The sequence below is a fragment of the Somniosus microcephalus genome, chromosome 27 (assembly GCF_052327205.1).
Source record: "Somniosus microcephalus isolate GS21.2 chromosome 27, FLI_Smic_1.0, whole genome shotgun sequence".
Taxonomy (NCBI): domain Eukaryota; kingdom Metazoa; phylum Chordata; class Chondrichthyes; order Squaliformes; family Somniosidae; genus Somniosus; species Somniosus microcephalus.
This window is the reverse complement of record NC_141013.1, coordinates 20,259,728-20,331,816: the sequence shown is the minus strand read 5'-3', so window position 1 is coordinate 20,331,816 and position 72,089 is coordinate 20,259,728. Positions and strand designations below refer to the sequence as shown.

Sequence of the window (72,089 nt, the reverse complement as noted above, 5' to 3'; positions counted from 1 at the left end):
CCAAGTATATCCTTCCTTAAATATGGAGACCAAAACTGTACGCAGTACTCCAGGTGCGGTCTCACCAGCGGAAAAGATCACAGATACCCCAGCATAAAGTGGTTATGGGCAGAACTCACTTACGCTTAAAATTCAGTGATATTTAGCGCTATTTTAGCCAGATTAAGCTGCTATCTGGGCGGAAATCATATGGAAACTCCAGGCCATCTTGATTCTCAGAACTGTCTGTGCTGCTACAAACCTAGAAATACCTGGTGGCCATTTTTTCCTAAATGCATCAAATCACATTTTATGTTTAATCACAACTTGCATTAAACCGGCATTTAAAATAAGAACCAAACAGAATTGTTGGTCGACTTTTTGGTGGATTCCATGGCAATTCTTCAAGTGAGATCTGGATACTAAAAGTCAAATTTTTCCAACTTTCTTCTGTGCCTTATGATGTGGAAGCGTTAGCTATTGAGCTGTTAAAGAATTCTCATCTGTAGTGAAGCAAACACTGGAACTCAAGCCATGGTTCCAGGCCCTGCTTTGGCCTGATCCTGCCCCATGTCTGGTTTTTACACTTATCAGAAAGTGGGAATCCTAATTGGCAGGTATTTGAGCAGAATCTACAATTCAAATAACATTGCAGGAATTGACGTCGACATGGAACAGATGATTATCTGAGTACCCGGTGTGGCTCAGGAGCCTTGCCTGCCAGCCGCATGTTTTGGAAGATTGTGGGCTCCCTGCTGGCTGCGTGTACTTGGAAAATCAGCTCTCCCAGTGGATCCCCTGTGGTTTTTACCCACAGCAAGTCAGGACTAAGTGAATTTCCCTCATAGAGTACTTGTGGTACTGGAAGAGAAGAATACAGCTTATGGAGACCCATCTAGTGGTAGAAGTGTGTGGCTGAAGATGTGACTGTGTGTCACAGAACAATGATGTCCAAATCAGGAATGCACAACATACATTGACCAGTTGAATGTGTAGCTGTTGTTCTTATGAAGACGTTGACTCTTAGAACTGTTGTGTTTGACAGTAAGAAAGAAGACTTGCATTTATGTAATGCCTTATGACTTCTCAGAAACGTCCCCAAGCACTTCACAAACACCTTGAATTACTTTGAAGTACAATGAATGCGGCAGCCATTTTACACACAGCGAGTTGCCACAGACAGCAATGAGATGAGTAAGATCTAAACTCTCTCCTGCTCACGAGGCCCAAATGTTATCTACCCACTGTAAAAGCAAAACTGAGGTTACTCCAGTTCAGGATTCCATTTCATCCCCAATAACGTACATTCTATTTGTAAGCACTTGTTCCTAGGGGCTGATTAAAATCCTGCCAGCTGGTCATATTTTCTATCCTCAGGCTGCACTATCTTCCTCTGTGGTGGACACTAGATACTTCCCGGCTTCATGTGGAGAATGTGGTGTATGTGCCTTTAAGGGCCCCCTGGGTAATGGCCACTTGGGCTATATAAGCCTGTATATTGTCTTGTATCTGTTAGTTCACCTCCAGACTTTATTCAGTAAACACCTGTGAAACCTACTCCTGCCTTCCGTGTCTCTATTAACACACGGATACAACAGTGGCGACGAATTGGAAACGGGCTTACCTGCAATTCGGCAGCACCTCAAGGACATCGATTCCTCAGACGTCCAAAGTCGAAGAAAAGCAAGAAAAAAAAAAAAAATGCTGTGGTTTCACCAGCTAGCCGAGCTGGTGGCAGGTACTGCAATAATCTTTCCTGGGCGGCGGGCTGGGGCTCCATCGGCTGGCTCTGCAGCGAGGCCAAGCAGCAAAGGTGGAGGCAAGCAGAAACAGACAGGGGGGAGCACTCGGGAGACGGCCGGCGCTGCAAAGCAGGTCGGCGTTCGGACCTAGCAGGGGGGGGGAAAGTCCCAGAGAGTCCGGCGGGAACGAGTCTCCACCTGTAAATAATTTTTTTTTTTTTTTAAACCGCGGGAAACAGCGTTGTCAGCAGCAGCAGCGGCGGGAAAGCGCGGGAACGGCCATATCTTTTCTGCAGGAAAGAAAGAAAAGCGCGGGAAGCGCCATTTTTTTCCAGGATGCCTGAGGCTGGCAATATTGATGCTTTTGATAACGATATAAAGGATTGGACCACATATGTGGAAAGAGTGGAAAAATATTGCACAGCGAATGAAATAAAAGATGATAAAAAGGCATCGGTACTTCTAAATCTAATGGGCGCAAGGACATACGGGCTGTTACGAAACTTAATCACTCCAGCCAAACCGATGGACAAGAATTTTAAGGAGATTGTTGATACCCTACACTGCCAATTCGGGACAGGACTGGCAGATTCTCTACGAGACAAATTCGTCTGCGGTCTCCTAAGTGAAGGAACACAAAAAAAGCTACTTTCTGAGAAAGATTTGACACTGGACAAGGCTTTCAGTGTGTGTATCATACGAAGCAGCAGCAAGAGGAGCTGCAAAGATACAGCAAAAGCCACAGGACTTCGGCACCCATGAAATGACACGGGGTTTCGAGAGATGTTATCGCTGCGGCAGATCCACCCATGACCAGAGGGACTGCTGGTTCAAGGACAAAGCATGCAGGCAATGCGGAAAGATGGGACACATTACACGTGTATGCCGATCTGGAAACAAAAAATCCACTGACAGAAAAAAAATCAATAAGGAAAAGTACAGAAAGGTACAAATGATGACGGACAGTAGCTCCGAAGACCAGAAGAGCGATAGCGACTCCGGAAACAAGAGACTAAGCTCTCTCAAATTACATAAGGGGCCAGAAATTCCAGGCCAGAAGCGTGAGTACGGTCGGGTTACTCACGCATCTGGCCGTTGGAAATGCCGGCGTTCAGCAGGAACAGTGCATGCGGGGAACGCCGGCATTTCCAGACCCGAGGTCTATTCACAGCGCGTGCGACTGCACAGGCAGCGCTTGCGCAGTGAACTTTGTAGATTTCACTGATGGATTCAGTGAGGGTAAGTCCCTAGAACTTGCACTTAAAAAAAGCAAGTGTAAAGTTGTTCATTGGCTGGGGAAGGAGATATATTTTATGGAGGAGCTTATGAAATGCAATATTTAGGTTTGGGAAAGGGAGGGAAGTTATTTTAAGAAATTTTAACTAAGTTTTAAACTTTAATTTTTTTTTAAACGGGTTTTCAGAACGGTACGTAGAAGGAGCAATTGTGGCTGTGTGAATGGAATGTGAGAATGAGTTATGTATGTATGTCCACATATATTCCTTTACGTATATGTATGTATGTTTTATATTCCTTTACTAATGTGTATGAATGTATATTTTTAATTATGATTTTCCAATAAGTTACTTTCTCTGAAAGTCATAATTAAATAATACATTCATACACATAAGTAAAGGAATATATACATAACACGCAAAGGAATATATACAGACATACATACTTTCAGAAGCTCCACGATAAGAAATATCTTCCTCCGCAGCCTCTGGAGCAACTGTACCCATGCTTTTTTCATGTGTAAGTTGTAATGACTGGACCTCACTGAAAGCATTAATGAAAGCGGCGAATTATACTGCGCACGCGCTGCCTGTGCAGTCGCACGCGTTCTGCCTCTGAACCCCTTCGTTCAGAGGACAGGAAATGCCGGTTTTCCCCACATGCACTGTGCATGCTGAAAACCGGCATTTCATCCGGCCAGATGCGTAAGTACCCCGACTGTACTAGCGCATTTGGAAGGGAATTACTGGGCCAACATTTTACATGTCAATAAAATAAAAAATTTAACAATTGCACAACTTGCCCCCTCGCATCTGCGACTGAGGGTCCAAGGAGGTGCATTGCGCAAGAGGTCATCATCGTACGTATCCTCACACTGTTCCCTTTGGGGAACTGTATGAAGTGGTGGAAGGATTTATGGCCGTGATTAACGCTCATTCCATGACCGTAACCATCTTTGAACCAGCCATTAGGGTGGTTAGTCCTATGGCGGGCGGGTTTTACAGGCTCCCACAACCCATCTGAGGGGGGGGGGGCCACCAACACCCACGGACGCAAGCATACCGCTGGATGTCCACCCAGAATTTAAAGTTGGAGCTCCGACTCCACTTGCCGGGACTGTCTGGAGTGGGGTTCAAAACCCTACTCCTTCTGGCCCAGCGGCGGGGATGCTTACTGCTACGCAAAAGGCCCACTCCGCACAAAAGGTGACACCCATACGTTTCCTGCGCCTTTTCCCTCCCCGTGACTGGAGCCCTATGCTGCCATTTCACGTTGCTAATTGGATTGGGCCTTTGTCATAGCGGTAGGATCCCCGCCGCTGGGCCAGATCAGGGTAGGGTTTCGAACCCCGCTCCAGACAGTCCCGGCAAGTGGAGTCGGAGCTCCGGCTCTAAATTCTGGGTTGACATCCAGTGGGATATTTGCGTCCGTGGGTGTGGGTGGCCCCCCCTCCTTGTATAGCTTGTGGGAGCCCGTAAAACCCTCCCGCCATAGGACTAACCGCCCTAATGGCTGGTTCAAAGATGGTTACGGTCACGGAATGAGCGTTAATCATGGCCATAAATCCTTCCACCACTTCATACAGTTCCCCAAAGGGAACAGTGTGAAGACACGTATGATGACGACATTGCTAAAGAAATAAATGGATTAAAAAAAATTCTTTTAGGGCTTTTAAAAGTCTTTAAATTGCTTTCATTCTGTTTAAAACTACTTCAGATTACTCAAAATAATGTAAACATTTTAAAAAGTTTATAAAAGTTACCAAAATCTTCAAAAAACTTCCAAAAACCTATTTAAACTGCTGCTTTGCATGTAAAAATGCTTAGCAGCTTGACAGAAACATTGGGGGCGTGTCCAGTGAAACAGAGACCTCAAGGGGCGTGTCTCACTTGCACTGCACGCTCCTTGCTTCGCGCTGGCTGCACTCCTGGGCGGCGTGACGTCATACGCTGCCCGGGATTCTTCTTTCTGTTTCACCAAGTGCAGGCGTCCCTGGAGCTGATCGGCAGTAGCGCGGGATAAGTGCAAAAACGGGGCTGCAAGCCCCGTTCAGCAATTTCTGGCCCAATGTAATTGCCAAAGAAGATTACCAGACCATTTGGGTTACCCTCACGATAGTGGGGTCCCCAGTTAAAATGGAGCTAGATACAGGATCAGCTCTGACCGTCATAAGTAGACAGGATTACGAGTGGCTATTTCCGCATATACCTTTGAAAGACACATCCATTATCTTGAAAACATATACGGGGCAGAAAGTATACCCCAAAGAGAAAATAAAGGTGCCTGTTGTATACAACGGCAAGGAAATACAGAAGTTGTATTTATACGTTCTGCAAGATGGTGGTCCACCGCTGTTGGGACGTGAATGGATCAGGAAGATACGTTTGGACTGGCACTCCATTCAGGCACTGACGGTGACCAGTAAGAAAAAAAATGATGATGACATCATACCTGAACGATTAAAAGACATCTTGGCCAACGCCAAAGAAATGTTCCAACAGGAACTAGGAACCTTGAAAGGCGTCACCGCCTCAATAAAGGTGGAAGATGCGGCAATTCCCAAGTTTTTTTAAGGCAAGGCCGGTGCCATACGCAATTCGTCCAGCAGTCGAGGCAGAGCTGGAGAATTTGGAAAAGACAGGCGTGTTATCCAAGATAGATTGGAGCGAGTGGGCAACACCCATCGTCCCGGTCATGAAGAAAACGTTAAATAATGATAAATCTGAAGAACAGAGAAAAATTCGCATCTGTGGGAACTTCAAGGTGACTGTAAACCCAGTCCTTCACACGGTACAGTATCCTCTTCCGAGGATAGAAGATATTTTCGCCTCACTATCCGGAGGGAAACTGTGGTGTATGTAACCTGTTCCACCTTAAGAGAACTACCTTAAGAGATGTACTACTTTCTCTTGGCTGCTGTATACTGTAATACCGGTGGCGACCACACCGGTATATAAACGTTGTGTAGGGATTTGCTGGGCAGTTCAGCCCTGACCTCCGAATAGTAAAGACCTGTTAAAAGTTATTCTTGTGGTCTGTGTCCAGTGATTTATAATAAGCATAACTGGGACACACAGACTTAACAGTGGCGACGAGTCCGATCTTACCCTGCGGCAGTTTTACAGCCAAGGCAGCTTCGTCCTCAGAACGGGCGTCGAGAAGAGGCATCCGCCCTCATCATCCTGCTGAGCACCATCGCACGGGAGGCATCGAGAACCCGGGTTAAAAAGAAAAATTCTGACCACGAAGCCCTCCATCAGCGACAGGCAGTGATCATCCCTTCTACCACGGTGGTGGGTAAGCCGATCAGTGACACGAGCAGAAAGTCGGCCGCGTTGACTGTGGAGTAGGGGAGGGAAAACGGAGGAAAAAGGGCGGAGAACTCGACCACGGCCGGTGAAAAGGGCCGGGCTGCAATCGAGGCCGAGAGGCGCAGCGACTGGGGCAGCTTAAGGCACGAGAGCCGCGGAGAACTCAAACGCAGCCGGTGTAAAGGACCGGGCTGCATGCGGGGCTGAGAGGCGCAACAGCAGGGGAAGCGTGAATGCCCACAGGAACCGCGGGGGAGTAAAAGCAGCGTCGGGGAATTGAGAACCGCTGGGGAGGCGAGAACGGCAGCAGCACGGCAATCGCCATTGCAGCCAACGGGGGAAGAAGGCAAACGCGGGAATCCGCCATTGTAGTCGGCGGGGGAAGAAGACGAGCGCGGGAAAGACTGCCAAGCGCGGGAAGCCGCCATTTTAGTAGGCGGGGGAAGAAGACAAGCACGGGAAGCCGCCATTTTGAGAAAAAGAAAAATTTAAAAACTTGCAAGGATGCCTAAACATGGGAACATTAATACCTTTGATAGCGATATTGAAGATTGGACCACGTATGTAGAACGCATGGAAGTTTATTGTAAAGCAAATAAGGTACCAGATGATGAGAAAGCACTAACCTTATTAAGCTCAATGGGTGCGAAGACATACGGGCTATTGAAGCACCTTCTATCACCAGATAAACCGGCGGATCAGACTTTCACGAATATTGTTACTGTCCTGAAAAATCATTTAAACCCCATGCCGCTGATGATAGCGGAACGATTTAAATTTTACAGAAGAACGCAGCTGAAAGACGAAAGCAACGCTGAATTTTTAATTGAACTGCGTAAGCTATCAAAGTACTGTCAGTTTGGAACAGGACTAGCAGATGCGCTGAGAGATAAATTTGTGTGTGGATTGTTACAAGAAGGAACACAAAAGCGACTGCTTGAGGAGAATGATCTTACGCTTGATAAAGCTGTCACTATTGCAGCATCGCACAAAGCCGCAGCGAGAGGCACTGCGGAAATGCAGCTACGGTCACCGGAACTCAGCACCAATCAAATGGTCTTGGGTACAGTAAAATGTTATCGTTGTGGAAAGACAACGCACGATCAGAACCAGTGCTGGTTCAAAAATCAGGAATGCAGAAAATGTGGCAAGCTTGGTCACATAGCTAAAGTATGCCGGTCAGGAAAGAAGACCAGCAACAAAAAGTCACCGCAGGAAAAGTACAGAAAGGTACACAAGGTGACAGAGAACAGTTCGAACGAACAGAAGTCAAATTCAGACTCCAGCAGTAATGAACTGGGTAGTCTAAGAGTACACAATGTTGGTAATGAAGCAGACCTCCAAACAGTCTGGGTCACACTTCAGATAGCAGGAGTCCAAGTGAAGATGGAATTGGACACTGGGTCGGCATTGACGGTCATGAAAGCAAGATTACAAAAGGTTATTCCCACATATTCCCCTACGGGATACGGAGATTGTATTGAAAACATACACAGGGCAAAGAGTATACCCCATCGGGAAGATAGAGGTAAAGGTGGTCCACAAGGGCAAAGAAAGCCGAGGAATGGACTTATATGTGCTACCTGAGGGAGGTCCACCACTACTGGGACGGGAGTGGATTAGGAAAATAAATATGGACTGGCATTCCTTAAAAGCACTAACGGTAGATACTGGTGAAAATGTAATACGGCGTCATGCTGACCAACTGGTAGAATTGAGAACAAGGGTCGAACCTAGGGTTACGGCAGAGACAACCGTGGAAGAAGTTAGTGAACCTGAAGCATCTACCTCAGAAGTGAATGTACCTGAGGATGATGTCCAATCCATAAGAGATCAACTAGATGAGTCACCCCAGCAACGAGAATCAGAGACCCCTGAAAGGCGTTATCCAACTCGAATCAGGAGACCTCCTCAGAGACTGAATCTTTGAACTGTTTTGCATGAAGTTGTATATATATATATCTATATATGTTATTATGTTATGTTAAATGGGGATATAACTGTTAAGCTAAAAAGGGAGGATTGTGGTGTATGTAACCTGTTCCACCTTAAGAGAACTACCTTAAGAGATGTACTACTTTCTCTTGGCTGCTGTATACTGTAATACCGGTGGTGACCACACCGGTATATAAACGTTGTGTAGGGATTTGCTGGGCAGTTCAGCCCTGACCTCCGAATAGTAAAGACCTGTTAAAAGTTATTCTTGTGGTCTGTGTCCAGTGATTTATAATAAGCATAACTGGGACACACAGACTTAACAGAAACGTTTCACAAAAATTGACTTGGCACAGGCATACCTACAGATGGAGGTTGAGGAGGCCTCTAAAAAGTATCTCACAATAAACACACACAAAGGCCTGTACCAGTACAATCGACTGGTTTTCGGAATAGCATCAGCTCCAGCTATCTGGCAAAGAGCTATGGAACAAGTCCTGCAAGGGATTCCTGGGACTCAATGCTACCTAGACGACATCCTTGTAACAGGAGAAAACGACAACGAACACCTTGCCAATTTGGAGAAGGTACTCACTAGGCTGAGAGAACGGGGCCTACAAGCAAACCGCCCCAAGTGCGAATTTTTCCAGAAACAAATATCATATTGTGGCCACATAATTAATGAAGACGGGTTGCATAAGTCCCCTGAGAAAATTGAAGCGGTCATAAAAGCACCAGCACCTGAAAATGTCTCACAATTAAGGTCGTTCCTGGGATTAATAAATTACTACCATAAATTTTTACCGAACTTGTCAACTGTTCTGCACCCTCTTCACGAACTGCTACAAACGGGAGTAATTTGGGAATGGAGCGATGACTGTAAACGTGCCTTCCATAAATGTAAAGGCTTGATCACGTCCAAGGAAGTATTGGCTCATTACAACCCATCACTGCCAATCAGACTGGCGTGCGATGCATCCCCTTACGGCGTAGGAGCGGTATTATCACATAGATTTCCTGATGGCTCAGAACGGCCGATAGCTTTTGCGTCACGCTCATTGAACTCAGCTGAACGTAACTATGCCCAGATCGACAGGGAAGCACTCAGCCTGGTATGGGGAGTGAAGAAATTCAACCATTACCTACACGGACAAAAATTTACCTTGTTGACTGACCATCAACCCCTCGTCTCCATATTCAACCCTAAAAAGGGTGTTCCCATTATGACAGCGCAAAGGCTACAGAGGTGGTCCCTTTTCCTAGGGGCACACCAATATGGCATAGAATACAAAGGATCAAAACAGCATGGGAATGCTGACGGTTTATCGTGCCTACCGTTGCCAACGGTAGAAGAGGCACCTACAGTAGACCCAGTGGAGATGTTCCACTCAACCATAGTAGAATGTCTACCAGTAACAAATTCTGCCATTGAAAAAGAAACGAGAAATGACCCGACTCTCTCACGAGTCTACGATTTAACGGTGAAGGGATGGCCAGCACATGGCGAACCACTGTTGCCAGCATTCTCGCAAAGAAGAGAACAGCTGTCAGTGTGCCAAGGAACCTGGATGTGTGGATCCAGAGTGGTGATTCCACCCAAACTCCAGGATAAAGTGCTAAAGGAGCTTCACGAGAGGCATCTGGGTGGAGTGAAAATGAAGAACCTAGCCAGAGCGTTTGTGTGGTGGCCAGGTATCGATGGAGACATCGAAGAAATGACCAAGAGCTGCCTAGGATGCCAGAAGGTCCAAAACGCCCCACCACAAGCCCCTCTACATCCATGGGAGTGGCCCTCATCTCCATGGCAAAGGGTACACATCGACTTTGCTGATCCATTTATGGACTCAATGTTCTTAATCGCAGTTGATGCACACTCCAAGTGGCCGGAGGTAATAAAGATGTCCTCCACCACCACGGAAAAAACCATCACAGTATTAAGGACCATATTTGCCAGGAATGGGCTGCCTGAACAGATCTGTTCTGATAATGGACCGCAATTTGTGTCCGAAGAATTCAGGAAGTTCTTAAAAAACAATGGGGTTAAGCACTACACGTCCGTCCCATACCATCCCGCCACCAATGGATTGGCTGAAAGGTTTGTCCAGACCTTCAAGAAGGCCATAAAGGCCATGGGTAATGAAGACATAAAACTTCAGCATAAGGTAGATAACTTCTTGTTTGCATACAGGAATGCAACACATGTAGTTACAAACCAAACTCCCGCCATGATGTTCTTCAATAGAAACCTAAGATGCCGGCTGGATTTGATCAAGCCAAACATCAGAAGGGACGTGGAGAACCGGCAATTTCAAGGCATGAATGAAAGGCCAACTAGAACCTTCCAGATAGGTCAACAAGTTTTGGCCCGGGACTACCGTACCGAGAAATGGCAGCCTAGAACTATTTGCACACGACTAGGACTGCTGATGTATACCGTGGACATTGGAGAAAGCATAATAAGGCGCCATGCTGACCAGATCATAGAGTCATCCGAAAAGGGACAACCTACACCACAACTCTATACGCCTAATGATGAAGTAGAGATACCCATAGTATCTACCTCCGATCCGGTGATACTGGAACCAGATGAACCCGACACTGGCATTCAAGCCGAATCAGCCTTGCTAAAAGAACCTACTACACCACCAGAAACTACTACACCACCGAGGCATTATCCGGACCGAGTCAGGAAGCCTCCAGAAAGACTGACTTATAATTGATTAACTGCAGCAATGTGTAGATTATTGTTCTTGTAACATGTTAATTAATGATTACTTAAAATATTATGTACTGGTTGTCTAAAAGGGGAGGAATTGTGGTGTATGTGCTTTTAAGAGCCCCCTGTGTACTGTAATACCGGTAATGGCCACTCGGGCTATATAAGCCTGTATATTGTCTTGTATCTGTTAGTTCACCTCCAGACTTTGTTCAGTAAACACCTGTGAAACCAACTCCTGCCTTCCGTGTCTCTATTAACACACAGATACAACAGAGAACAGCTCTCCTGAAGTACGTCTTGTCTGGATATTGTGTGTTTGAAAAAAAAACCCAAGCTGTAATAAAGGAGACTCCTTGTTTTCTTCCATATCCTTGTTCTGTCCCCATCCTTGTCTATTTTCTCTTTCCCATGGCACAGGAGCTCAGTAAGTAGAAGTTGCCCAGATACAACTTTTCTCAAAAAGGTGAGAAACTGGAGCCAATATCGATTGTGTCTGGTTTTACTGTGTACTGATTTCACTCATGCGCTTTCTCCATATATATTTTTTCTCACCCTGTGGCTGATGGAGAAGCGAGACAATGGGCCAGTAATTCCGGTCCCAACGCGTGAGTACGGACGGGGTACTCATGCGTGGGCCTGTTGGAAGTGCCAGATTTCAGCATGCACAGCGCATGCGCGGGAAACTAGCATTTCCTGTCCTCTGAACCAAGGGGTTCAGAGGATGAATGCGTGCGCGTAGGAGTCTGCGCATGCGCGCTGAAATTCCTTTTTTTCCACAGGTTTGCGCATGTGTAAGGGCCTAAAAAGGAGACGTAAAGACTTCATTCTTTAAGGTAAGTGGTCTATTACTTAAAATTATAACATTTTTTCCACAGCTTTATTGTTTTTAAGGACTTTACAGTAAGGTGAGTGTAGCTTTAGAACCGATTTTTTAAAAAATTATTTTTTTCAAAAATTTGATTAATTGTTTAAAATAGTTTTTAAAAGTTATTTATAGTTTATTTAATTATTGGGATTTTTTTTAATTTTATTTAAAGTTAAACTAGTCTTTTGTGCGCCCGTACTTTTCATGAGTTTGACAGTTCTTACTATCAAACTCATGAATGAAGTTTCCCCTCCCCCGATTGGCTGCACAGTGCTCACCTGATCCCAGCCGGCATATCGCCCTAACTACGCCGCTGGATCAGGTAAGCACATCGCGCCGACATCTGAACCGGGCCAGTGACAGGAATTCCAAGCAGGCCCAGGCTTCAGATGTCGGCGCGCCGGGTGAGTGCACATCGGGGGCTTGCACGCACGGCAAGCCCCCGAACCTAATTTCTGGGCCAGTATTTCTTTTTGCACTTGGATGCAAGTTTGCAGCTGATTTTGCACCGACAGTTACCAGTAATTCAAAGTGTGTGAAGTGCCTTGGGGCATTCGAATGTGATCAGCAAGTCTTTCTTTTATTCTGATAGCAAAATCTTTCTTTTATTCTCTCTGTTTGCACTTGTGCATATGACAGCGAGGAATTGATCTACTTCAGGAATCACCATCAACAACCAAGCTTCCTTACTTTCTTCTGCATCCTGCTACATCCCTGCTGATATTTATGTACTTGTTTTTCACTCTCCTTTTCCTGTGATTCATACTTTGTCAGGGAGTAAATGAGCTTCTCTATTTAAATGTTACATTGTTCCAGGTGGTGAGTCATCATCCTTTGGTCTCGCCTCGGGCTTGAGTCCCATGTCTAGATTAACAGAACTGTAGGCGATATTTTGCAGTTCAACAAATCCTTGCTGCCCACACTACCCTCAGTGTCGGTGCTGCATCGAAATTGGATCCAGCTCTTCCCATTGCTGTTCCTGTAGTGAAGTCGTCGTTCCTGCTCCTGCCACTGAACGTTGGCTCAGAGATTTTCTATCCACAATTGACATTTTGTACTTTACATACTGAGCTGCATTTTGCCATCTAGTGGCAGAGACCTGTAAAGGTTCCTCTGAAAGTCTGTTTTGAAGCTTGTTGAATTTATTCATTTCCCCCCCACCCCCCCACAATTTACTCCTCTCCCATAGGTGCTGACTCTCGTTGAGGTCCAGCTTCATTGTTGTTTGCCTCCCATTCGTAAATACCTCACTCCAGTGGTCATTCTTCTTGGGTGAGCCCAGAGAGAGTGCAGTTAGGTGTCAGCGGTGGCGCAGTGGGTCGCACCCTTGCTCTCTGAGTCAGAAGGTTGTAGGGTTCAGAGACTTGGAGCATAAAAATCTAGGCTGACATTCCAGTGCCATACTGAGGGAGTGCTGCACTGTCAGAGGTGCTGTCTTTTGAATAAGATGTTAAATCGAGGCCCTGTCTGCCCTCTCAAGTGGATGGCACTATTTCGAAGAAGAGCAGGGGAGTTATCTCCGGTGTCCTGGCCAATAGTTATCCCTCAAGAAACATCACTAAAACAGATTACATGATCATTATCACACTGCTGTTTGTGGGAGCTTGCTGTGCGCAAATTAGCTGCCATGTTTCCTACATTACAACAGTGACTCCACTTCAAAAGTCCTTCAATGGCTGTAAAGTGCTTTGGGACAGCCTGAGGCTGTGAAAGGTGCTGTAGTCTTCCTTCCAGTTAATTTGACTGAGGGCACTGCAGACGAACCTGTGCCAGTCCACCTAATGTGCACAAATGTGCAGTTACTGGATAGCAACCTATTGAGTCAGCCATGATGATTCCCCTCCCCCCCTTCCCTAGCCCATGGGTGCTGAGGCCAATTGTAGCACACCTACTGCCGATGTGGCTCAGATCAGCCAACTCAGGACAGATCAGGGACTGAACCTGTTCCATACAGGACAGTGCATTTACCAACTGAGCCATCGAGGGAGACATGCTGATTGGCCTTTTAGAACTTGTAGGTGTTAACATGTGGCTCCATATCTCCCAAGAGCCAGGGGGCTAACTGCAGCTGCAATCCACCCAAGATATTTTGTGGAACTGCTTCACCTATTCCTAATCTACCTGCCAAGATGTGTCATGGTTGGGCAGGAAGCCTCCTGATCAACGGATAGGCATAAATAAAATGCAACATTTTCACTAGACCTGAAAAGGCTCGACGAAGGTCAGAGCCACCTCAACAGAAATGTGGTTCACTGGACAGAGAAAAGGGTTTGGTCAGTCGCGCAAGTGACCTACACACCAATGGGTGCCAGTGAGAGTGGTGGTCACACACACACGCACTTCGGGCTGGATTTTATCAATGGAGGCGTGTAGGAGGTGGGACTCCCACTTTTGGGGTTGTAGTCCCGCCTCCATCGAGTTGTGGCCAACCCACTCGATTTTCCCCTGATTGACCTTGTTGAGCCCGCCCAGCGGGCTCAGCAGTCCAATTAAGGGCCACCCGGCAACAGGTGATGTCACAGATTGACATTTCATCTGTCAAGAGCTTTTGACAGATGAAATATCAGCGTTTGACAGCTCTTTGAAGCTGTCAAACACTGACAATCTGTACTCTAAGTTAATTCCTTCCTCTCAGGCTGATTTAGGGATCTCTCCAGAACAGAAAGCTGAATGCTGCAGATTTTGACAGCTCCCGGCCATTCTGCTTTCTGTGCCGGTGAGATGAGGGACTCCCGAGACCTGAAGGAAGGAAGGCTGCATTATTAAGTAAAGGTAAGTAAAACTTATTTAAACACTTTACACACACCAAACACACTTACCTCTACACTCATGCATCCATCACTCACCTGAACACCGGACATCTCGAACCCGCCAAGCCCTTCAGCCTGACGGTCCGCCTCACTAACTTGGCGTGGTTTGGAGCCGTCGGGAAGACCACACTTCAGGGATAAAAATAGGGATTAGGCTAAAAACTGCCTGTTAACTACCTGTTAACAGGCAGTTAATTGGCACTAAGCCCCTTCCCGCCTCGGCTCCCAGTACAGGTCGGGTACCCGCCTCCTGTGAAACGGGCATGGAGGCGGTTTGGGGGCGGGATGGGTTCGTGCCCCCCGATTTCACGTTTTTAACCCCCCACACGCCTCCAATCCCGCCTCAGCGGCCCGATGAAATTCGAGCCCATCATATCTATCCATCTTGAAATAAGTCATAGCCTTTGTAAGTTGATTGCCAGCATTTGGCAGAGGTGGTCAGTCACCACGGCTACAGTGGATGTACCACTGTTTCTTATTATCTTGGTAAAACCCCTATGACATGTGTGAGTGTGCAACAGAAGTCTTCAATATGGGCTGGGACACTTGTGCTCCAAAGGTTTCCTCAGGTATGCTCGCTTTTTAAAAAATATGCAACATCATATTTGATAACCTTAAGTGCCAAAAGTTGTGTAAGTATTAGAAAAATGGCAGATGGCATTCGGAACACAAAGGGTTAACCCACTGATAGTGCCTTGCTGAGGCTTGGGGTTAAGTGGAAATATTGAAGTGGGCCATTAGTAATGTGATCACTGCGCATCCTTGTCTTTATTTATGTGAAGCTATAGTTAAATGTAGATGCAGGACATTAACAGCCTTGTGAACGGAGGCATGCTCAGTGACTCACTGCTGTCATAGTGCGCATATGGTTCAGCCAATTCTTTAACCTTTAAACCAGACCAGATTAAGAAAGATCTCGCATTTCAAGAGCACCTTTCATGTCCTCAGGATGTCCCAAAGCACTAGACAAAAGATGAATTACTTTTGAGATGCAGCCAATGTTATTTTTGTTGGCAAACACAACAGCTAATTTCTGCACAATAAGGTCCCACAGACAGCAATAAGATAAATCATAGTTAATCTGTTGTTGGCTGTGTTGGTTGAGGGTTGAGGCTGATGGCCAGGACACCATGAGAACGCCCCCCGCTCTTCTTCGACTAGTGCCATGAGATCATCCACCAGAGTTGTTAGAAAAGGTCTCAGTTTAATGTCCCATCCAAAAGGCGGCACCTTCGACAAGGCAGCACACAGAAATCACACAGAAACCCCACAGTGCAGATAGAGGCCATTTCGGCCCATCGAGCCTGCACCGACACATATCCCACCTGATCCCCATAACCCCTACACCAACACATATCCCACCCTATCCCTGTAACCCCACATAGTTAATCCCCCTAACACTAAGGGTCAATTTATCATAGCCAATCAACCTAACCCGCACATCTTTGGACTGTGGGAGGAAACCGGAGCACCCGGAGAAAACCCACGCAAACACGGGGAGAATGTGCAAACTCCACACAGACAGTCGCCCGAGGTCGGATTCGAACCCGGGTCTCTGGCGCTGTGAGGCAACAGTGCTAACCACTATGCCACCGTGCTGCCTCAGTATTGCACTGAAGTCTCAGCCAAGGTTAAGGGCTGAAATTCTGGAGTGGGGCTTGAACCCGTTACATTCTGACTCTGCTACCATTGAGTCAGGCAAATCAAAGGAATAAAATCCATGGCAACGCCTTGTGGTACTGCAAATACAGAGTAATTATTAATCTGCACCAGTGTTATCATTGATGCTCAGCACCGTCCAGAGTGTAATGCTAGTAAAAAAAAATCTGTGTTGATTTGACAGCATGGCAGGGAGGGTTAGTATTGCTAAGTTAATATTTCTATCCTAACTAAAATACATTTCTAAGTCCCATTTTGGACTGCTCTTGCTAAATTATGCCTGAAGAGGTAGCGAGGAATAGCCACAAAAGAATTTCCAATCTAAGATAACAAAATTACTCATAAATTCCCCCAAGTCTGGAATGTGAAGTCACAGGGTTTGTGAAATGGCTCGTGAGCCTATGAAGGTCCCGGAGTTACTGACCATTTAAGCTGAGGGTCGTTGTTGTCCACTCATCCCCTGGGAGGTTGTGTGGGCTTGATTCAAAGACTTTTATTCAGATGCTACAGATCCTGTTACCTCAGCCGGCAATGTGACATCAATTAAAATTATTTTGAGAGCAGTCTATTCCTGACTGTTCCAGGAACCCAGCCTGCCTGCTAACCTCAGATAACGGTGAAATCACTTTATATAAAGGTAGCGGTTCCATTGTTGTATCTGTACTGAATGTTGTTCAAATATCCTTTGCAATGAGACAGAGCAGGTCTTTAATACAGTCCTGCTGTCTGGGTGAGATTAAAAGGCAGCACTCAGTCATGACTCTCACATTTCTAGCAGAGCAATTGCAGAGGTCTTCAAGATTATGAAGGGTTATGATCGGGTAAGTATTGGTAGATTGTTTCTACTGATCTGTGATTTATCGCGAAGGCACAAATTTAAAGATAATCGCAAAAGGAGTAATTTCAGCCACAACACTCCAGCATGAATTCTGGATTGCACAAGGAGAAATATAATGATCAGTGTTGAATATTTTTGACACCTGTGTTGTATTCCCAGAAGCCGATGGATTTGCTAGGCATTCATTGGTTACTGAGTAAGCGCCCGCCCCACGTTGGCCTCTGTGACTGACCAGGCATTTGGTCTGTACATGGTACGCAGATGATAAGGAACAGTAAAATACCTACTTTAATCTACGAGGAAAAGAGATGAAAATTCCCAAATTGTTTGAGTTATGAAGATCTTCTCCATGAACGGAATAGCATTGGTGTTGCCCTGTTCTCCTCAGTGTGTGTTCTATTTGTACAAAGTGTGTTAGATAAATATAGCGGCCCTGAAATTCTGCAGGGGTTCTACCGGCCTCCCACTTTAAACCATTTCCCTGAGGGTTCCGCTGGTGTTATGAGAGACCAATGGAACCCCAGTGGAATTTTAGGGCCAGTAAGTGTTTGAATGGGGCTTATTACAAGTGTGCAGGATGCGAACACCATTTTAGGAGTACCATTACCACAATGACTGCAGCGCTTCAAGAAGAAGGCCTCTCACCACTTTCTCAGGGCAACTGGGGATAGGCAATAAGTGCTGCCCTGTCAGAATTGCCCAAGTCCCAAGAACAAATTTTTTAAAAATCCCCAGGGTACATCTTAGCCGACAGTGAAAAAATTAGTATAAACATTCATCTCTTTGGCATAAACCATTTCTCAAACAAATGTCGTTGTTTTATTGAAAGAAAGGCTATTTGATTTTTTACAACATATTTGGAACATGTTGAAACTCTTTGGAGATGATGCTTTTCTTCTCTCCTTTTTCTGCAGTTTTCTTCCCTGGCACTTGTTCTTTTAAAGGTGTTGACTCCTTGCTGGGCTACAGTTCCTCAGATCTTGTACACCCTCCAGTACCTTACCCTTGTATGAGACTGGACGATGGGTGTTGGTAGGCTATTTGAGTTCAGCCCCTTACAAGTCAACACAGAAACTGCTAGAGATGGTGGACATCCAACTTAGGGGGTGGGGTGTGGAACAGAATTCAGTGTCTGTGAAAATATCTAGCAGCAGTGGCTCAGAGACTTGACCACCTAATCTACTGGGGGAGTGCTGCACTGTCGGAGGTGCCGTCTTTTGGCTGAGACGTTAAACTGAGGCCCCGTCTGCCCTTTCAGGGGGACGTAAAGGGGGGAAAATTTGGGTATCGCCCCATTTGGGGCGCTGTTATCGGCCGTGCGCAAAGTTTAGCGCCTGGCGCTAATTATCGTCTCTGACAGCAAACTTGGCTTTTATTGCCCCTGGAGGTGATTGGAGCGCTAAATCAGGCGCTTCACACCTGTCTTAAGGCGCAAACACCGAGGAGTGAGTCACTACCTCAGAGTGCTGGCGAAGCAAGGAAGGGCAAATCAAAATAAACCTGCAAAGTGCTGCTCAGTACTCAAAACTCCTTCACACAGCGTTGAATCTCTCCAGAAGTCTCTCTCTCTCTCTCTCTCTCAAGACTGCGTGGTGCAAAAATGTCACCGACAAAAAAAGGCAGGAAGCAGTCGCCTTTAAATAGCGCTCTCCTAGTCCCTTTCTGACAGCATAATGCTCCCCTCAACCTGTCGTTGCTAGCGGCAGGCGGTAAGGCAGGGGGCGCTACTCAATATCCAGTCTGGGGCGCGCTAACGGGGCGTTGCGCACTCGAATGACATCACAATCTGCCGGCGCAGGAGATCGTGGCAGAAGTGTTTAGTGCCACCGCAAAATGTCTAGTTAATTTCGCGAGCACCACAAACATCGCCGCGCCCGGGCGCTAGTTGCTTTGCGCCCCAATTGGCGCCCTCTTAAGGCACTAACGGGAGGCGCAAACAACTGAATTTTTCCCCCAATAGATCCCATAACATTATTCGAAGCAGAGCAGGGGATTTCTTCCCCATTTCCTGGCCTATATTTATCCCTCAACCAACATCACTAAAACAGATTATCTGGTCATTATCTCATTGCTGTTTGGTTGGGAGCTTGCTGTGCTCAAATTAGCTGCAGCGTTTCCTACATTACAACAGTGACTCCACTTCAAAACGTACTTCATTGGCTGCAAAGTGCTTTGGGACATCCTGAGGTCGTGAAAGGCGCTATATAAATGCAAGCCTTTCTTCTATAATATTATAACACTTTCATTATTTTCCTTACTGGATGCATTTTCAGTCTTGTAGGTACATGGGGAAAATACAAAAGTCACAGAGTTAAAAACTGTGGTCTACAGAAAAAGTGATGACCATTGCTTGAGGCTGACACGGACGTTCTTATGGAACTTCCTAGGGATACCATGTATGGACATTTTGTGCAGCCCATAAATATTTGTCCGCAACCAGCATACACATGGGAATTCAAGCCAGGTCCCTGAACCCTAGGACACTTTTAGTAAGCAGCAAAGGACCTTTCCATTTACAGAGATACGGAAAATGGAATCTGTGTGCCAGGCAGTCATATCAAATTCATGTCTTCATGTCTAATTTAAAGGGGCACTGTCTTCCTGAAAATGTACCTGACAAAACCTTTTATCTAGAGTTAGAACTCCTCTGGAGTCCATTATTTTACGTTTAAAATTTAAACAGATTTAAGGTGATTGGTAAAAGAACCAGAGATGACACAAGGAAAAACTTTTTTAACGCAACGAGTGGTTAGGATTTGGAATGCGCTGCCTGATAGGGCGGTGGGTACAGATTCAATAGTAGCTTTCAAAAGGGAATTGGATAAATACTTGAAGGAGAAAAAATTGCAGGGCTATGGGGAGAGAGCGGGGGGTGGGGGTGGGACTAACTGGATTGATCTTCGAAAGGGCCGGCGCAGACTCGATGGGCCGAATGACCTCCTTCTGTGCTGGACTATTCTATAATTCTATGTGTTCAAGAAGATTTCTAAAAGAATGATTTCAGTAGAAGGCATTTATATAGCGCCTTTAAAGTAGAAAAACATTCCGTGGTGTAAGGAAAATAGACACCAAACCAAAAGAGAGATTTGGATGGGTGACCAAAAGCTTGGTTAAAGAGATGTGTTTTAAGGAGGGAGAGGGAGGTGGAGAGGAGAATGAGTTTAGGGAAAGAATTTCAGTGAGTGGTACCTAGATGGCTGAAGGCATGGCTCCCACTGGTAGGGCAAAAGGAGGAGGACATTCGAAGAGGCCAGAATCAGAGGAACAGAGAGTCTGGTAGGACTTGGTGCAGGATAGGATGCTGGCAGCAGAGGTTTGGATGAGCTGGAGTTTATAGCGAGTGAAGGGACAGCCAGGAGAGTATTGGAATAGTCAAGTTTGGAAGTGGCAAAAGTGGGATTCAGTGGCAGTGGGCGAAAAGGATGGAGAGGGGCGAAGTTACGGAGGTGGAAGTCTTTGTGATGATAATATGTCAAGTTGAAAGCTCAGCTCAGGAATCCAAGGATGCAAACAGGCTGGTTCAGCCTGAGACAGTGGCTAGGGTGGGGGGATGGAATTGATGGCTAAGGTACGGAGTTTGTGGCGGGGGCTAAAGGCAATGGCTTCAATCTTTCCACTGTTTAGCTGTAGGAAATTACAGCTCATGCAAGATTGAATGTTGGACAATCTGTCTGACAGCACAGAGGCAGTGGAGAGGTATTGGGTGTCATTGTCATATGCGTGGAAGCTGACCCTATGGCTGTGGATGATGTTGCCAAGGAGCAGCGTGTGGACGAGGAAGTGGAGGGGACGAAGGATGGATCCTTGGGGGTCTCCGAAAGTGAAGGTGTGGAGTTTGGAAGAGAAGCCAATGCTAGAGCTGCTCTGGCTATGATTGGATAGGTAAGATTGGAACTAACATGTGCAGTCCCATGGAGCTGGATAACAGAGGAAAGACTTTGGAGGACAATTGTGTAATTGTGTCTAATACTGCAGAAGGAGGACAAGGAGGAATAATGCACCATTGTCACATTTGCAAAGAAAATTATCCGTGACTTTGGTTATGGTCATTTTGGTGCTGTGGAAGGAGCAGAATTCTGATTGGAGGGATTCAGACAAGGAGTTGCGGGAGAGGTGGGCACTGATCTGGAAGGCAACAACATGTTCAAGGACCTTGGAGAGGAAAAGTGGGGGGATTGGAGATGGAGTAGTAGATAGCAAGGACAGAGAGGTCAAGGTGTTTTTATTTTGAGAAGGGGTTGCTGATGGCAGTTTTGAAAGGCAGTGCCTAAGGAGAGGAAGTTATTTACAATATCAGGTAGCATGGAGGCCAGGAAGGGAAGTTGGTTCATCGGGATTTTTGTGAGATGGGGTCGAAGGAGCAGGTGGTCGGTCTCATGGAAGAGTTGAGATTGGAGAGGGAAGGGGTAGATGGGGGAGAAGCTAGAGAGATAGAGACAAGGGTTCAGGGCTAAGGTGGGGATGTGGACTGTGGGGAGCTTGGTTTAGTGGGGAAGGGGATGGAGAGAGGCAGCAAGGCAGCTGAATGGATGATCTCTCTCAAAAATCCATAAGCTCCTCGCACTTGTTGTTAGAGGTGGGGGTGGAGTGGGCATGGAAGAGCTGTTTAAGAATCAGGTTAGTGGTAGGGAAATGGAGCCTGGGGTTACCTTTGCTTTCCAGGATGATCCTAGAGTACTGGTAGGCAGTTCTGGCAGAGGCGAGTGAGGCCTGGTAGGGCTTGAGGTGGTCAAGCCAGATCTGGTGAGGCGTATGAGGGGGAACTTTCCCTGAATTGCTTGGGCGCAGCGAAAATCAGACGGGTTCCTTTACAGATGTGCACTCCGACCCCGCCTGATTTTCCGATATGCACCGTGCCCAGGCGATCCAGTGACCCCGGCCACAGACCCAGGAAAATCTCCCCTATGGTGTCCCTACCATTAGAGACCAGTGGAATTCTTCCCCTCCTCAATGTTTATAGAAACACATGAGACTAAGACATGAATTGCATCACATTATTATACCATTTCTCCTTATTTCCATCTCCCTTTACTTCCTCTTCTGAACTGCTGACTCCTATTGTGGCTCATCTCCATGGGTATCAGCAGCTTTCTGGTACCTCGTCCAAGTTCATGACTAACTCTGGACACTGAGGGAGACAATTTTAACTCCACCCAGCAGAGACCAGGCTGGGGGGCAATTAAAATGGAGCGGGAGACTTTGCTGCTGGCCACCACCGCCGCCCCCCCCCCCCCCCACCCCCCAACCTGATCCCACCAATTGCAATTTAAAATTGCAGGCTCCAAGGTCACCCCAAGCTAGCGGGGTCTTTCTTTAAATATGCAGATCGGGTAGGACCTAGATTCCTGCCAGGCCAAAGACTGATCACTGGGAGAAGAGAGCCCTTGTGGTAAGTGTATTTCTTTTCTTTGTAGGGCCTGGAGGGGCAGGAATGCTCCTCGGGGTTCCAAGGATAGTGTAGGCTTCCTTTTCCCTGGACTCCCCCCCCCCCCACCCCCTTCTCAAACCACTGACCGTCCTGGAACCCCCACCTCCCGCCCCCATCCCCGCACTGCCCTTGGGCCTGGCCGGCTGCTTCCGAGCCGCCCGGTTTTGACAACTGGGCAGCTGTTTCCTGACGACGCCCCTGTCCTTGGTCAGGAAGTCAGCCAGCGACCTGTTAATGAGGCCTCGACGTTAACATAGGCGGGTCATCCCACTGCCTCTCCCAGACGGGCCAGCCGCGCGCTAGGCTGCTTTCCCACCCACGTGAAAATCCCACCCCACGTCTCAGCAGGCTATTCAACCACGCAGAACCTCACAATCACATCATTGCCCAGAAGAAACAAAATTTGATTCACCGAATACTTCTTTCATGGCGACAGTTCCACTTTAAAAATAAATCTGGCAGTCAGCGGGATTTTGTTCCAAGAACTGTTTCCCTATTCTGTTTCTCTGCACTTATTTCAAAATTAGCCAGACACACAAGTCTGACTAGACATCTTGCTCAGATAGTGTTGGGCCTTTGACTGATTTGATGTGTTTTTCATCTGGCTTCATAAGGGTCAAGGAAATAGGACACATCAGTCAATTCTTTATTTCTATTGTGCATATTTTTCCTCTGAATTATGATTAAAAACAGCTATTGCATTCCCTCTTGTGTCAGCCGTGGCTCAGCAATGTTCCCCCTAATTTGTTTTGGGTGCGCGGCCCATTCTCCGTTTCGCGCATGTGCGAAACTTAACATTGATAAAGCCGGTCCCAGGCTACACGACTGTGGAGCTTATAGGGAATGTTGTGGCTCAGTGGGCAGCACTCTCGCCTCGTGAGTCAGAAGGTTGTGGGTTCAAAGTCCCACTCCAGAGACTTGAGCACAAAAATCTAGGCTGACACTCCCAGTGCAGTGCTGAGGGAGCGCTGCACTGTCGGAGGAGCCGTCTTTTGGATGAGACGTTAAACCGAGGCCCCGTCTGCTCTCTCAGGTGGACGTAAAAGGTCCCATGGCACTATTTCGAAGGAGAGCAGGGGAGTTATCCCCAGTGTCCTGGGCCACTAAAAAACAGATTATTTGATCGTTATCACATTGCTGTTTGTGGGAGCTTGCTGTGTGCAAATTGGCTGCTGCGTTTCCTACATTACAACAGTGACTACACTTCAAAAGTACTTCATTGGCTGTTAAGTGCTTTGGGATGTCCTGTGGTCATGAAAGGCGCTATAGAAATGCAAGTCTTTCTCTTTCAAATTCCCTCTCTTTGTTGCTAGGACTGAATAATTTACTATCTACACCCCTCTTGCTTTCAGGATGAATGTTTTCCTTCAGTTACTTTATGGTCTTGATCGTCCATGAGTACATCGCTCTTTCATTATGAAACATTAAATGTATAAGCATTTGCTGACACCTGTCCTCTTTCTTTCAAATAGGATTTAAAATTAGCATGCCCTCTTTTAACTTAATCACATAAATTGATAAACACATAATTATTATCCAAATACTTTACTAGTTTTACTATGAACCTTTTGAGGATCTAATGGCAGGTTGAGTCCTCAGACATTTTAATTGTTTAGCTTTGCCGAGGCACTGGTTCTCAATACAGGTAGACTATCCTTTATCCGAAAACCTCGGGACCAGCCGTGTTTCGGTTTTAGGAAAATTTCGGATTTCGGAAGGTGCGCGAAAACACTTCGGTTTTCAGAGTAATTCGGTTTGCGGGAGTGCGGATAAAGGATGCACTATCCCTTATCCGAAAGGGTGGGGGTCGGCGGGGGGTCGGGGTCGGCGGGGGGGTCGGGGGTGGGGGTCGGCGGGGGGTCGTGGTCGGGGGGGGTCGGGGGTGGGGGTCGGCAAGGGTGGGGGTCGGCGGTGGGTCGTGGTCGTGCGCACGACTTACGCTGAGCAAAAACACTTCGGTTTTCAGATTAATTCGGTTTTCGGGAGTGCGGATAAAGGATACATTATCCCTTATCCGAAAGGGTGGGGGGTCGGCGGACCTTATGAATACCTGAGTGGGATAAATAACGACTATAAATACTGTAGTTACAGGGATAAATACTGTAGTACAGTTTATTTGTAAGGAAAACATTCAGTAAAACTTCAAACATGTACAGGTACAAACTAAGCTAAATACCTGTACATAAACATGCAATAAAGGTACATTACATCTGGCTTGAGGATCTTGGAGAAGAGGGTACATCAGTGTTGTCATCATTGTCATCAGGTTGGAGTTGGACATCTGAAGATGGGCCAGGAACAGGATTCTCAAGTGATGAAGCATGACTACGACAGACGGCCTTTTTAAAGACTTCTTCCAGTGTCATCTGTCTCATTAACATTGGTTTCTGTCTAAGCAGTCTCTCTTTAATTGAGTAAACTTGTAAATATGTAAGAGAGCAGCAAATATCACACAGAGCAGCATAACACCTGCGTGGGTCAAGCATCGGCAGCGTCGGGTCATGCTTTGCGCCACTTTCGGCTTTCAGAGGTTTTCTGGTTTTGGATGTGCGGATAAAGGCTGGTACACTATCTCTTATCGGTCAGTGGGGGTCGGGGGTCGGTGGGGGTCGGGGTCGGCGGGGGTCGGGTTCGGCCGGGGGGTCGGGGGTGGGGGTCGGCGGGGGTCGGGGTCGTGCGCACGACTTACGCTGAGCGATTTCAGTTTTCAGAAGTCATGCTTTGCGCCACTTTCGGCTTTCAGAGGTTTTCTGGTTTCGGATGTGCGGATAAAGGCTGGTACACTTACGCTGAGCGATTTCGGTTTTCAGAAGTGCGGAAAAATGCTACACTATCCCTTATCCGGCTAGGCCAGTAAGTCGTGCGCCACTCTGGTCATGTCGTGCGCACGACTTACGCTGACCAAAAAAACAGTCGGTTTTTAGAGGGTTTCGGTTTTCGGAAGTCCGGATAAAGGGTAGTCTACCTGTACTTCCATTTGAACTCTAATTCATAAAACTATAAATCTCCTCGATGTGTTGCTTAGACAGACTGGAGCCTTATCAGCAGATTTGAAAATTGTCTACACCCCACAAGACTTTGATACAATTGGCGCCGACTTTAACCCTCCCCCAACTCTCCCCCCCCCCAACCCCCTCGACCTAGCAGAAACCGGGTTGGGGGGGTGGGACAGTTAAAATAAGAGCAGTGGCTTACCTCCTCTGATCCCACTGCCTTCCCGCTGTGTCCCGATGTTAATCTGCTCTTTTGAGCAGGCGAGCAGGGCACCTGCAGGAAGACAGTGGGGACCTGCTTTAACAGTGCAGCTCGGGGCCCGATGACGTCAATTGCAATTTTAGTCCGAGGCGTTAGCGGGAGAGCAGTGGCGGTTTCCCCGTCAGGCCAGACCTGCTGGGACTACATAGGATATACGGCATAGAAACAGGCCATTCAGCCCATCCAGCCCATGTTCCACACGAGCCTCCTCCCGTCTTTCCTCATCTAACTCTATCAGCATAACCCTCTGTTCCCTTCTCCCTCATATGCTTGTCCAGCCTCCCCTTAAATGCATCTATACTATTCACTTCAACCACTCCCTGTGGTAGCGAGTTCCACATTCTCACCACTCTTTGGGTAAAGAAGTTTCTGCTGAATTCCCTATTGGATTTCTTGGTGACTATCTTATATTGATGGCCTCTAGTTATGCTCTTCCCCACAAGTGGAAACACTCTCTCTGTATCCACTCTATCAAAATTTTTCATAATTTTAAAGACCTCTATTAGGTCACCCCTCAGCCTTGTTTTTTCAAGAGAAAAGAGACCCAGCCTGTTCATCCTTTCCTGATATGTATACCCTCGCATTTCTGGATTGTGGGCCGGAAGAGGCCCAGGCAGGTAAGTGCGACATTTTCTTTAAGTTTCGCTGTGGGCCAGGAGGAGAAGGAGTGCTCCTCTGGGCCCCACAAGGAAACCTTGGGCCTCCCTTGCCCCGAGCTTCATCCACCCATTCCCCGAGCGCAATCGACCCCCGCCCACTTCTGGGCCCGCGTGCATCGCTCCTGCCCTCCTCCTGTTAAATTTGGGGCCATAGAAGACTACAGAGCAGGTGACACCCGCCAGCTTACATTTTAGAAACATAGAAGATAGGAGCAGGAGTAGGCCATTCGGCCCCTCGAGCCTGCTCCGCCATTCAATGCGATCATGGCTGATCATCCAAATTCAGTACCCTGTCCCTGCTTTCTCCCCATATCCCTTGATCCCGTTAGCCTTAAGAAATATATCTAACTCCTTTTTGAATATATTTAATGAATTGGCCTCAACTGTCTTCTGTGGTAGAGAATTCCACAGGTTCACCACTCTCTGGGTGAAGAAATTCCTCCTCATCTCAGTCCTAAATGGCTTACCCCTTATCTTTAGACTGTGACCCCTGGTTCTGGATTCCCCGACCATCGGGAACATCCTTCCTGCATCTAGTCTGTCTAGTCCTGTTAGAATTTTATAAGTTTCAATGAGATCCCCTCTCATTCTTCTAAACTCTAGCGAACATAAGCCTAATCGACCCAATCACTCTTCATACGTCATTCCTGCCATCCCAGGTATCAGTCTGGTGAATCTTCGCTGCACTCCCCCCATGGCAAGAACATCCTTCCTCAGATAAGGCGACCAAAACTGCACACAATACTCAAGGTGTGGTCTCACCAAGGCCCTGTACAACTGCAGCATTTTGATAATTACCAGTATTAATACTGTTTCTTTCCGGAATTGCAAGATTAATAACATTTTGGAGCTATTGTAACTGCCTGTCTGAAGGATTTGACAGAAATTAGTGCCTTCTGACAAGTAGAAGTAAGAAGTATTTGGGCCTCATTCCCTCCCACTGGCAGCTGCAAGTCACTCTGCTGTGTATACCTCCTTTTATACTTTGAAATTCAGATCATTAAATTACAGAAGCAAAATACTGTGAATGCTGAAAATCTGAAGGCAGCATCTGTGGAGAGAGAGAAACAGAGTTAACGGTTCAGGTCAATGACCCTTCGTCAGAACTGTTAAATTTTCAAATGTTAATCACTCTTAAAGGGAAGAATAACGTCCCATTAGTCCTAAATTTGCCTTTTGTTGGTTTGAACCTGTGCTCCTTTGTCCATTGTCCCTCTGAATTCTGCTGCTGTCAGAGCCTCAAAAATCTATTGGCGTGAATTATAATTCTCAGTGAAATGTTTAGTTGTGAACTGTCACTGGTATCCATCAGGAGGCTACTTGCCTCACAGGTACTTCATATTTTTAAATAAGTAAGGAGGCTAATAATGGTGAAGCAATGAATTGAAATCCCAGTGCGGTGTGCCACGGTGGTAAGACATGGATTGGCTCCTACATTTCCACACACAGAGTTTCCTACATGCCACTGTGGGTAGGTGTCGAGCGGATTCCAGATACTTCCTCCCTGGGGAAGTAATTGGAGGAATGGTCACACTTTGCTATAGTGAGGCCTTAGCAGAGGCCTAACAACAGGTCTTCAGCTGGTCATCTCTGCCAGGAATGCTGTATGGCTGAGAACATTTTAGCTTCCATGTGGACTGGAATGGCTAGTTTATTTTTATGTTGCCTCTGCTGTGGAATGTTTATTTACCACTATGAACAACTGCCACTTTATTGCTGATTCCACTCGGAAGAACTATCTCCTGCCCCCTCTAAACATCTCACTGTTACCACTCTCATCTTCTGCACTCCCACCTGGTCTAGCCCTCTCGTTATTGCTAGGCTGCCTCCCCAATACTCCAGCAATATCGCCTCATTTAAGTAGTCTCACGGTCAACACTAAATGGTATGGGGGCAAAGGTCAATTCAGGTGTGGTGCAACCAATCCAGCAAAGTTCAAATAGGGCTGGCTTTTAAGCTCAGGTTTACATGCTTACGTGGTTTTCCCAGCAAAAGTATTTCATCTTAATAGTCAGTACTGTAATACGAAAACACATGTAGCACATCTGTAAGATTGCAGGCACCAGGGAAACAATCAGTCAGCATGTCTGTAACGAAAAATTCATTATCTGAAAATGACATAATGTCTGGGGCCAGACTATGTTTAACTCAGCTCTGTGAATTCCTCTGTTTATGTTAAGCTGGGGGAGGAGCGCATACAGTGGCCACATGTACATACTTAAGCACAGTGAATCACCCTTACAAGATGATTCAGATACAGGAAAACTTCAATTCTAGCCCAACATATAATCGAATGGGTTAAACTTCTGCTAGAATTTGCTTACTATTTTACATGTAGGAAAATCAGAATGCTAATCATGCATCCTTTAGGCCATAAAGGGCAAATCGACATCACAGATCTTGGCGATCTGGTACCAGAATTATATCGAGGAAAAAATGGTTCAGTTATGAGGACAAGTTGCGTAGGCTTGTATTTCCTTGTGTATAGAAGATTAAGGGGTGATTTAATTGAGGTGTTTAAGATGATTTAAGGATTTGATAGCAGCAACTCGCCAAGGCTTCTTCGGCAGCACCTCCCATACCCGCGACCTCTACCACCTAGAAGGACAAGGGCAGTGGGCGCATGGGAACACCATCACCTGCAAGTTCCCCTCCAAGTCACACACCATCCTGACTTGGAAATATATCGCTGTTCCTTCATCGTCGCTGGGTCAAAATCCTGGAACTCCCTCCCTAACAGCACTGTGGGAGTACCTTCACCACACGGACTGCAGCGGTTCAAGAAGGCGGCTCACCACCACTTTCTCAAGGGCAATTAGGGATGGGCAATAAATGCTGGTCTTGCCAGCGACGCCCACATTCCATGAATGAATTTAAAAAAAGATAGAGAGAAACTATTTCCTCTGGTGGGTGAGTCCAGAACAAGGGACTTAAAATTGGAGCTAGGCAGTTCAGGGGTAATGTCAGGAAGCAAAGAGTAGTAGAAATCTGGAATTATCTCTCCCAAAAAAGCTGTTGAGGTTAGGTCAATTGAAAATTTCAAAACTGAGTTAGTTAGATTTTTGTTAGGCAGGGGTATTAAGGGTTACGGAACCAAGGCGGGTAGATGGAGTTAAGATACAGATCAGCCATGATCTAAATGAATGGTGGAATAGGCTCGAGGGGCTGGATAGACTACTCCTGTTCCTACCTTCCTAGATAATGCTTAAAGAGCAACACTGCAAAAGACAGAGCTGGAGTAATGGGATCAAAGAGCACTCATCACCACCCACACCATCTGTACTCAGGGCAATGTGTACAAGGCAAGAAGCAGCTCCCTGTCTTTAAAGGAGCAGCAATGCGGGCTAAAGCTGAGGCTGCCACAGGAGTGGGTAACCCACCCATGCCACTTCCTGCAAAGGACATTCTTCAACTAGCACTGCCCTTCCTGTGAGAGTCAGGGTAGCAACAGCTCTCGATTAGAAATTGACAGCTGACTGATTCACTTTTGGTCATGCCCGTCACACATCGCCAGATAGCATGTAGCAGCAATCCTAAAAGCAGTAGGGCTTCGCTCATCTTGCAAGGTTTCCCAGTTAGGATTGTGGAGTATCAGGGAGTTGTGGACATAATATTCATCCTGTCAGCAATCTTCTACCAGACACACTGACACCAGTGGCATCGATGCCAGCTAAGCAAAATGCCATCTACAAGTTTGGACAGGTACCTATCCATCAAGCAAACCTTTCGTCGTTCATGGTCGAGACACAGTAATTCATATAAGTACATAGAAGTAGTTGCTAATCCACTTCTGAAGTATGAAACCAACATTATCAGAGGCAAGTCAGGATTAGCCACATTTGTGTATTAGTATTAATGCCAAAGTGGTGAAAGATTGATCGCAGTAAAACACAGGGGATTTCAAATGGAAGAACGTTAGTGTTAACAAACTGGAAAAATAGGAATATTAACGCTCTGAGAATTAACTGCAGAGTCCATATCAGTAATCAGTCTGCATTTAGAACCTAAAGCAGCACAAAATGCCCGCTTTCTTTGGGTTGCCATCAGTGACAATGAATCTTCTGGTATGTAAGAAGCATAGTAGTTCATAGTTCTTGACTATATGCATATATTGAGATAAGGGCATCTTACATTAATCGTAAAGCAATACAGGTGTAGATTTTATGAATTAGCGCATTTGGTGCAGAGATTTGTATGCTGGCAGCACCCTGACCAATTCCATTAAAATGAATGCTGAAGTTGTAACAGAGCCACTGTGCCATTTGAACTGTGGGTGATTAATGTGCTCCACGCCATCCTCCTCCAATGCCTCTTCTCTGTCGTCTAGCTCCATGGGATTGCCCTTTGCATAGTTCCACTCCTACAAATCTTCTGCAATGGCTTCTCTTCCCTCTCATGCACCTTCACTCCCTGGATTCCCCAACGATCTATCCTTGGCCACTTCCTCTCCTGATGCCCCTCAGTGACATCATCCACATGTTAGCTTCCATGTGTATACTGATGATGCCCACCTCTACCTCTCCATCACAGAATCACAGAAACCCTACAGTGCAGATAGAGGCCATTTCGGCCCATCGAGCCTGCACCGACACATATCCCACCCGATCCCTGTAACCCCTACACCAACACATATCCCACCCGATCCCCGTAACCCCATGTATTTAATCCCCCCAACACTAAGGGTCAATTTATCATAGCCAATCAACCTAACCTGCACATCTTTGGACTGTGGGAGGAAACCAGAGCACCCGGAGGAAGCCCACGCAAACACAGGGAGAATGTGCAAACTCCACACAGACAGTCACCCGATGCCGGATTCGAACCCGGGTCCCTGGTGCTGTGAGGCAACAGTGCTAACCACTATGCCACCTCTGACATCAGATCTTGGATGAGTCGCAACTTCCTCCAGCTCATCATCAGGAAGACCAAAGACATTGGGGGGGAAAATTCGGTAGATTAGCACCTCTCGTTAGTGCCCTAAGAGGGTGCTAACGGGGCGCAAAGCAACTAGTGCCCGGGCACGGCGATGTTTGCGCTGTTCACAAAATTGACCAGACATTTCGTAGCGGCACTAAACACTACCGCCACAATCTCCTGCGCCCGCAGATCGTGACGTCAGTTGAGCGTGCAACGCCCTGGTACCACCCCGGACCGGATATTGAGTGGCGCCCCCTGCCTTTCCACCTGCCACTAGCAATGACAGGTAGAGGGGAACGTTTTGCAGTTGGGAAGGGACTGGGGGAGCGCTGTTTAAAGGCGACCGCTTCCTGCCTTTTTTTGTCGGTGACATTTTTGCGCCACGCATTCTGAGAGAGAGAGAGAGAGAGCCTTCTGGAGAGATTCAACGCTGTGTGAAAGAGCAGCACTTTGCAGGTTCATTTTGATTTGACCTTCCTTGCATCGATTTAGAAGAGACTGTGGGGGGCTGCACTCTGAGTTCTTTCCCTGGGCCTCTCCATTCTTCTTTCCAGCAGAATTGATGTACAGGTCTCTCCAGGCCGAGATTCAAGGCTGCAATGAGCAGGGTGTGGCTGGAGAGCAAGATCAACCCTCCCCTTTAAGAACTGGCCGGCACCAGTGTGTCTGTGTCCCATTGCTAACTGACATCACATGAGCTTCACCAGCGCTCTGAGGTAGCGCCTCGCTCCTCGGCATTAGTGCCTTAAGAGAGGTGTGTAGCACCTGATTTAGCGCTCAAATCACCTCCAGGGGCAATAGAAGCCAAGTTTGCAGTTGGAGGTGATAATTAGCGCCAGCTGCTAAACTTTGCGCCCGGCCAATAATTGCACCTCAAACGGGGCGATACCGAATTTCTCCCCCATTGTCTTTGAACATCACCATCAACTCTACACCTTTGACGTTGGTTCCATTCCATACCATACCCAGCCACTCTCTTAGGCTGAACGTGACCATTCAGAATCTTGATGTTCTGTTTGATCCTGAGCACAGCTTTAGCTCCTGTCCATCACTGAGAACACTTACTTCCATCTCTGCAATACTGCCTTTTTCTTCCCTTGCCTTTGTCCCACCACCACTGAAACCCTTTGTCACCTTAAACCCAACTATTCTAGCGTTCCCCTTGCTGGCCTCCCATCCTTCACCCTCTATAAACTCCAATTTATCCCAAAATTTAAAATCCTTGTCCTCATCTACAAATCCCTCCATAACCTTACCCCACCTATCTTGGTAATCTTTTCCAGTCTTATACCCCCTCTTGAATGCTCCATTTCTCAGACTCTGGACTTCTCTGCATCCCCCTTCCCGTCACCCCACACTGCCTCAGCTCTATTCTTTGGAATTCCCTCCCTCTCCCTCTCCACCTTTCCACCTCCCTGTTTATAAACCTCCTCAAGACCCATTTCTTTGCCCAAGCTTTCAGTCGCCTGTCCTAATCTCTCCCTTCCTGGTTTTCTTATGTCTATTTCTGTGGCACCTTGGTGCATTGCTTAACATTAAAGGCGCTTTATAAATGCAGGTTATTATTGTTATTGTAAATCCTGCTTGACTAATCTATTGGAATTTTTTGAGGATGTAACTAGTAAAATAGATAAGGGAGAACCAGTGGATGTGCTGTATTTGGACTTTCAGAAGGCTTTCGATAAGGTCCCACATAAGAGATTAGCGTGTAAAGTTAAGGCACGTGGGATTTGGGGCAAGGTATTGACTTGGATAGAGAACTGGCTGGCAGATAGAAAGCAAAGAGTTGGAATAAACGACTCTTTTTCCGAGGGGCAGGCAGTGACTAGTGGGGTACCGCAGGGATCGGTCCTTGGACCCCAGCTATTCACAATATATATTAATGATCTAGACAAGGGAACTAGATGTAATATCTCCAAATTTGCAGACGACACAAAGCTGGGTGGGCGTGTGTGCTGTGAGGAGGATGCCGAGAAACTACAGGATGATTTGGACAGGTTGGGTGATTGGGCAGAAGCATGGCAGATGCAATATCACGTGGATAAATGTGAGGTTATCCACTTTGGTGGCAAAAACAGGAAGGCAGATTATTATCTGAATGGCAATAGATTGGGAGAAGGGGAAGTGCAACGAGACCTGGGTGTCCTTGTGCACCAGTCGCTGAAGGTAAGCATGCAGGTGCAGCAGGCGGTTAAGAAGGCAAATGGTATGTTGGCCTTCGTAGCGAGAGGGTTTGAGTATAGGAACAAGGATGTCTTGCTGCAGTTGTACAGGGCCTTGGTGAGACCACATCTTGAGTATTGTGTGCAGTTTTGGTCACCTTATCTGAGGAAGGATATTCTTGCCATGGAAGGAGTTCAGCGAAGATTCACCAGGCTGATACCTGGGATGGCAGGAATGACATATGAGGAGAGATTGGGTCGATTGGGCTTGTACTCGCTGGAGTTTAGAAGAATGAGAGGGGATCTCATTGAAACTTATAAAATTCTAACAGGATTGGACAGACTAGATGCAGGGAGGATGTTCCCGATGGTCGGGGAATCCAGAACCAGGGGTCACAGTCTAAGGATAAGGGGTAGGCCTTTTAGGACAGAAATGAGGAGGAATTTCTTCGCCCAGAGAGTGCTGAACCTGTGGAATTCTCTAACACAGAAGGCAGTAGAGGCCAATTCATTAAACATATTCAAGAAGGAGTTGGATATATTTCTTAAGGCTAAAGGGGTCAAGGGGTATGGGGAGAAAGCAGGGTACTGAACTTGGATGATCAGCCATGATCGCATTGAATGGCGGAGCAGGCTCGAGGGGCCGAATGGCCTACTCCTGCTCCTATCTTCTATGTTTCTATGTTTTGCTGTAGGTGTCAGGTGACATCTGACTGGTGGCTGTACCAGAAGAGACAGGCGTATCTATGGAGAAGAGATAGTATTGAAATTAAGGGAGTATGCTTCGATATTCAGAATTTTCACATCCTCACAGGTAATCATAACTTGCTGGTACATGTCATAGAATCATAGAATGATACAGCACAGAAGGAGGCCATTTGGCCCATCATGCCTGTTCCGGCTATTCGAAAGAGCTATCCAATTAGTTCCATTCCCCTGCCCTTTCCCCATAGCCCTGCAATTTTTTCTCCTTTAAATATTTGTCCAATAACCTTTAGGAAGTTATTATTGAATCTGCTTCCACCACCTTGCCAAGCAGTGCATTCCAGATCATAACAACTTGCTGCGTAAAAAAATGTCTCTTCCTCTTGCTTCTGGTTCTTTTGCCAATTACCTTAAATCTGTATCCTCTGGTTACCAATCCTTCTGCCAGTGGAAACAATTTCTCCTTATTTACTCTATCAAAACCCTTCATGATTTTGAACACTATTAAATCTCCCCTTAACCTTCTCAGCTCTGAGGAGAACAAGCTGGGAGTATGACCCTTACTAAGTGATACTTGGTGAGACCGCACCTTGAGTATTGTGTGCAGTTTTGGTCGCCTTACCTGAGGAAGGACGTTCTTGCCATGGAAGGAGTGCAGCGAAGATTCACCAGGCTGATACCTGGGATGGCAGGAATGACGTATGAGGAGAGATTGTGTCGATTGGGCTTATAGTCACTGGAGTTTAGAAGATTGAGAGGGGATCTCATCGAAACCTATAAAATTCTGTCAGGCCTGGACAAACTAGATGCAGGAAGGATGTTTATGATGGCCGGGGAGTCCAGAACCAGGGGTCATAGTCTAAGGATAAGGGGTAAGCCATTTAGGACTGAAATGAGGAGGAATTTCTTCACCCAGAGAGTGGTGAACCTGTGGAATTCTCTGCCACAGAGGGCGGTGGAGGCCAGTTCATTAAATATATTCAAAAAAGAGTTGGATATATTTCTTAAGGCTAAAGGGATCAAGGGATATGGGGAGAAGGCAGGGACAGGGTACTGAATTTGGATGATCAGCCATGATCTCATTGAATGGCGGAGCAGGCTCGAAGGGCCGAATGGCCTACTCCTGCTCCTATCTTCTATGTTTCTATTATGTTTATATTTCATTCACTGCAATGTTGTTGGTCAAATATCAAGGTAAATCCATCGCCACAGTTTTCCCAACCAACATTCTGCAGTTTAATAGCAGCAAAGACTCATGGGACTTCCTCCTCTGCCACTATCCGTCCTTTCTGGATCTGAGGTTCCTCACCAGTTTATTTCAGATTTGTTTGTTAAAGGCATTTTTATTCTTGGTTACCAATTTAATATCATCCAACCATTTCAGATCCTACTATGTCCGTTTTGTGGTAGAGATATCATTTAATTACCAGGTAATGGTTTTCCATGTCTCCCTTAGGATCAAGTGATTCCTTGTGGGCAAACCATATCTGCACGTGTCTTTAGAGGGATCAGGGGTTTAATTCCTGGTTTGTAGTGCAAGCTGACTCTGATTATTGTGCTATTATATGAGTGGATGTCTTTATTCTCCACATGTGGAAGATGATGGGGTAAAAATTGGGTAGTGCCCCCTTTGGGGCGCTACCTTCACTGGGGCACTCATTTTAGTGCCCCGAAAAAGTTAGCGCCCCCACGGCCGATTTTCCCAGGTAGCGCCCCGAGAGGGAGGAGGGGGTGCTACTGGAAGCGCCCTGCGTCCCGCTTGGGGCGCTGCGAGCCAATACCGTGGCACATCGCGCGCGGTACTGCAGCCTTCCTCCTTATTAAAGGGGAAGGGCCTGGCGCAGCGTGTCCCGGCAACCAGCTGGGCCACCAGGGATCGGGAATGCCGGCAAACGAGCCCAGCACTCAAGAGGAGTGCTGGGCTCACGGAGAGCAGCCGGCACCCCGCGGGGGGGCTTCACGGGGGCCGGAGACAGCAACGGGGGCTGGTGCTGGCAGGCGGCCAGCAACATAAATGGCCGCCACCCACCTCCCCTTTAACTAGCGCCGCCCCGGCTGCAGGTAGGCCCCCCCTGACCCCGGCGGACATAGTGTCCGGCGCTAAGTCGGGGGGTGCCACCCAATATTACAACCGGGGCGCTGCGCACGGCAATGACATCATCGTCGGTGGTGCAAACAGCGCCGCCGCTAACCTCCCGCTGAATTTCGTGGGAGGCCTTAGCGGCGCCGCACCCAGGCCTCTTAGGGCGCTAACAGGAGGCACAAATCAACCGAATTTAGCCCCCGTTGTGTCCTGGTCTCTGCAGATAATATTGGGTTTGCCCCTCAAACCAGATCAAAATTCCCCATAAAAGGGCCCTTCACCTCACAAATTACCCCTGTGTCTTCTACAACATAAACCCTCTGGCAGGGCATTCTCTTTCCTTTTTTTGCTTTCCTTTTCAAATACTGGAACTATCCCATAACTCCGTCATCATTTCATTTTTATCTCAGGATTGCTGGAGAGTCAGGCTGTGCTGTCCTCAGTCACGGGCAAAACTGAGGCCTTTATAAATTTGAAAATACAGGTATTTCAGTGTGGTGAATGTGGCTGTGTGTATGCTGGGGGTAGGAGTGAGGGGACAAATCCAATCCATTGAGTGAGTTGCTCCATGTACAGGAAACTCTTTTTTATCCGGCACCGACGGGACCGGCGTGGTGCCGGTTGATCAAAAGTCCGGATTACAGAGAGGTATACTTACCAAGGTGTGAGAGCCCCGTACACGGCCACAGGTACAGGAGCCCCGGTTACACGGCACTTGTGCAGGAGTCCCGGTTACACGGCCACAGATCCAGGAACCCCGGTTACACGGCCACTAATATATAGTAAAACTTACCTGAACCTATTCCTGAATTTTGCCGGTTAAGTGAGATTTTCCTGTCTCTCAGGCAGCCACCCGATGCTTACATCCCTGCTGTGATCTGCCTGCTCTTATGCTACGGCTGAGATAAATGCAGCTCATAATCACAGTGTGTGTGTGTGTGTCAGGGGAAAAGTCTATAACATCATTAAATCTGTACACCATCCAAAAAAACAAACTATGAAGAAACAAGTGACCGAGTATGTAAGCGTATCTGAGTGAATGATCTGACGCTATTAATAAAGCCCTGCTCAGCGAGGTCATTTCTTTTGACCATTTTGGTATTACGTTTATTTTTAGCAGCTAAAGCCTGCAGCCTTGCATCATGGGTTTCGGTGGATTGAATCCATTGACCCAATTCCAGTGAAGCCACAAGAGTCAGCTTAACTCTGTCTATTACGTAGTCCAAATACGACTGTCTCAATCAGCTGGGTTTTATTGTTTTTAGATAAAGTTTTCTCCCCTCCTCTCCTGAAGGTGGTGGCTTAGACTGAGGTATAATTCCGCGGGCAGTAGCAGCCCTCCGGTACCTCTCCCAGGTGCCCATTCTTGCACGGGCCCCGGGCAGTGAGCATCGGCAGCAGAGCCGAGCCCAGTCCTTTCCTCACCAGCTTTCCAGGCCTCCATGTTCCAGCCGGGTTCGCTGGACAGCAGTCAGGACCAGGAAGCCTGGCAGAGTTTGGTTTTTTTTCACCCCGCCGCCAAAAACTAGCTCAGGGGTCAACTGCCATCCCTGCTCAGATCAGTTAACGTTTCACAGTTCAGGAATCGAGCCTGGGATCCTTCTGGGCCTCTTTCCAGCCTAGAAATTGCCGCTTGTGTGCGATCAACTGTGGGTTACTAAAAGTTTTCCTGAGAATTAAAGCCTGCTCATTAACCCTGAAAATGCTGGATTTTGTAACAGGAGTAAATTGTGTGCTATAACTCTCTTCTTCTTAGGCAGTCCCTCGGAACAGAGGATGACTTGCTTCCACACTAAAGATGAGTTCTCAGGTGACTGATGAGTCCAATGCGGGATCTACAGTCTCTGTCACAGGTGGGGCAGACGGTGGTTGAAGGGGCGGGTGGGTGGGGTGCTTGGGTTGACGTGCGCTCCTTCCGCTGTTTGCGCTTGGCTTCCGCTTGCTCTCGGCGAAGAGACTCAAGGTGTTCGGCGCCTTCCCGGCTGCTTCTCCTCCACTCTGAGCTTTAATACCACACAATAGATGGCAGGAATGACGTATGAAGAGAGATTGGGTCGATTAGGCTTATATTCGCTAGAGTTTAGAAGAATGAGAGGGGATCTCATTGAAACTTATAAAATTCTAACAGGACTAGACAGACTAGATGCAGGAAGGATGTTCCCGATGGCGGGGGAGTCCAGAACCAGGGGTCACAGTCTAAGGATAAAGGGTAAGCCATTTAGGACTGAGATGAGGAGGAATTTCTTCACCCAGAGAGTGGTGAACCTGTGGAATTCTCTACCACAGAAGGCAGTTGAGGCCAACTTATTAAATATATTCAAGAAGGAGTTAGATATATTTCTTAAGGCTAAAGGGATATGGGGAGAAGGCAGGGACAGGGTACTGAGTTTGGATGATCAGCCATGATCTCATTAAATGGCGGAACAGGCTCGAGGGGCCGAATGGCCTCCTCCTGCTCCTATCTTCTGTGTTTCTATGTTTCTATGTTGCACAGCAGCACCAGTAATGTTGAGGGACAAGAGGTGTTAAGAGAGGGGACAGGGGAGCAGTGCAGCTATTAACGCACTGCAATTACCACAGAACGCCGGCACCCAAACCTCGCCAGAAGCGATCTGATGACCAGGCGCTGGAAGCACTTCAGGAATTCAGGGGGAAGAGGGAGATACTGTATGGAACTGCTGAGCATGGCCTGCAGACGTACCTGGTGCAACCAGCATTGGAACCAACAGACGGAGTGAACGAAGTCTGGAGAACCTAGCAGAGACCTGGAGGGATGCGAGAAAGAAGATGGCTGATCTTAATAAATCAGCGAAGGTAAGCCTCAAGTGCAGTTTGGAATGTGGCGTGTCACATAATGTACCCTCATAACCTGTAAATCATTTTATGCTGACCATTAATAGAAGGTTAATCTGTGCAACAATGTCACAGGAGAAACAAGCCACTGAATGCTTACCATGCATGGCCGTGGGAGGAGTACAATGAGCTACTGTATAGTTCAAAGTGCAGGCACCAAAATGTATTAAAGGAAGTTAGTGTCCATGTAAGGCAGCCTAGTTGCACGATGCGTGTTCTTTTAGCATCATACTGGATGACCTGAGGGCAGGTATGATACTGTCTGTGGTGCCGAAACTTTGATTCCTTTTGAGCAGGTCACCCTTGACATTATACTGTGCTAGAGCATCAAGTGAGTAGGGGATAGTGAAGTAGAAGGACTCCCGCACACCATGATGCTTTTGTTATCTCCTGCCCCATCTCCACTCAGTCACTGACACACAGGCGCATAAGCAACTTCTACAACATCACACACACTATATTGATTTTAAAGGACCGCTAAAGGTTTTTATTTGACTCCATATTTTGATATAAGACTCCTTCTGTTTTTGTGGGCCTGGAGTGACGCCACAGAAAGTGTCCCCAAGCGAGCCTTGTGTCACTCTCACTGACTTTGCAAATCACCAGTACAGTCAGGGTTCACAGGCCTTATTACCACTCAGAGTGCAGATCAGTGGACACGTAGAGGGAATGCCCAGCAGTAGAGGTTAGCCTGGATAAGACACGGATGAAGTTTGTCTCTCAAGATGACGCCACATCTGGTCCATCCATTATCCCTGCTCAGGTGACAGTACATGGGCCAGAAAGTGAGCAGGATCAATCAGCCACAGCAGCAGCGGATGAGGCCAACAGTGCAGAACCAACCAGGAGTGAGCACAAGGAGGTACAAAGCCACCAGAATCCCAACCAGTTGTCATTGAAACTCTGCAGCCAACCAGCATGCTTACTCTTTCCACAGGGCAATCACTTAGAAGAAGTAAGAGGTTAGGGGCTAGCTGCTTTGCACAATCCATCACCCTTAAGGAGAAGCGCTGTGGTAAAATCACTCGCATATGACACAGAGTAGGAAATGAACTGGATGCACTTGATTTGCATTTTGTGAAGCTACTATACAGAGCTAGCTGCATGCTAAACATCAAAAGCAGAAGTCTATAGACAGAGTTAAACGGACCCACAACCAAAACTCTACATCCAGTCACTAATGGTGGTGGAAAACCAGACATCTAATGGGAAGAGGAGGTTCCATGAACATCATCATCCTCAACCATGATGGAGCCCAGCATGTGAGTGCAAGCAACAAGGCTGCTGCGTTTACAAGCCTTCAGCCAAAAGTACTGATGTAAGAAGACTACTAGGCACTTGGTCTAAGTGTTAAGCAAAGCTTTAATCAACTGTTTTACAACATGGAGGTCTAGTTGTGTCCTTCACTAGTTCCTGTTAAGAATGTCCTGCGAAAGCTGGGCCCGTGCCCGAGTATTTATACTCTCCCTGGACAGCGCCACCCGCAGGCCGCTCAGTATTATTTCATAAGTCTTTCTTTCATGAATGACTGATTCATGTCAAGTACCATGCGGTCTCCTCCCAAGGTTCCCACCATCATGCACACCAGTGTCCAGCCAAATTGGCTCACTGCATGTGACACTAAGAAATGACTAAGTACATTTGCGGCAGCACAGGCTACGGGCTCTGACAACATCCTGAGTGTAGTGCTAAACTGCGCGGCAAAAATAGCTGTTCAGCTAGCAAAATTGTTCCAGTACAGCTATTACACTGGCATCTACTAGACAATGTAGAAGACTACTTAGGTATGTCTTATTCACAAATAACAAGATAAATCTAAGTCAGCCAATTACTACCCTATCAGCCACCCCCCTATCATCAGTAAAGTGATGGAAGGAGTCATCAATAGTGCCATCAAGCACCGCCTACTCACCAATAACCTGCTTACTGACATGTCACTTACTTTGGGTTCCATCAGAACCACTTGATTTCATATCCCATCACAGCCTTGATCCTGGCATGGGCAAAGAGCTGAATGGCAGAGGAAAGGGGTGAGTAGCTGCCTTTGATATCAAGGCAGGATTCAACTGAGTATGGCACCAAGGGGCCCTAGCAAAAGTCAATGGGACTGAGAGGGAAAACCCTCCAGTGGCTGGAGTCATACCTGACACAAAGGAAGATGGTTGAGGCTGTCAGAGGCCCATCAACGCAGCTCCAGAACTTTGCTGCAGGAGATCCTCAGAAAAGTGGCCTTGACCCAGCCATCTTCAGCTGCTTCCTCAATGACTTTCCCTCCATCATAAGGTCAGGAATGGGGCTGTTCACTAATGATCCCACAGTGTTCAGCTCTATTCATAACTCCTCCGACAACAAAGCAGTCCATACCAGCCTAGAGCAGGACCTGGATAACACCCAGGCTTGGGCTGACAAGTGGCAGGTAACATTTATGCCACATGATCGCCAGATAATGACCACCTCAAACAAGAGAAAATTCAATCATCGGTCCTTGATCTTCAACAGCACCATCATCACTGATCACATGTTAAGCATACTAACGTATGACAGCCTCAGCAGTTCTACAACAGGCAGAGATTGGATGGGAAACATTTACAAATGTTCATTCTCAACATTATTAATAATGTTCTCAACAATATGAAAATTTGTAAATGTTTGCAACATTTGCCGCCATCATCACAGATAACAATTTCGAAGCTGAGGTAATAAGCTTTTAACCACTAAGCAATCAGAGAGTTCTAGGTGTATTTTAGATCATTCACAATGCTCTCAGACCAAAGTACATCTCCTGACCAGGCCCAGTGGAATCCGCATGGTTATTGATGCTGTGATGTACTTTTTTTTAAAAATTGGACAGTGCTACTGATTTTTATTAAAAAATAATCCATCAAAAAAAATGCATTGTCATAATTCTGCTCCACAAATATCACTGCCCACATAGAACGATTAGAAAGATACTCAGGTGGAATACTTCCTGGATCCCAGTGAAATGTGTCTCGGGCATCACCTGTATAGAAAGATCCCACCAGTCTACAGTTCTAACAATGAATGAATGAACTGGACCCGAACATGTACAAAGAGACCACTTGTCTATCAATCCCAAAGGTATAAATGTGCCCAAATCACACAGAATTGTGGTGAGTCTCGTTGTTTTTGAACCATTCTCATAATTGTATTAAAGTAGCCAACATCCCATTGACTTTTACTTTAATATATTAAGGGCCTCTGATACGAGTCTGTGTTGAAACTTAGTACTTTCTGCATTAAATACATAAAAATATACAGTTCATCAATTTTCAATAAACAAAGGGGCAAATATGTTGCTAAACGCTGCCTTGTGATGACAAGATCCTTTTAGGATATGACGGTAATTTAAACATAGAATCATAGAAACATGCCCTAGAGATAAATAAATAAAGATATGGATCTGATACCATAGACCAACTGAAATACTTGTTCAACATATGACAGAGTTCACTTCATGCATGTTGAAAGGATTTAATGATGATTTAAGTTTTGAAGGACTCCATAGTCTTTAAAATTATGAGTTAAGTGCTCTCACTGCTGTACTACAGAACTACTGTGCAATAGAGCCAAAGTCAGTGATCTTAACGGCATTCTGTCCCTATCCATGCATTTGTACAAGTGACTGGCACTGCAGTCATTAAGAGAAATGATTTTTAGAAGATGTTAAATTCAGTGTTTCTGGTAAACGCCACAGACTGTGAGAATGAGAGTGGAGGTGATCATGTGTGTTGAATCACAGAATGTTACAGCACAGAATCAGGCCATTTGTTTCTCCACATGAGCTACCTAGTCTAATCTTGCGCTCCAGCTTGTTCCTTGTACGCTTTTAAACATTTCTCCTTTTCAAGCAACTATCTAATACCCTTTGGAAAGAGTTTATGGATTCTGGTTCAGTACTGTTATCAAAACCAAGCTGACCATCCACCTCTCCACCACTCTCTCCTCCTTTAAGATGCTCCTTATAACCTAATTCTTTGGCCAAGCTTTTGGTCACTTGTCCTAATGTCTCCTTCTTTGTCTCAGTGTCAAATTTCTATGTCTGACTGCGCTCCTATGAAGCGCCTTTGGACGTTTTACTACATTAAAGGCACTGTATATCTGCAAGCTGTTGTTGTAGAGGGTGAGTTTGCTAGTTACAGATAAACCATTTAGTGACAGAGGGAAAAGTGTTTGGCGAGGGAATCCTGTCTGTCCCCTGTTGCTCGGGTAGACCACATTGAAGATGAATCAATCAACTAACTAGATGTCTGTGTGCTGCACCACCAAAGGGCAAAGCATGAATGTTTGGGATTGAGGGAGAAAGAAGAGTAAGGAAGAATATAAGGAAGAAGTTGGCTGATAGCTTGGGTCTTTCCACCTTTTCCATCTCTGGTCCATCATAGAGCCAGGTTGCCTATGGCTTTCTGATGCTCCAACATTTTCCCTTTGAAAGCAGACCTACTGATCTCCATGTCTATGTATCTTTCTGTTTCGGCCTCAGCCTATGATACCTGCAACTTCTCACTCGCTTCTTCATTGCTCCATTAACCAGCTGAGATGCTGCATCCGCCATGCTCAATGAGTGCTTGTGTGCTGGTGATTCAGTAACTTCTAGCGGTGCAGTTGTTTCTTTATTTCTGATGGTGCCTGGTACAGGTGTGATAAGTGTGTACTCCTGCCTTCCATCCTATCACAGATCTTCCCTTTTGTTCTTTGTTGCCCTCCCCCCTCTCCCCGCCCCTACATTTGCTTAAAAATCTGTTACATCTCCAACTTTTTCCAGTTCTGACGAAGGGTCACAGACCTGAAACGTTAGCTCTGTTTCTCTCTCCACAGATGCTGCCTGACCTGCTGAGTATTTCCAACATTTTCTGTTTTTATTTCAGATTGCCAGCATCTGCAGTATTTTGCTTTTGATGTGTGTGTGTGTGTGGATGGATTCTGGTGCAGTGATATGCAGATATGTGGGATGGGGATGTTGGTGAGAGGGGAGGTGTGAAGAGAATACACTCTTGTGCCAAAGGCTGGTACCCTCTATGATGAGGACCACTACTGACTAAGTAAAATATGCCCTACTTGTTTGCTGCACCATGGGGTTGCAATTTTCTGCTCAGTGTATCTAAATTACTATCTGCCAGGGGTGACTTCCTGCTTGTTAATGTGCTAAACGGTGATTATTCTGACTGAGATTTGATTGGCTGCCTTAAATTCCTGCCAGGGTGAATCATGCTGCTGCTGAGCGGAAAATGCTGCGTAGGCAGGGGAGGAGGACACTCTGCACAAACAACAGCATAAAGGACGTAATGCCCAATTTGACCAGCCAACGCCATTTAACCCCATTTACTTTTAATTTCATGTAATCTTGTGCAAAATATAAGAAACCGCTGCCTTTTATGGGGGACAATGGAACACCAAGCATATCCAAGATGACTCTCTCTTTCACACATGTACACACACGTTATAAATAGAATAACAGTTAGCTAGCAGTATGATATTACCCTTCAAAGAAGTTTTGACAAGGCTATTATGTGTACAGTCATTATTTTAATAGCAGACAAGAGATTTTGCTCAGTTTTTGGCCCTTTCAATGAGTGATGAATGGAAAGGAACTTTCCTTCCTAGTTCTTAAGGGACTAAGTGGTCCCGGAAGCCGGCAAAAAATATAAAATATGCCTCCTTAGCAAATAATCAACGAAATAAAAAAGTACAGCGTTTCACGAGCACAGAATTCTTTATTACTCTGGCATGTCTGGCACTATTGATTCAGCAACATCATCACATGACTTCGCGTACAGCTCTCAATTATTGATGTAAATATGTTTATCAAGTTGAATTGTGTTAAAACTGCCAGGCAAAAAGACGGTTGGGGGCAATTTTAACCCTATCCGCCCGGTGGAAACCAGGCAGGTAGGCAATTAAATTCGCCCAGGGCACTCAACCGTCCTGGAGCCGCTGGGACCTGACCTGCCGGTACTTTAACCTATGACATCATCGGGACCCGACGGCAATTTTTACTAGGAAGCCTGGGAAGGGCAGTGGGTTTCCCGCCAGGTGTACCCAGTGCGGAAGTGGACTTCTATCGAGCAACAGAATGTATCCTAAAGCCTACATCCACTCTATAAAAGTGTCTGATATCATTGTTGCTTCATATACACTGCAACTTTTAATGAAGAGTGACTCCATTATGGACTGAATTAAATATGTAATATAAATTGCTCCCTGGTATGAATTCTGGATTCGAACCAGCAAAGCTCCTCTCATGCTGAGGTGACTGTTGTGCCATGTGACTCTGGAGTCAGAGCAGTGCTATCACTCAGCAATGCTGATGTCTTATCAAAAAAATGAACATGCTGGCCGCGATCTTACCTCTCGGTGCGGCTTGGGGCCGGGACAGCTGCCTTCCGGGTTCCAATCCCGTCCCCAACGACGTCCGACGCACAGAGGCTATTTTGTGTCATTTGACCTTGTTAAGCCCCGCCCTGCAGGCTTGCCAGCCAATTAAGAGGAAGCCGGTGTCAGATGACATCAGTGTCATCTGCCGGTTTTCTTCAAGGGGCCACGCACAATTTTTTTTGACAGCTGATTTTTCAGTGTTTGACAGCATTGAGGTGCTGCAAACACTGACAATCGCTGTTCACAGGTGAGCCCTTGCATCCAGGCTCTCCAGTGACTCCCTTCTTAGGCTAGAACAGACGGCAGCTGCAGGTGAGGTTACAGAAGCGATCTGTCACTGGTGAGAGAGGTTCTCCCAATGAGGTGGGACTACACAAACAATTCAAAACTTGTCACCTACAGAAAAGTCTAAATACATTAAAAATGATTTTCCCAACAGTTTCTTACCTCTGAAACTCACCAGTGCACCATTGGATCCTTCACACCACTTCTGCAGCTGTCATCAATGCAGAAACATTACAGTAGACCCACAGCACGCCACACTTGCCTGTCGTGGTGTCCGGACGCCGGGAAGTCCGCAGTACACCTGTCAAAATTGCAAAAAGCTCTTAACTGACTGTTAACAACCTGTTAAGTGCCTATAATCCTCTTCCTGCCGCTAGGTGTCAGGTCCATGCGCAAAACGGGGACCCAACACCTGGGAAGATTGATTGGAGGCAGGTTAACAGCAGGTTTCTGACCCGCTGTCAATCTTTGCGATTTTGCCGGATGTCCCACCTCCAAACCTGCCCCCTGAGTGCTGGCAAAATTCCGGTCGTTAACTATAATGAAAGCTGCCCTCCTGGGTAAATATAATGAAAGTGAACACCTACAACTTTAATCACAGCTCCAACATTGTCATGTGGAGACCAAGGTAAGCGAGACAGAGCTGCATCACGCTATGATTGTCAAAATAGGCCACAGGTTCTAATTGGATGCTCATTGCCTTAAGACTTAATAGCATATAACTGAATGAAGCAACCTTAGCACAGAAACACAAGGGGTCTCTTCCAGGTTAGAGTAGGAAGGACACTTCTGGTAGACTACCAATCAACCTTGAGGGAGAAAGCTGAAAATGACTGATGTAACCTTTGAAAGTATGACACCTGACCTCAACAAAGAAGGTTTGCACTCTGCTGTGGATGGGAATGGCCATTCAGCCCATTCTGGTGCACCCATCCAGCAAAAGCCTACAGTACTCTGATCATAGCATCCAACTATTAACTGATTCAAGGTTTTTGCCTCCACTACCCTACCCAGAACTCCACTGGCTGCTGCATTTGCCTACCTAACAGCAGTGATTATACTTCAAAAATAATTCATTGGCTATGAAGTACTTTGGGACATGGAAGGAACTATATAAATGCAGGTTCTTTATTACACCCTCTTGTTCTGGATTACCCTATTGGAAGGAATCCATGCTAACTGTCCATACGATAGTATGTGGCTACAATTGAATCCTGAGCCAGTCCTCCCGCTCCCTGATGATACATGTCTCTAACCAACTCCATTTCCCATTCCATCCCACTGATACACTCCATGCAATACAATCCCTTCATAAGCCTCTACTTAACACTCACCTTATGTTCGTTAGAAGGTCATGTTTCTACAAGTCATTTCCAGGTAATTCGCAGAACATCGCCAATCATCTATTACAAAAAGAAAATACTGCAGATGCTGGATGTGGTAAACCACTTTTATCGTTCACTATCGTTACACTATAGTTATCACTGTTATATCGTTACTCTATGGTTATCACTGTTCACACTGTTGTATCACTATACGAGGTCGCCTCTTGTCACGCTGCTATACCTGGGCTGACCACTGCTGACTCCACCTACCTGCCCAGGTATAAAGGTAGTCGACTGGCTGGCATTCCTCCTTGTTGTATCCGATCACCCACGAGGGTGGGCTCTGTTATTTAGCCAATAAAAACCTATAGTTACTTTCTTAACTCGTCGCTTTTCATTGGATGAATTGATAGGTATATCAATTTTATTGGCTAAATTTTAAAATGTCGACACTTGAGCAGTCAAACGACCAGCCAAACGACCAGCCAAGCGACCAGCCAGACGCCCAGCTACAACAGCCACAGCAGCCGGCCTGGCTGCGAGCCCTCAGACCACCGTACCTGGACCTAAACCCACAGGCAGCAAACTCAGCCCTCGACTTCGAACACTGGCTGAGCTGCTTCGAAGCCTACCTGGGAGAATCCGGCGTGCCTCAGAAATCCATGCTAAGAGTTCTGAGCGCCCAAGTGAGCCCTAAAGTATTTGCACTCATCCGGGACCTTAAAACATACGAGAACGCCATCAACCGGCTGAAAAGACAGTACCAAACCCTGGTAAATTCCATGTATGCCAGACACCTCCTAAGATCCCGCCCGCAACAGCCAGGAGAGCCCGTGGAGGAATCTTTACGGGTGCTACAAGCACTCGGCAGAGACTGTAACTTTAAAGCGGTAACGGCGGCAGAAAATACTGAAGACAATGTCCGCGATGCCTTCGTGAAAGGCCTGCGGTCCGACTACTCACGGCAAAGACTACTGGAAGCAAGGGACCTCGACCTGGACAAAGCTGCAGCCCTCGCTCTCTCTCTAGAGGTGGCCCATCAGGACCTCGAGGCATACTCAAGGTACTGTAACTCGCGACCCTGGGACTTGGGACCGGCCCCGACCCCGAAAGAATGCGCCCCCTCATGGAGCTACCCCTCCCCCACTGTCCAAAGGCACTGAAGAGAACCCTGGGGCTCTTCACCTACTATGCCCAATGGGTGCCCAATTATGCGGACAAAGCCAGACCCCTCATGAAGTCCACATCCTTCCCCCTTACGGAGGAAGCGTGCGCAGCCTTCTCCCTCATTAAGGGAGACATTGCCAAGGCCACAATGCACGCAGTGGATGAGTCCATCCCCTTCCAAGTCGAGAGCGATGCATCCGACTTCGCCCTAGCCGCCACCCTTAACCAGGAGGGGAGACCGGTGGCCTTCTTCTCAAGGACCCTACAGGGCCCTGAGATCCGACACTCGTCGGTCGAGAAGGAGGCCCAGGCGATCGTGGAGGCGGTACGACGCTGGAGGCACTACCTGGCAGGCAAACGATTTACCCTCCTTACCGACCAACGTTCGGTCGCTTTTATGTTTAATAACAAGCTGAGGGGCAAAATCAAGAATGACAAGATCTTGATGTGGAGAATCGAGCTCTCCACCTATGATTATGATATCTTGTACCGGCCAGGTAAGCTGAACGAACCCCCCGATGCTCTGTCACGAATTACATGCGCCAGCGCGCAAAGTGATAGACTTCAGACCCTCCACAACGACCTCTGCCACCCCGGGGTCACCAGACTTTACCACTTCATTAAGGCCCGCAACCTGCCCTACTCCATCGAGGAGGTCAGGACCATGACCAGGAACTGCCAGACCTGTGCCGAGTGCAAACCGCACTTCTTTAGGCCGGACAGAGCAAGCCTGATCAAGGCCACCCGCCCCTTCGAGCGCCTGAGCATCGACTTTAAGGGGCCCCTCCCGTCCTCTGACTGTAATGTGTACTTCCTCAACATTGTTGATGAGTACTCCCGTTTCCCCTTTGCCTTCCCCTGCCCAGACATGACCAGTACCACGGTCATTAAATGCCTGAACGACCTCTTCGCCTTGTTCGGGTTCCCAAACTATATACATAGTGACCGGGGCTCCTCCTTCATGAGCGAGGAACTCCGTCAGTTCCTACTAGCGAGAGGTATTGCTGCAAGCAGGACCACCAGCTACAACCCCCGAGGGAACGGCCAGGTGGAAAGAGAGAACGCGACGGTATGGAAGGCCGTCCTCTTAGCCTTAAAGTCTAAGGGCCTCCCAACCTCCCGCTGGCAGGAAGTCCTCCCGGCAGCGCTGCATTCCACCCGGTCACTACTTTGCACTGCCATCAACGCTGCCCCCCATGAACGAATGTTTGCTTTCCCCAGGAAGTCGACTACGGGAACCACGCTACCAACCTGGCTGACTTCTCCGGGGCCCGTCTTGCTGCGAAAGCACGTGAGGGCCCATAAAACGGACCCCCTGGTCGAGAGGGTGGACCTCCTGCACGCCAACCCCCAGTACGCCTATGTGGCATACCCAGACGGGCGGGAGGACACAGTCTCCTTACAAGACCTCGCACCCTCGGGCACTCCGGAGACACCACCTTCACCCCCCCCACCACCCCCCCAATTCCAGCCCAGGTAGACGGCATGCCGGAACCCCACGAGCCTTCGCCGACCACGCAGACACCAGCATTAACACCGGATAATGCAACACCGCCGCTGCGACGATCAGAAAGGCTTACGAGGCCTCCGGACAGACTGACATACCAGAACTGGTAGTACACTTCACCCCGCTGGACTCAAATCTAAACAAGGGGTGAATGTGGTAAACCACTTTTGTCGTTCACTATCGTTACACTATAGTTATCACTGTTATATCGTTACTCTATGGTTATCACTGTTCACACTGTTGTATCACTATACGAGGTCGCCTCTTGTCACGCTGCTATACCTGGGCTGACCACTGCTGACTCCGCCCATGACTCCACCTACCTGCCCAGGTATAAAGGTAGTCGACTGGCTGGCATTCCTCCTTGTTGTATCCGATCACCCACGAGGGTGGGCTCTGTTATTTAGCCAATAAAAACCTATAGTTACTTTCTTAACTCGTCGCTTTTCATTGGATGAATTGATAGGTATATCACTGGAAATCTGAAATAAAAACAGCAAATGCTGGAGATACTCAGCAGGTCAGTTCTGACGAAAGGTCATCGACCTGAAACGTTAATTCTGTTTCTCTCTTCACAGATGCTGCCTGGCCTGCTGCGTGTCTCCAGCATTTTCTGTTTTTATGTCAATCATCTATTGTTTAATGCCCCCAGGATGTAACAATGGAGACAATGATAGCAAAGGGCTCCATCAAGTAACAGGTTAAATTACCAGCTTACAATGACCCTTTACTACCCCAGTTATGCCAGAGGCCTTCTGTTGAAGTGGTGTGATGTTTTCTGTCACAACCACATGATCTGCAGTATGGCATCGTGACGTTGCTGAGCACTCACAGAATGCCATATGGAAACAATGATCCCATGTATTTAATAATGTGCACCAGCTGCAGATTAACATCAAGTGCTGTAGCTGGCTTTTGCAGTTCTAATTTTTAAAGTATTAAAAACCTCAGGCATCCTGCTGTGTGACAAATTGAAGCATTTTTACCTTAGATGTATCATGGTATTGGTTTCTTTCTGCCATGTGGTTTAAAAACTAGGCCCATTCAGAAAATGTGCCAGCTTATTTTGACACATAACCAGACATTATTCTCTGGATCAGGTACCCAAGGGCGGGAAACCCAGCCACTCAGTTCAAATACAAACATCTCGTGGGCTTTGTTTGTACATATATTTGATTGCCAGCTCCATGTTGAGTTTAAGAGGTGGATATTTAAATTTGCTTTGTCCCAGTCATATTTTGAAAAATATTTCCCTGCCGATGTTGTAAAATTCAGTAGTCAGACTGAAGCCATCAGAAAGAGAGAGAGATAGGTTAGAAAGACTCGGTAGGTGGTTAACAAAAGAACCACCATGTACCCCGAACGTGTGTTCAAATCGATCCATGGCCTCGTCCCATCCTATCTCTGTAACCTCCTCCAGCCCTACACCCCTCCAAGATCCCTGCGCTTCTCCAATTCTGGCCTCCTGCGCATCCCCGAGTTTATTCGCTCCACCATTGGCGGCTGTGCCTTCAGCTGCCTAGGCCCTAAGCTCTGGAATTCCCTCCCTAAACCTCTCCGCCTCTCTCTCCTCCTTTAAGTCGCTCTTTAAAACCTACCTCTTTTTGGCCACCTGTCCTAGTATCTCTTAATGTGACCTGTCGTCGAACTTTGTCTGATAACGCCCCATGGGATGTCAAAAGCGCTATATAAACGCAAGTTGTTGTTATTATTTATATTACAATTTAGCGCAGCAAGTTGACTATTTGTTATTTTCCACCAGCTGAAGGAGAGATAGCTAAAATCTACAGTGTGTCATTGCTACTGTTCACTTATCTGTTAAACAAATCTGTTTGCCACTTATAGCCTAAACTACAGTCTAGCGAAGTGTTAATCTACTGCCTTCCCGTGTCAAGGAAGATCATGTCAGGCCACATGATATAACCAGTATGGTACAACACAGTAATAACGGTTTAATGAGCGACCCCTAGGCACGCTATAAATTACCTCGATTTTGGAAAGGCAAAGACAGAGTCTGGGCCATGGGGAGCAGAAGTGGTCAGCAGTGCTTAACCCAAGAAAAATATCTGTAGCGTTAAAGACCCAGTGATTATCCCCAATAATCTCACCAGCATTCAGATGTTACAAGCAGCGAGAGGTCTGTGCACGTGTTACAGTGCACAAGCGCCTGGCAGTGCTTTCCCCTGTAACCAACAGCAATGTAAATGGGAAGTATAATCAGAACAGTCCCCTTGCATTCCTGTTAAACACGCACCCAACATGACACTGCTTGGTACTGTACAACTCAGCCATAAGGGAGAAGTGTCTGTGAAAGAATTGTGAAACCACTCTTATTGCAGTTACAACAATGCTGGCAGATGCAACAATGCTGGCAGATGCCTAAAGCTGTTAGACATCCAGTCTGCTGCTAAAGTTCATTAATCTTTCTCCACTCTGCCATGCAGCGACACCTATTGTAACACAAGGATTAAAACAACTGAATTAAAACAACTGAACTCTGTATCGATTAGAATGTGACCCATAGCACGTTCACACAAACACAAGTCATAACATGAGAATATACGCATGAGTATTTATTTAGAGCCACTTTATCACTTGCTTATTTGATGTATGTACAGATTATGTATCAGACAATTGAATTATTACTAAATGTATCCAGATGGTGGCGCCATTCCCTTCCGCCATTTCCATCTCTACTTTCTAATTTTATGCATTAAAAAAACTGAATTCAGTCTTTGTGGAATCTACCAACAGGGCTCGGAGACTCTCCCAGGACCCAAACTAGCCTGCAGCAGTAGCAGAAGCTGCTGCACAAGTTCACAGATAGGGCTAAAGTCAATTTTGAAGAAGGGTTCGACCCGAAACGTCAACTCAAATTTCTCTCCACGGATGTTGCCTGACCTGCTGAGTTATTCCAGCATTTTCTGTTGTTTCGCAGCCCTGCCTTCGATCTATTTTCTTTTCTTTCCAGTTTTAAAGAAGGGTTCGACCCGAAACGTCAACTCAAATTTCTCTCCACGGATGTTGCCTGACCTGCTGAGTTTTTCCAGCATTTTCTGTTGTTATTTCAGTAGCACATGACTTGGACTCAACATAGAGTTCAACAATTTCAGGTCATAACCTCGGCCCCTATCACATATATATAGGCCTAGAAATTCACTGGCCTTAGCGCCGCTTTTGAGGCGCTAGAGGGCCTAGCGCCGAAGTTATGGCCAGTTTAGAAATTGACAGGGGCCCTAAATCGGCGTTAGGCCAGTAGCGCTGCGCCGGCACCGATGACGTCATCGGTGTGCGCAGCGTCCCGGTTGCCATGGTAACCCGCCCGAACTCGGAAATTGAGTTGCGGCCGCCTCGCCCGTGGCAGCCGCAAGCAACGTTCTGGCAGAGGTGCCTTACAGAACTTTGCGCCGGCGCATTAAAGGCCCCGCGGCGGCCGGCCGCTTTCCCGCCGGCCGCCTGGCCGCAGCTCCCTCCCCGGACTTCCCACCACCCCGCCCCCCCCCACCCCCCGGAACAGAAGCAAGCCCGGCACTTGTCCGAGGTGCCGGGCTCATTTTTAAAAAGATTATCGTGGGCCGCGGCCGGGTGCAGGCAGCTCCTCCTTAACGGAAGGAGGAGGCCTGCACTTCCCGAGCCTGCCGCACCGCAGCGGGCGCCGCAGCGCCTGAATAGCGCCGCAATGCAGCACGTGGCGCCAGTTTTGAGGCGCTGAGACCCCTCAGTAGCACCGGCAGCCGTTTGGGCGCGGCGCTACTGAATTTTTGGCGCGCGCAGGGGGACTTAGCGCCGGCACTAACTTCCGGCGCTAAAGCCCTCGCTGCGCCAAAACCGAATTTCTAGGCCATATTCTTCTTTTTTTATCCACACTTTTTGTTTTTTCTTCCCTCCCTTCAGCGGTCCTTCATTCTGCCAGCGCAATTCACACCCCAGCTAGAGCCATCCTTTATTCCTCAACCTGTCCCATTTCCACCTCCCCTTGCCTTGAATATCTCTCAATGTCTCTTAATCTCTCCTGCTTTCTATCCTATCACTGACCTTCCCCTTTGTTCTTTCATCCCCTCCCCCTTTTCCCAGCCACCAAACTTGCTTTCCATTTCCTGCTTTTTTTCCAGTTCTGATGAAAGGTCATCGACCTGAAACGTTAACTCTGTTTCTCTCTCCGCCGATGCTGCCTGGCCTGCTGAGTTTTTCCAGCGTTTCCTGTTGTTATTTAGCACATGACTTTAGTTCACTGGAGTCATTTAAAAAGGGCACACAATGTAGGTCGTTCGGTTAATAACTAAAATGACTAATGAAAACCTTCTACACCTTTATCAATGGTTGTTTTATAGTCATCTCAACACAATGCATTCCCCCCCCCCCCGTCCTAAAGAATAAAATCTTTTTCAACAAATACTTTTACTAATCAGCCGTTTCTCTTTTTCGAAAGCAAAATACTGCGGATGCTGGAAATCCTTAATAACAACAGAAAACGCTGGAAAAACTCAGCAGGCCAGGCAACGTCCGTGGAGAGAGAAACAGAGTCAATGTTTCAGGTCGAAACCCTTCTACAGAACTGAGAAAGGCAGGAAATGAAACCGATTAAAAGGCAGTTTGGGGGCTGGGAAATGGGGGAGGGGATGAAAGAAGAGAGATTAAGAGATATTCAAGGTTTCTCTTTTTCTTGTTGCTAATTTGTACCTGGTGCAAATTGCCGTTAAGTGCCTTTTAGTGAGAATGATTTGAATGCCACTCTATTGACTGCTTCCGTCTCCTTCTACACTGAGACCCCTTTAAGGGGGGCCAGCATACTTGTATTGTACTTTTCAACTAACAGCAAGTCTAATATTAGAAAGATGGGAATGGTAGCATAGTGGTTATGTTACTGGACTAGTAATCCAGATGAATCTGGACTAATGATCCAGAGACATGAATTCCAAATCCCACCACAGCAGCTGGGAGATTTAAATTCAGTTATTTAAATAAATCTGGAATAAAAAGCTAGTATCAGTAATGGTGACTCATGAAACTTGTTGTAAAAATCCATTTGGTTCACCAATGTCCTTTAAGTGTCAGCTGTGGCTCAGTGGGCAGCACACTTGCCTCTGAGTCAGAAGGTTGTGGGTTCATAGTCCCACTCCAGGGAATTGAGCACAAAAAGCTAGGCTAACACTTCCATTGGAGTGCTGTATTGTCGGAGGTGCTGTCTTTCGGATGAGACGTTAAGCCGAGGCCCTGACTGCTCTCTCAGGTGGACGTGAAAGATCCCATGGCACTATTTCGAAGAAGGGCAGGAGAGTTATCCCTGGTGTCCTCAACTAACAAAAAAAAACAGATTATCTGGTCATTATCACATGTTTGTGGGAGCTTGCTGTGCGCAAATTGGCTGCCGCGTTTCCCACATTAAAGCAGTGACTACACTCCAAAAGTACTTCATTGGCTGTAAAGCGCTTTGAGACGTCCGGCTATATAAATTAGGGATGGAAATCTGCTGCCCTTACCTGGTCTGGCCTATTTGTGACTCCAGACCCACAGCAATGTGATTGACTCTTAACTACCGCTCTGAAATAGCCTAGTAAGCCACACAGTTGTACCAAACTACTAATAAGAGCAGCGGTTCAAGAAGGCGGCTCACCACCACCTTCTCAAGGGCAATTAGGGATGGGCAATAAATGCTGGCCTTGCCAGCAATGCCCATGAATGAATAAATTTTTTAAAATGTTCTCAACACACTCTCCCTCCCCCACTTGGTGCTTCAAGCCATCCCTTGTTCTAAAAACTAGTTCACCGCCAAACAGAATGGCCCGAATTTTCCAGGGTGGGGGAGGGAGCCTATGACCGCGTACGAGGTGCGTTCGCGGCCATAAGTGCATACGCGAAAACCCGGAACTTGCGACCTGTCAAGTTTCAGCTTGACAGATCCACCGCATCCCCGGGAAATGGACATTCGCTGGCGGAGAGTTGGGCTATTTGAGTAGGGCCTTCTTTTACCAGCGTAAGAGTTTAAATAAATACTAAAAAAAAATTTTTTTAATTATTTAAACATAAAAAGACTTTAAAATTAGTTTAGGTTATTTTTAGCCCCTTTAAATGTTAATTAAATTAAATTTTTGTTTTAAATGTTTAATTTAATTGTATTTTAATTAATTTTGAACATGTAATGATTTATTTTTATTTAACTGGTGTGTAATTGTGTTTTTTAGGTGATTCCTGTTCATGCTTATGGGGATTCTGTACGTAAATGGAATCTGCATAAGCATAATAGGGATCCCCTGCTTTTTCAGTGGTTGGCCTGGCCCACGTGATCCCAGGGGTGCTTGCAAACCGCGTGCGCCCCGGGGATACGTGGGCCTTTATGCATGCGTACGCGTTTGGCAACACCTAGGTTGAAAATCCAAATTCTGCTGCTGTAATTAGGAAACTAGAACATCGTTTGCATATTACGGACATGACTGGGTGAACATTGAACATTTGAAAAATCTACAGATTCTCAGAGATGTTCGAACTTGTCTTGATTCAATGAAGAAGACGCCCTTTAATCCTGGATGCTCAGGAATGTTTAGCATTGAATGTCAGTCCAGATGTACAGTCTAATCAGCCAGATCCGCCATCAGAACTGACTACCAAGCCTGGATTCACCTGAACAATGGGATGAAGCAATCTCAATTCATCGATGCATTTCTTCTAAAGATGCAATTTATACCCTACCAGGTACTCGTTAACTTTGGGAAGACCGAACATGAATAAATCATGTAGAAGATGTAACATGGCTTTCAAAATGATCTCTCATACCGGGAAAGTGCATCTCTGTGAAAAATGCGAGAATAAAAAGACATAATAAGATCCTCGAGGAGCTCATTGATAAGGTTTGAAACAGTTGGCCGGCATTTGTCTAACCAAGGTTGAATTCAGAAGACGGCTCCCTCTGGAAGCCCAATATCATTTTCCAGAACTAAGGTAACATCGGGGTAATAGATGTTACTACAAGATTCAAAGAGAACAACAAATCACCCGAGAGTGCCTGGAAAGAGAAACAATCAAAATATAAACACCGTGAACTTGAAATCATCACTCTCACGGGTGGTAGGAACATCAGCTTCTTCAGCTTCATCCTAAGTGCTGGGGGCAAGAAGACAACACATTAATGTCCTTCCTAAAGATTGAGTATTATAAGACGTTTGCACGTCAAAGTTCTAGACTGTTTTGTTAACTTTAGAAATGTTACAGATATTCTTCGACGATTAAGCTACTATAATGAACTGGACCAATGTTGTAATATACTATTATGTAACACTGCTTTTTTTTTTTACTTATTTATATTTATTTATACACTTAATAGATTGTTAGAAACACATTTTATGATGATTAGAGTTTGGGGGTAATTTTATTGCCTTTACCAATTGACTCTCTCAGCTTGCCCAGCTCCACTGTTTAAGCAGTCCTACACTTGGTGAATGTCTGTGGACCCTGTGTCCTTTGTTACTACCATTCATATCCAGCCCATTTGCTCTATTCTATCCCAGACTTTCCCTTTTGTTCTTTCCTCCCCTCCCCCCTCTCCCCGTCCCTACACTTGCTTAAAAACCTGTTCCATCTCCAACTTTTTCCAGTTCTGACGAAGGGTCAGCGACCTGAAACGTTAACTCTGTTTCTCTCTCCACAGATGCTGCCTGACCTGCTGAGTGTTTCCAGCCTTTTCTGTTTTTATTTCGGATTTCCAGCATCCGCAGTATTTTGCTTTTGCCCTATTCTCTGACTGATTGGACTTTGTGAAAACTCGAAATAAACACCCATTACAAGGAACCGTGTTCCTGAATGTATTAACATTAAATAGATGTCAACTGATGGCGCCAGTCCAGCAAGGAGTCAATGACTTCAGGAAAAGGGGAGAGAAGCATGAAAAGGAAAGAAATATTACAGCATAAAGGCCCATTCTCCAAATTAGGCAGCCACTAGTGAAGGAGAGTTTTTGAAGGATCTTCTGGTTACAGAGGGATGTCAACCTTTGCAATAAGTTGCACCCAGTGCAGTGAAAGCCACCCCTATGGGTTCTTACAATCGGAAACTTAACTGTTGTAGGAGGCCAGAGAGGAGTTTAATTCCTGAGTGCATAGTTGAGGATTTGCCAGGTTGTCATGTTGATGTGGTAAAGTACAGACAAAAAACCTGTATTGTCTGTCTCCATTGTGCGTTTTAGCACCACACCACCTGCCACTGCTTGTTTTATAGACTGTTCTAAAATATTTATTATTCTAGGAAAAGAATTCAAGAAACATGGTGTTGGGCAAAAACACTTGCTATAAAATAAAATATTTGCAAACACAGGAATAAGGACCCCTTTTATCAGCATTGTTACAGCGACTGTGCATTGGCTCATATTAATACACTCAGCATGTTTAGGAGTTCAGTACTGATAGGTTTTGATTTCTAATCTGATCCCCGGGTTTTCCGTCTCTCCCATTTCCTCACCTTTCCCTCTCTTTTCATTGGACCAAAAAAAAGAAACAATTTCACAAATAAGGTGACAACAACCCAATTACCCTTTTAAATAACCCTCCACCAATCAAATTAAAATTTGGTTGTCCCGATTAACAATGCACTCCAGTCCCCGCGGCGCCCACCGGTCACGAAAGAGCTCGAGCGTGCCGGCGGACACCGCGTGCTCCATCTCTAGGGCCACCCGGGCTCACCTTTCCCTTAGGCCTCTCACTTAATTACTTCAATTTCTTTCATGGGTCTTTCATTATTTGACTGAGTTATAATCTGTTACATCACCAAACAATCATTCTGGTGATACTTTCTGCGGTTGCAAGTGTCAGCTGTGGCTCAGTGGGCAGCACTCTCTAGGTGGGAGGGGCTAGGAGTGAGCCAGGTGTGACTGGTTGCCTAATTGCAGCTGGGTGTTGGAGGAAGTTTTGTAAAAAGTTGGTGGAGGGTTTTGTTTTCAGGTTTTAGGGCCTTTTTGGCCCACAAAAAACAGCCAGATGGCTGCTGAGGGGTCCGGAGTGCCGGGCCCCTCAGAGGACAATATTCCCGAGAGGAATTTTATTAGGGAAGAAACTGTGGTGGGAAGGGGAAAAAAAGGCCCAAAGATTTGGGCCGGGACCTCAGGAGGTTTGGTAAAGAAAATACGGTGGTGGTGCAATGTGAAGATAAGAAGATTCGAGCCTGGGATATAATCCAGGCGGTTCATGAGGACTGTGGTGAGGGAAGCTGTTTTGCCTGCCGACCAAAACCAAATGTGGGATTTGAGGTGACGGTCAGTGGCCGTGAGGAGGTGGAAAAACTGCTGCTCAGTCTGAAAGTTGGGGAGAAATTTTTGGAGGTGACTCTGCTATATTCAGAGGAGGTGGTGGTTTCATTTTTGAACTTGCCTGTGTACATCGAGGATGAAGTGCTGAGCAAAAAGTTGGAGTCGTGGGACATTAAAATCTGTTCCAAAATAAAGAGGAGGTACTATCCGGGAACACGGATAGCAGACGGAACCCGGTATGTAAAGGAGCGGTTCCCAGAGGGGGTGAGGTCTTTGCCTTACAGTATGAAGTTCGAGACACTGGAAGGAGTACAGTACTTTCGTGTGCTGCACGATAACCAAGTAAAGGTGTGTTACTATTGTCTGGGACATGATCATCTCGTAAGAAACTGTCCTGATTTGTATTGTTACAATTGCGGTGAGTCGGGACATATCGCGCGGAGCTGCAAGGCAGAGAGCTGTGGGGTGTGTCGTAAAGGCCCCGCCCGCTGTGAGTGTGTGGCAGAAGGGAGCAAAATGAGTGATGAGGAGATGGGAGAAGGAGCAGGAGAGGAGTGTGGAACGGCCGGAGGTGCGGTGCAGTCGGAGGACACAGCCGGTAAAATGAAGGAAAAAGGAGCACAGGAAGAGGCAGAGGTTGGCGGAGCAGAGATCAAGATGGAGATGGCGGAAAACACGGCGAGTGCTATGGAGGGGAACAAAGACAGCAGCGGGCAGCAAGGGTCGAGTGCAGACTCGAGCCTTAGTGCAGTTCGGCTCCCCCTGGGGAGTCTGGTGTCTGCGGGGGGAGAGGAGGCAGGAGCGGGGTGTGTGGTGGAAGTGAGTGCTCCGGGGAGAGGCGGGGAGTCGGATATTTTGATGAGCGGGAGGGGGCAGGGCGGGGAGAGGGTGCAAGAGGCAGGAGCCTTAAAGGGACAGCAGAATGGGATCGGCGAGATAGAGACGTCAGAAGGGAACAATTTAGGTGCGCCATTGTCCCATGGAGAGAGGGAACAAGGTGTAAGGGTCAGAGGTGGAGACATGGTCGAAGGGGGCGGCACAGTGGGAGAAACTGCAATAGCAGGAAGACTCTCTATGGGAGATGAAGTATTTGACGGGGAGCAGGATTATGTATCTGACGGGGAGCAGGCACAGAGGGTTGCAGAAGAGCTTGAGTGTGAGGAATTAGAGGGGGACAGAGACATAGAAGTCGGGGATGGGGTGGCATCATGTGGAAAGGGAAAGGTTAGTGAGGGGCAGAAGGAGGGAGAAAGGGCAGCTCCTGGGTCCAAACTTAAGGCAAGGAAGAGGCTGAAACAGCAGGGAGGGGTCAAACAGGAGGGAAAAAGAGCCGGAGGCTGCAGGAAAAAGCAACAGCTGCCCGAAAAGTTGAGAAGGAGCATGAGAGGAGGGAAGAGCCAGAGATTAAATGATGGGGAGATTATTGGGCATACTTCCCTTCTTTGGAGCCATGATTACATTGGTCTCGATCAATGTGAACGGACTGAGGGGTGAGAAGAAATTGCAGCAGTTGTTGCAGGGTTTCAAAGGCACGGACTTGTTGTGTCTGCAAGAAACCTTTTGGGATGAGGATATTCTAGAAAGAATTCAGAAGGTTTGGAAGGGAGAGGTGTTTGCAAGTTGTGCAAACAATAACCGTAGAGGGGTGGCTGTTTTGTTGAGTCCGGCCATAGAAGAGAACGTTGCCTTGGTGAACAAGGACACTGAGGGGAGATTTTTACGGCAAAGGGTAAAATTGGAGGGATTTAATTGTGATCTTTTTAATATCTATGCACCGAACGACCATTGCAAGCGTCGTGAGTTTTTTCGGGGGTTATTCACTGAAGTGGCAGAGGTGAAAAATCCTTGTATAGTGGGGGATTTTAATGTATTTTTATCTTGGATGGACATTTCAGCCCAGATGACCTTTAAAGAGGATAACTCCAGAGGGATGATTATAAAAATGATGGCAAATTTAAATTTGAGAGACTTATGGAGGGACCGGAACCCCATAAAAAGGGAGTTCTCCAGAGCAGGTTGGGTGGGTGATGTTTTAAAACAGAGCCGAATAGATTTTGTGTTAATGCGGGAAGGGTTAAGTTCGGAGGTGATGGAGATTTATTATAAAAAAGTATTTTTTAGTGATCACTCGGCTTTGGTTCTTAGAATTAGGAACAGCAGAGTTAAGATCAGTTCAGGGGTGTGGATTTTAAACAATCAATACCTGAAGGAAAGTGCTTATAAAGAAGGGATTATAAATATAATAAAGAATGCTCAGAAGGAACTTTTGTTCTTGAAAGAAAGAAGAGTTTGGTGGGCCAATTTCAAATATGAGGTAAAAGTTTTTTCGGTACGTTATGGGAAAAAGAGGGCGGCAGCTAACCGGCATCGAGAAGAGAATATAAACAAAAGGTTTACGGATGTCTGTAAAGCAGTTGACGGAGGGGATAAGGGAGCTGAGACTAAGTTCCGGGTGCTAAAGGAAGAGTGGGAATTATTGCAAGCTGAAAAATGCAAGGGGGCCATTCTCCGTGCAAAGGCTAGAGATGCATTGGAGGGCGAAAGATGCACTAGATATTTTCTAGAGCAAGAGAAGCTGCGACAGAGATTATCGTTAATTGAGGAGTTGACGATTGGGGAGAAGATCATTCATGAAAGTGAGGAGATTTTGGAGGCAGCTAGCAGCTTTTATCAAGAGCTATATACAAAAGAAGACATTTCCAATTTGGAGATGGAGAAGGTTACTGCTTTTATTGAAAAGGGTTTAAAGGAGGATGAGAGAAGCATGTGTGATAAAGAAGTAGGATTGGGGAAATAAAAATAGCAATAAGTGGAATGAAGGGGGGGAAAAGCCCAGGGTCCGATGGACTAAGTGCAGAATTTTATAAGGAATTTTTCGAGATTTTAAGTCCATTGCTCTTAGGAGTTTTTAAGGAAATTAAAATTGAGGGAAGCCTGGCCCCATCTATGAGGAGAGGTATCATAAGCTTAGCTTATAAAAATAAAGGGGATAGACGGGATCTGAAGAATTGGAGGCCCATCACACTATTAAATGTGGATTATAAGATCTTGGCGAGGGTTATGGCAAATCGTTTGAAGGAGGTGTTACCGGAGATAGTTTGGCCCTCTCAGTCCTATGGAGTCATAGGCCGGGACATCGCAGACTCTGTGGTCTCAATCCGAGATGCAATAGAACTCATGGAAGAGAGTGGGAGGGAGGCTTATTTATTAAAGATAGATCAAGAGAAAGCCTTTGATAGGGTCTCTCATGAGTTTTTATTGAAGGTTTTGGAAGCATTTGGTTTCAAGGAATTTCATTCAGTGGATAAGGATTTTTTATTCAAACATATTTAGCTGTGTTAAATGTAATGGTTTTTTATCTAAGTATTTTCCGATACAGAGATCAGTGAGACAGGGTTGTCCCCTGTCCCCACTGCTGTACACATTGGTAGCAGAACCATTAGGTTACATGATGCGAAAGAAACAAGGTGTAGTTGGGATTGTGGTACCCAGTTCCGGGCTGGTGTCAGTGATACACCAATATGCAGATGACACAACCTTAACATTGAGAAATGGGGAGTCAGTGAGGAAAGCTATGGAGGTAGTGGAGGAATATTGTAGAGCTTCAGGTGCCAGAGTGAATTATAGTAAGTCCCAATGCCTGGTTGCAGGGAGGGGTAGGGGGGAATGTCCCTTTAAGGTGGTGGAGGTTTTGGAAGTTCTGGGGGTGCATATGGGGTGCAAGAAAGACAGGGAAGAAGTGGATCGATTAAATTGGGAACCAAAGGTTATGAAAATTAAAAAGAGAGGCTTGTGTGAGGTTTTTATGGGAAGGGAAACCAGCCTTGGTGGCTTACAATACCATCATTGGACGGAGAAATCAGGGAGGACTCAACTTCCCAGATATTGATTTGAAGAAAAAATCCTTTAGAATCAAATGGGTGAAGAGATTTCTTCAGAAGTCAAATTCAAGTTTTTGGAAGAGTTTTGAGCATTTTTTAAAACGAAGTGGGATAGGAGGGCAGGGGATATTGTATATGGAATACAATAATATGTTTTTGAAATCGATTCAGCTTCTCCCTAGGTTTTATAAGGGGGTTGTAGAGACTTGGGCTCAATTTTTAAGAAGTGTGCAGTTTATGCCCAAGGGGGCTGAGGAATTTTTAGAACAGCCCTTATTTTTGAACAGGTGGGTCAACATCGAAGGAGAGGTTTTATTTAATCAAGCTTTTATAAAAGCTGGGATTATATCGGTGAAAGATGTATTATACGAGGTGATTCCAGGTTGGTTGCCGGAAGCGATAGTGAAGGACATGGTGTGGGAGGAGGATCAGGAGGTAGAAGGAAAAGCAATAGGAATCATGTATGAGAAGATTGTGAGGGCAATGCCACAGGATTGGATGGAAGAAATAAATGCGGAAATCTCCAAAAGAAGTAAAATGCGTCCTGCTTTTCCAAGCTTTGTACTGGAGAAAGGGGGAGAGTTAGTCCAATTTGACAACTGTAATACTCAAGATTTCTATGAGGTATTCAGAGAATGGAGATTCAAGACACCTGCTGGTCAGGAGTTTTGGCAGAGTATATACCCACAGCTGGACTTCAACAGGATTTGGAAGGGAGTGTGGGCGAATTTTAAATGCCCAGAATGGATTGAACTGGATTTCAAATTGGCTCATAACCGGATTTTTACCATGACGGTCTTGTGCAAGATTGGACGAGTGGAGGCGGCAACTTGCCCAATGTGTGGGACACAGGATGAGACTCTGTCCCATTTACTAGTGTTATGTCCGCAGTTAAATGACTTTAAGTACTATGTTCGACAGTTGTGTGAAGCTTTTTTGCTGGGTGGGGACCGAACAGCGAGAATGGGAATCCCGTGGGACTCAATTTTGAGATGGGGATTGCAGGAGAGTCTGCCAGAGTCTAGCGGAGCGGCAATTAATTTAATGTTCAGTTTGGCTAGATTCGTGATTGTGCAAAGAAGGAATGCTCTGTTTTTTAAGGGGAGGAGAATCAATCTAAAAGAGTATTTTAAATATAAGCTAAAAGACCATTATAAGGCTCTGTGGATGTTTTATTCAGAAAGGAATTTAAGGACAGTATTTTACAACCAATTTTTAAAGTACAATCGATTAATATATGTTACAGGTGACAAATTAAACTTCAGGTTTTGATGTTAAAATGTGGTGGCGGAATGGCTGTGCAGGGCGGTGGAATTGATTTGTATCATACAATGTAATGATCACGATGTTGTAAATGTTCTTCATGTTCAATAAAGTATAATAAAAATATTTTTAAAAAGTGGGTAGCACACTCGCCTCTGAGTCAGAAGGTTGTGGGTTCAAGTCCCACTCCAGGGACTTTGAGCACATAAAGCTAGGCTGACACTCCAGTGCAGTGCTGAGGGAGTGCTGCACTGTCAGAGGTGTGGTCTTTCAGATGAGACGTTAAACCGAGGCCCCGTCTGCTCTCTCTCAGGTGGACTTAAAAGATCCCATGGCACTATTTCGAAGAAGAGCAGGGGGAGTTATCCCCGGTGTCCTGGCCAATAACAGATTATCTGGTCATTATCACATCGCTGTTTGTGGGAGCTTGCTGTGCACAAATTGGCTGTTGCATTTCTCACATTACAACAGTGACAGTACTTCATTGGCTGTAAAGTGCTTTGGGATGTCTGGTGGTCGTGAAAGGCGCTATATAAATTTGTTTTCCTCCACCCCTCCCCTTCTTTCTGATTCTATTAATATGCTTAATTGTCTTATTTTTCCGTTCTGAAGAAGGGTGCAATCCCAAAATTTCAACCATCTGTTCCTTCCCCTAGTGCTGACTGAGCTGCTGTCTGTTGACTGCTTGTTTCTGCAGGTTTCCAGCATTTGCAGCATTTTGCGTTCGATTAGGTTTTGTAAGAGGCCCTTTGAAAGAAAGGGTAAGAGGAAACAAGTGGAATGGCTTAAGGGTAAGAGTTCTAAAGTGGAGGGACACACTGCATGAAGGAATGGCCTCAGATGGTGGAGTGGAGGGATCACTCAGTCAGAGTCCGAGAAGCAGAGTGCACACTGAGACGTATGGTTAGAGAGAATTGCTCAGGTATGGTTGGGCAAATCTGTTGATTGAGTTGAAAATGACAAAGAGGACCTTGAAGTTAAGGCTGAGGCTGGAATAGGTGAGACAGCCTGCAGTTCAGACACACTAATTAATTTAAAATAGTGTGGTGCAGCACTGAGCAACCAAGACCAGGACTGTCCTAGGCTCGATTGCTGGTTCATGCTGGGTTAACGTTGTCAGAACAGTGGTCGAGATGCAACTATTGGCTTCAGAATCTATGGACAAAGGAGAAACATCAGTCAGGCCAGTCCTGATTGCAAGTGACCCCTGCATGAATAGATGTTGGGTGACAACAGGATTGGATTTGGGTAGTGATGCCCATGCAGTTGAATAGCCTCTCGCTATCTGGGCTCACACATACAAGTAATACACTTGGGGCTCAATTTCCTGCCCAATTTCCCCCTTCAGACTGTCTGCAGGAGTCTGCATAAACTAAAATATGGAAGATGGAAAAAAAATGCCAGTCAGTTTGAATGAAGGAAACATTCACTCCTCATGGTACAAGGTTGAAGCTGAATTTTTCTCTCATATTACTTGAAACTAGATTTTAACAGGTACCTGACACAAAGGAAGACGATTGTGGGAGGCTAATCATCCCAGCCCCAGGACATCACTGCAGGAGTTCCTCAGAGAAGCCGCCTTCACCCAATCATCTTCAACTGCTTCATCGATGACCTTTCCTCTGTCATATGGAGGGGGGGAGGCACTGATATTATCTGGGCAACGTTCCCTTAATTAATTGCCTGTTATCTACTCAAAGTGGCCTTGATGTACTTGTGGGTCATGTCACCGACAGGCATTGTGCATTAACTTTAATCCAAGGTTTTCGAAACTTACAGCACAGAAGGAGGCCATTCGACCCATCGTGCCTGTGCAGTTTTCATCATCAAAAATAATAAGCCGCTGTCTACAGTTCCTTCTGTTCCGTGTTAATACACATCTCTCATGTCTGAGACACGGGGACTTATGTGCAGTTAATTATCGTGCTGCAAATAACTTTCAATGTCAGCGGTGGCAAGATTTCCATTATCATTGTAGGATTTAATGTCAGTCATTAACACATTATCGCAATGGGCATGATAACCAACAATGTGATGTGGGTATAGATATAGCAAACAGTGTCTCAACGTCAGTGCCTTTAGTAAAAATAAAAACATACGTCATTTAAGAGGAAGGAGTTCAGGCCAACATTCCTTTCTTAGTCAACACCATTGAAAACAACAACAACTTGCATTTACACAGCGCCTTTAACACAGTAAAATGTCCCAAGGCGCTTCAGTGAATGAATTACTCATTCATCTCAATGCTGTTCATAGGACTTTGCTGTGTGTAAATTGACTGTCATTCACTACAAAATAATTAAATTTGTGTGAAGTGGCTTGGGATGTTTTTTGAGAGATGTGGCGCAGCGGTATATAAATGCCAAGTCTTTCTATTTTAATTAGTAAAAGAATAGCCGAGATTGAGGATCACAAACTTCGGTGCTGCTGATGGTTTTGGAACAGAGCTTTTGAACGCTCATTTCAAAAATTCCTGTTGTTCCACCTTTTGTTGCAGCTATTGGGTTTCTTTTAATGTTTAGTATCACATATTATCTTTTTATATATATCACAGGAATTTTTGAATCTGGCACTGAAAAGCTGTACCAGAACACACCAAGGCCTTGACGTTCTATGGGGGTTCTCCTGGTCTCACAGTGTATCCCCAGCAAGAGACCAGCAGAGCCCCCGCATTATGCAGAGTCTCCGCTGTTTTTTTAGGGATTATGGAGTTACGGCAGGACATCTGGAGATCCCCAGTGGAATTTTAAGGCTCAGTTGTTTGAGCCCAAGGATCCATGGCATGGAGAAAGCTGCTGATAGATGTATTTGATGAATTCCTAATTATAATTCAATTTAACATCCTTTTGATTCTAAAAGAGGTACTGGCAGGGAAGCTCTGCCCCCAGTAATCATTCTGGCAGGGAAAGGCCGAAAAATCTTTTGAAATCTAAATTAATTGCATTTGGCACAATTTGCTTCCATTCAGATTTACTCAGGTTTGTCCTGATCAGGGCATTTGGGGCCTTGAATGCCACCTGTTGGCTGCTCCAGGTAAGTACAGCTGTACATTAGTAAAAGAATAGCTGAGATTGAGGATCACTTCAGTATCGATGGTTTTGGAACAGAACTTTTGAACGCTCATTGCTTTTAAGCAACGCAAAGGTTCAAACAACCTGAGGAATAAGATTGTGACCTTTTGCCCAGCACAAAACTGGATTGGGGAGCGGGAGGGGCAGATCAGTGGGTGGGATCATAGCTTAAGATGCTATTTTCATTTTATTACTTACGAGAATGTATTGGAAGCTTTATTAACCTTAATGGCAGCAAGGAAGTAAGATCACCTTTCACATTCTCAGGATGTCCCAAAGCACTTCACAACCAATAAGTTACTTTTGAAGTGGGGCACTGTTGTTATGTAAAAGGAAGAAAGACTTGCATTTATATAGCGCCTTTCACGACCACCGGACATCTCAAAGCGCTTTACAGCCAATGAAGTACTTTTTGAAGTGGAGCCACTGTTGTAATGTGGGAAATATGGCTGCCATTTTGCACACTGCAAGGTCCCACAAACAGCAATGAGATAAATGACCAGATAATCAGTTTTGGTGGTGTTGGTTAAAGATAAATATTGATCAGGACTGCTCTTCTTTAGAAGTACCATGGGATCTGTTACGTCCGCCTGATCAGGCAGACGAGGCTTCAACCTCATCCGAAAGACCTCACCTCCGACAACGCAGCAGTCCCTCAGTGTCAGCCTATATCATGTGCTCAGGCATTTGAGTGGGGCTTGAAGCCGCGACCTTCTGACTCAGTGAGCCAAGCTGGTACTTAGAGTCACACGAGTGGAACAACTGGACCTCCATTTTGAAATTCAAAAAGAACCAGAGAACTGGTTTACATTTTAGAAATTCCTGAAGAGCTCACTCAAAAACCAGACCGTCCAGTGCAGAACCGGACGGGTAGTAACCACATCCCTGAAGCCATGCTGTCAACCATCAGTCAAGGAATCTGAACCTAGAGATCAGATCTGGAGATTTGTAAAAGGGAATTTTGAACAGATCCAAATCAGCCAGACTCCTTTGTAGTTTGAGATCACAGCCCTTATAGAGAATTCAATTCATGCTACCTGAAGCCTTACAGCCAAAGCAGAGAAAGAGAAGTGACAGCCCACAGCTGCTTACTCGGCCCCACCTACCCCATAAACAATAAAACGTGGATCACAGCAACGTAGATGCCTAGGAGTGATCTGGAAAAGTGCTTCTACATAATGAACAGCCACCGACAGAGCTGTGTGACTAACCGTGCCAGGTTCAAACTTCTAATTATGTGCAGCTGTTAGCTGGTCATGCTAAGGCGACTGAAGTCATTGCCTAAATGCGTCTGACGGGAAAGGCATTGACAAACTAACCCTATTGTGAGCTGGGTACTCCCAGCGTTCGCTGGTGGCCAAGGAAATGTTTTCACTAAATTTGAATCTTAAAGTGAAGATGAAGCAGTGTTGCTGACGGATGCCCTTGCTGTTGTACATGTTGGAGTTAGGATTGTACAGCGAGAGGCTGCGTGAGCTGAGATCATATTTCAGCTCCTCTATAATGCCAAAGCAGTAAGTGCTTCTGTGCGGTCACACCATGAATGGATCTCTCAATAGGCTGTTCTGAAATGAACTGTTCCATAGCAAAGGCCTCTGGGGTTTTTAAAAAAAAAAGAAACTTTGTGGCATTATTCCAAGTATTTGCTTACTTTTCAAAGATAAATCCTACAATACAAATACTACAAAATGTAAGGTGCAAGAATGTTCAATAAATATTAAAGGTGAGGAATAAACTGCAAGTGGTCGGGGCTGTTAAAGGGGATTATCACCTCAGTGGGAAGTATTCCGCTGGGCTCCAGTCCTGTAAGAGTAGGAAACACGCTGCTGAAAAAGATTCGCCTTATAAAATTGTAGTCACTGTGAGAAGTTTGTATTACAGCAAACACCGTGTCTACTGCAGTACAGCCGCTAACAATGGATGGTTACTTTTATCCCAGTTTTCATGTCTACATAACGATGGTGACTACACGTCAAAGTAATTCATTGGTTGTGAAGCAGGATGTCCTGAGGATTTGAACGTTACTATATAAAGGCAGGTTCTCTCTTTCTATGCTTTTTGTTCGAGTATCTTGGTTTACCATAAGTTGTGCTTCTAATTTACTTTTTCTTTAATATTTAATATCTTGTACACTCTGTAACAACCCATGTCAGTCTCCTTTTTCAAGGTTAAAATGTCAGTTTGTTTTAGTTGGTAGCACTCTTGCCTCTGAGTCAGAATGTTGGGGGTTTAAGTCCCACTCCAGGATGTGAGTGTGTAATCTAAATTTATACTTCACGGCAGTACCGGACGAGTCTTGCATTGTCAGATGTGCTGTTCTTTAGACAAGATGTTAAACTGAGGCCTTATCTGCCTGTTTTAGTGGTTCTAATGGAGATTAAAGGTCCCATGGCACCAGAGCAGGCAGGTGTCCTGGACAACATCCATCCTTCAAACAACACCACCAAATATAGATTCATCGCTCAGTTGTCTCAATGCTGTTTGTGAATAGTGCTGTGTGCTGCATTCACCCACACAACAGCCATTGTATCTCGGAGTACTTCATTGTGCGTGAAGTGCTTTGGGACATATCGGAGAGATGTGATAAGAAACATGGAAACATAGAAGATAGGAGCAGGAGTAGGCCATTCGGCCCCTCGAGCCTGCTCCACCATTCAATGCGATCATGGTTGATCATCCAAATTCAGTACCCGGTCCCTGCTTTCTCCCCATACCCCTTGATCCCCTTAGCCTTAAGAAATATATCCAACTCCTTCTTGAATATATTTAATGTATTGGCCTCTACTGCCTTCTGTGGTAGAGAATTCCACAGGTTCACCACTCTCTGGGTGAAGAAATTCCTCCTCATTTCTGTCCTAAATGGCCTACCCCTTATCCTTAGACTGTGACCCCTGGTTCTGGACTCCCCGACTATTATGTCCGTGAATGATTGAGACACGGACAGCAGGAGTTGAACAAAACAAGTCTTTACTGATTGAAGTCAATCGGGAAACTGAAACTACAGAGGCTCACTAGTGCCTTTTATACAGGGGTGGTCACTGCCGGCACTGCAGTCTGAGACCAGTTATTCTCTTAAAGGTACATACACAACAATTCCTCCCCTTTTAGATAAACAGTACATAACATTCATTTAACAACTAAATGATAACTAATTACAATCACAATTACAGTTGCTAGATACATTGGTTAAGTTTAAGCAATTATAAGTTCAGTCTTTGAGGAGGCTTCCTGATTCTGTCTGGATAACGCCTCTTTGGGGTATCAGGTTCTTCTGGCAAGGTTGAGTCGGGATCAATGTCGTTGTTTGGTTCATCTGCTTCCAATATCACCGATTCTGCGGTAGCTGCAATTGGTACGTCGATTTCATTGCCAGGTGTATCAGATCGTGGTGTGGAGTTGACGTTTTCCAGTGACTCTAGAATCTGGTCAGCATGGCGTCTTACAATGCTCTCTCCAACGTCCACGGTATACATGAGAGGTCCTTGCCATGTACAAATCGTTCCTGGCTGCCATTTCTCAGTGCGGTAGTCCCGGGCCAAAACTGGTTGACCTATCTTAAAACTCCTGGTCGGCCTTTCATTCATATTCTGAAACTGCCTGTTCTCCACATCTCTTCGGACATTTGGCTTAACCAAATCCAAGCGGCATCGTAGTCTTCGATTGAAGAACATCATGGCTGGAGTTTGGTTGGTAACCGCATGTGTCGCATTCTGGTAAGCAAACAAGAAGTTGTCCACCTTGTGTTGTAGGGGTATATCTTCATTACACATTGCCTTGCTAGCCTTCTTGAATGTTTGAACAAACCTCTCGGCCAATCCATTAGTGGCTGGATGATATGGGGCAGATGTGTAATGCTTAACACCATTGTTCTTTAAGAACCTCCGGAACTCTTCAGACACAAACTGTGGTCCATTGTCAGAGCAAATCTGTTCAGGCAGCCCATTCCTGGCGAATATGGTTCGTAAAACTGTGATAGTTTTTTCCGTGGTGGTTGAGGACATTTTTATTACCTCTGGCCACTTTGAATGTGCATCCACCGCAATTAAAAACATTGAGTCCATGAAGGGACCAGCAAAATCAATGTGCACCCTTTGCCATGGAGATGAGGGCCACTCCCATGGATGCAGAGGAGCTTGTGGTGGGGCGTTTTGGACCTTCTGGCATCCTGCACAGCTCTTGGTCATCTCTTCGATTTCTCTATCGATTCCCGGCCACCACACAAACGCTCTGGCTAAGCTCTTCATTTTTACCCCACCCAGATGACCCTCATGAAGCTCATTGAGCACTCTATCCGTCAACTTAGGTGGAATTACTACTCTGAATCCACACATCAAGGTTCCTCTGCACACTGACAGCTGTTCTCTTCTCAGCGAGAATGCTGGCAGCAGTGGTTCGCCATGTGCTGGCCATCCCTTCACCGTTAAATCATAGACCTGTGATAGTGTCGGGTCATTCCGTGTTTGCATTCGTCACAGGGAGACATTCGACTATGGTCGAGTGGAATAACTCCATTGGATCCACTGCAAGGTCGTCTTCTTCCACCGTCGGCAACGGTAGGTGTGACAATCCATCAGCATTCCCATGCTGTTTAGTTCCTTTGTACTCGATGTCATATTGGTGTGCCCCTAGGAAAAGGGACCACCTCTGCAGCCGTTGTGCTGTCATTATCGGTACGCCCTTCTGAGGGTTGAAAATGGAGACAAGAGGTTGATGATCGGTTAGTAGAGTAAATTTTTGACCGTGCAGGTAGTGATTGAACTTCTTCACCACCCACACTAGGCTGAGGGCCTCTCTGTCAATCTGGGCGTA

The 72,089-nt window shown here is 46.2% G+C and overlaps 2 long non-coding RNA genes across 2 annotated transcripts; one reads left to right on the top strand and one right to left on the bottom strand.

Moving 5' to 3' along the window:
• The first annotated feature begins 16,935 nt into the window (after positions 1 to 16,935).
• Positions 16,936 to 57,615, top strand: LOC147100043 (uncharacterized). The gene is made up of 3 exons (XR_015073820.1): positions 16,936 to 17,077; positions 38,884 to 39,117; positions 57,476 to 57,615. It is a non-coding gene; the product is annotated as an uncharacterized LOC147100043 (long non-coding RNA).
• LOC147100044 (uncharacterized) lies at positions 22,645 to 37,410 on the bottom strand. The gene is made up of 3 exons (XR_015073821.1): positions 37,097 to 37,410; positions 28,413 to 28,523; positions 22,645 to 27,487 (listed from the first exon to the last, which is right to left on the bottom strand). It is a non-coding gene; the product is annotated as an uncharacterized LOC147100044 (long non-coding RNA).
• Positions 57,616 to 72,089: the final 14,474 nt, after the last annotated feature.